Source organism: Diabrotica virgifera, chromosome 9 (genome assembly GCF_917563875.1).
Source record: "Diabrotica virgifera virgifera chromosome 9, PGI_DIABVI_V3a".
NCBI lineage: Eukaryota > Metazoa > Arthropoda > Insecta > Coleoptera > Chrysomelidae > Diabrotica > Diabrotica virgifera.
This window is the reverse complement of record NC_065451.1, coordinates 70,327,748-70,399,836: the sequence shown is the minus strand read 5'-3', so window position 1 is coordinate 70,399,836 and position 72,089 is coordinate 70,327,748. Positions and strand designations below refer to the sequence as shown.

The 72,089-nt window shown below is 32.4% G+C and overlaps 1 protein-coding gene across 1 annotated transcript; it reads left to right on the top strand.

Annotated features, from left to right (window-relative positions):
* Positions 1-38,725: 38,725 nt before the first annotated feature.
* On the top strand, positions 38,726-48,850 carry LOC126892553 (uncharacterized). Its single transcript, XM_050662118.1, has 2 exons — positions 38,726-39,939; positions 48,580-48,850. The coding sequence occupies exons 1-2, from the start codon at positions 38,846-38,848 to the stop codon at positions 48,767-48,769; spliced, it is 1,284 nt and encodes a 427-aa protein (XP_050518075.1). The 5' UTR covers positions 38,726-38,845; the 3' UTR covers positions 48,770-48,850.
* The last annotated feature ends 23,239 nt before the right edge of the window (positions 48,851-72,089 follow it).

The following is a 72,089-nucleotide window of genomic DNA, read 5'->3' as shown; positions in this document are numbered from 1 at the left end:
TGATGCTAAGTCCCATGTTCTCGCTATGCCCTCCAATTTTATTAAGAAGGTTTTGGAGGTCTTCTATATTGTCTGCTATTAAGACCGAATCATCCGCATATCGTATATTATTGACCCAGGTACCATTCACTTTGATGCCGCTTTCGCATTCCTCAAGAGCTTCCTGGAAGATACTTTCTGAATATAGATTGAACAGTAGTGGGGAGAGAATGCATCCCTGTCTTACACCTCTGAGAATTTTTTGAGCTTGCGTTGTTTCATTGTCCACCTTGATGACAGCTGTTTGATTCCAGTAAAGAGCCTCTATGCAACGAATGTCTTTTTGATCTATGTCGAGTTGTTATATAACAGGTTAATTACGTCATTCAACTTTACACTGTCGAATGCCATTTGTAGATCTATGAGGCAGCAGTAAGCCGGGATTCTAGTAATTTTTCCATGACTTGCCTGACGACAAAACCTGTATTGTTACAGGATTGTCCTGATCTAAAGCCTTGTTGTTCTTCTGCTAGATCTATTTCGTTGGTTATTTTGGTGGTTATGACTTTTGTGGTAAAGTTCGGAGCGGTATTTCAGAGCCAGGTTTATTCCTCTGTCGTTTTCGGGTACCGTTGTATCACCCTTTTTAAACATTAAGATCGTGGTGCTAGTGCGCTAGCTGTTAGGTATTGTATGTCCCGAAAGAATTTTTTGTACAAGTATCCTTAGTTGTTCAGTTGTTCATGTTCATGTGTTTCCACCGTATTTCACCCTTTCGTTTGGAGTCTTGTCCAGTCCTGGGGATTTACGGTTTTCAGTTTTTCTAATGCATTAGTAATTTCCTCCACTGTGACGATTACCTCAAATTAAAATCGAATACCTCGGTCACATCATGAGGAACAGTGAAAGATATGGACTGCTGTAACTAATCTTGCATTGAAGTGTAGAAGGAAAGCGAGGACCAGGAAGGCGAAGGATTTTCTGGCTGAAAAATCTACGTACACCGAGAAAACAATTTCTTTTCTCCTAAAACACCGATTTCTTTGAGCAATATTTCTTAAAAGTTAACATATCCTATTAACTTAAACATACCGGTTCACATATAAAGAAACGAGTTTTGTAAACACAACTCAATAATTTCTTACAGATAATTTCTTCAATACTAAGAAATGCATTAATAGTTACATTTAATTTTCTTATCCTAAAGTTTTTATTTCTTAAATTGAAAACTACAAATATTTTGCAGTATAAGAAATATAATGTTAAGTTAATCCATAGTTATATTTGTGAACAAGAAATTTTCTTGCAATCAAATAAATATTTTAAGCCACAAGAAATAATTCTTCAGAAATACCCTCTGTAGTAACTGTGGTTATAAAATAAAAACTTTGTCATTATTGCCGAAATGTTACTTGCAAAGAGATTTTCTTCCACAAAAGAATTGCGCAGATTAACTATTTATGATTTAGTCGTCAGTGTTTGTCAAGATGGCGTGATATGTTCATGTTCATATAGATGGATTCTTGATTTATTGGTGTTCTTTAAAAATTAACGGATATTTTGAAGGTACGTACATATATAGGTATTAAATAGAAGTAAAGTGAGTAATTTAAGATGTAATAATAATATTGTTTCGTATCCGAATGGTTAAAAAAGAAACATAATAGCATCTTTATATGCTTTTTAGGTGTAATGATGGACGACTCTGAAATAAAGGAGCTTATTACTCTAACTGGGAAATATGCCACAGTTTAAAGCTGGGACAGAACAATATTAAGAAAGGAGTTATTAACCAACTGCGGGGCCTTCCAGAAATGGTAGAACTTCATACATGTAAGTACCTTTTTAAAAATGTGTATACTTATGAGTATCAACTATAATAGGTTTCTTGAATGTATCATCTTTTATAAAAATATACAATACAACGCTATATCAAACATGGCGGGTGCAACGCTAAGGATGTTTTCTGTTAATTTATTTGAGATAAAGAAATCAGTTAGTCTAAAAGAAATATATGTTTATGGTTAAGAAATGTTATTGCTGAAAACCGTGAATTAGTTAATATGTATTAAATGGCTTAGATGTAAACTAATAATACTTTCCAGTAATAAAATTTCTTAATGATTAGGTATGCTGTCTCTTTTAGATTATAAAAATTAAGAAAATTATATATTATTATGTCTGCTTCAATGTTTTACATTGGTTGTATTTTCCCTCTTGTTTTAGCTAAACAATGTTTATTGTGTGACTTATTATGACACAGATAAATAATAATTAATATTTCATTAACAAAAAAAATAAACAAAGATATGTTGGTTAAATAATGCCATGTTTGAACTAAATATGATTGATTATTATTAGTATTAATAGTTCTTATGTGGGGCCGTGTATTTGTTTTTTTTTGTATTTCCTAAATTTGTCAAAATAAATAAATATATCTTTATAAAAAAAATTTTATTAAAGTAAGTTTACTTTTTCTACTTAACGATTTTGTTTTAGTGAATTGCTGATATACAAGGTGCTATTAACAAAAGAAGGAAAATTTGAAGAAGTTGGATTTGCCTCTCCATTCTTTTATTGTTGTGTAGAAGCCAGTGGTTTAAGAGAGGAGAAAATATTTGTATGTAATAATAACGTTTTAAATCTTGTTTTATTAATAAATAATGATTTTACCTTAACACAATAATTTATTTCGCCGTATGTAATATCACTTTATTTTCAAGAAATATTAACTTAACTCTAAATATACATTTATCTCTGTGAAATATATTTCTTAACATTAAATACATTAATTATATTAATAGTAAAATAATAATATTCCTTACTAAGAAATATTATTGCTCAGAAAGAATAGTTTTGTAATGTGTAGAAAATATATTTTTATGACTAATAAAATTAATTAACATCAAGTGTAATTTCTTTCTGATAAATGGGTTTGAAGTTTGCCAGAAAGTGATAGTTCAATCATGTTTAAGATATATTTCTTTGGCTATAGTAGAATTTATTTGAAATATTTTAGAAAATTATATCTTACATACAAAGATATATTTCTTAGGCAATATGCCAAGTCGATCTTTCTTAAATATTGATAAAGTTTCTTTATGTCAATAATTTTTTTCTCTCGGTGTACGTGGTTCAACACAACCACTACAAATCTTTTCAGAGCAGCAGTGTGCAAAGTACAGATTGCCACGATGGTCGCCAATATCCGAAACGGATAGGCGCTACAAAAAGAAGGAGTGACGATTACATTTTAAGTTGTTATCTCTGCAGTTTCTGGTAAGGTCTGGTCACAATGTTGTAGTGTGTAATTAACCTGTCTTGAATCTAACAATGTTCGAAGTGCGGAGCTTATTTTTGTTAGCCGTCTAGTAATTTAAAATTAAAATCATCTTCAAATCATCTTCTAAAGTATATGGGAGGAGACTAAGTATCTAATAGCACATAAAACAACATCAAAAATGTTATTCTACATCCTACCAGATTAAAAACAATGGGAACCTTCTCTGGTAACACCTCCGAGGCTTCTACAATTTGCAAGCCATAACGGATGCTGAGACTAAAGAAGATGAGGGAATTTTACAATTTATAATTCACGTCCCATCTGCTCAGCGTGGTAAAGTTCCAACGAGAATGTTTCCCTTCGTACTACAATCAGAGTAAACATGTAAATCAAAAATGAATAACCATTCTCAATTTCGTTGCAACACCAAACTACAGCCGTATTATATTCTAGTTCAATCAGAGAGATTGATGCAATATGATGCGGCTGTAGTTTCGTGTTACAACGAAATTGAAAATGGTTATTCATTTTTGATATATGGGAAGAGTTTAACTTCAGACAATTCTAAATAATGCTAAAAAATGGAAGAAACGTACGTTATAAAAATTCTTTACCTATCTATTTAACACTAGATGTATATAAACTTCGTAATAATATTTTTTGGTATAACGTTGAAAGTGCAAAAGGATTAAGTTATCGTGAAATATAGATATTTATTGACATAGACCTTAAGGTTTTCTTTAAAATAAAGTTAAGCCAAAATCTGCCAGAAACCCCCCTTAAAAGCGTTTCATAGAGAAAATGTCCTCTTAAAGCAGCTGTTTAGATCTTCTTATAGTCCAGGGTAATAAGGTTTTTCCCATGACACTCAAGCAGCCAGGGTAACGAAGCGTTTTTTCGACAGGTAATACCTATAAGAGCAAATTGTAACTATTTCCTGCGTAGGATCTGGCGGCCATTTTTATTTACAAACAATTAAGTGTCAAAAAATGGCATTTTTCTTTTTTTTTTCAAATCAATGGAAAACAGTGAAAGTTATGGATTTTTCAGTAAAAATATCTTTGAGATTATGGAAAAGCTTTAAAATGACGTATTACAAAGTTTTATATACTCACTTATTGTTAATATCATTGCGAAAAATGTCGAAATTGCAAAAAAAATTAATTTCGCAATATCTATTGTAAAAATTAGTGTACAGCTTTGAAATTTTTGTCACATAAGGGTTCTTTAGTGCTTAATATGTGATAAAAATTTCAAAGCGATTCATTCAATTGTTTAAATTTTATTCAAATTGTTTATCCCAGAGAGCATTTTTTTTGCAATAACATAAGTCAGAAAAAAATGATGTTAGAACCATTCCACAGGTGTCAAATGAAAGAGCATGAACTATATTTTCAACTTGGTTTAAAAAAAGCGAATAAAAAATGCATTTATTAGTAATAAATAATTATTCAAAAGTACCGTAAAGCTTTCCTTATAAACTTTTTATTTTGTTATATAAGAAATTATATATATTTATTAAAATTTTCTTATCAATTATGACATAAATAACATTACTTGGTAGTTGTGCACTTAAAACAGGGTAAAAAAGTTACTTTTTTTGGAAAAAGTTATCCAAAAAGTTTAAAAGGAAAGATTTACGATGCTATTGCATAATTATTTATTATTAATAAATGCATTTTTAATTCGGTTTTTTTAAACCAAGTTGAAAACATAGCTCATGCTCTTCCATTTGACACCTGTGAAATGGTTCTAACGTCATTGTTTTCTGACTTATGTTATTGCAAAAAAATGCTCTCTGAGATAAACAATTCGAATAAAATTTAAACAATTCAATGAATCGCTTTTAAATTTTTATCACATATTAAGCACCAAAGAACCCTCATTTGACAAAAATTTCAAACCTGTACACAAATTTTTATAACAGTTATTGCGAAAATATTTTTTTTATGCAATTCCAAACTTTTTTCGCAATTATATTAACAATAAATGAGTATATCAAACTTTGTAATATGTCATTTTAAAGCTCTTTCCATAATATCAACGATATTTGTACTAAAAAATCATAAGTTTCACTGTTTTCCATTGATTTGAAAAAAAAAGGGAGAAATGCCATTTTTTGACAGTTAATTGTTTATAAATAAAAATGGCCGCCAGAAGTATAAACTGGATTTCTACAGTTTAAATTAATTTATATTTAGTTTTATTCATGTTTTCTAGCTTTAATTTTTTTCATACAGCAGCACGAGAAAAGTTGTCAAAGGTACACTCGAAATCAACATAAGCCATATACATGTAATATATAACAAATCCGTATAAGGATCGACTTACATTCAACCGATTCTTCTATTATTACCCTTATAGTATGGATGTGGTCTATGTAGGAGGATTCTGGTCTAAAGCCTGATTGATTAGCTCAAAATTCAACTTTGTTTGTTAATATTTTCAGTGTGATGGCCTTGAAAATTTTATTTATGGCGGTAAGCAAGGTCTCTCCAATTCTTGCAGTGTGAGGTTGCCCTCATTGGAAGCTTGATAATTATAATCTTACTTGCTGCCCGCTGGCATGCGGTTTGTTTACCACACCTCTCTGATTATGGGGATCAAATGTTCAACAGTAAGATCAGTTAGAAATCAGTTTAGAGTATTTCGGCAGGAATTTTGTCCATTTCCGGCGACTTTTTTTTTCTCAGAGATTTTATGGCTATTATTATGTTTGCTCTAGCATCAGTTTCAAACAGTGTGAAACCATCAGCGAATAGCGGACCAGCGCGAGTAGAGGGGATAGCACTGGTGACTCTATTATGTTCTCTCACTGACCAACTGTTTTCTGACGGTTTCTGACGAGTTTGACTGTTTGCTAGAACAAACCTAATATCTCCGTTTTGGAAGGGGCCTCACAAGATGTATGCAAAGTTATATTTTCTATGTTTTCGACTATTTCATCTGCATTATCTCTGGGCGCACCTAGCATCTCCTGAAAATGTTCATTTCATCTCTCTACTGTAACGATCCAAACAAATTTTCAGTTTTGTTTTAATTCTGTCTTGTTTAGAAACAAGTGACTTAATTTTTAAAAAACAATTTTGTGAAACCCGGCACCTATTTACAAAGCTTTTTTTCCATGTCTACAAAATAATTGCATATTGATATATTTGAAGGAAAGCTGTTTAGTTTTCCTCTTACGAAATATTATCCTTGTTTTAAAAATTTCATTCCCACAGAGCCTCTAAACGTAATTAGACATCTGTATACCCTATAAGTGTTTGTTTTTTTACAGATAAATTGCGTTGATGTGGAGAACTAGACATTGTTTCGTGATTGGGGAAAGAAATCTTTCGATGGCAGAAGTGTATTGTTGTGTTCTAATTCGATTGGTTATAAAGAACATCCGATTGCCAGCAGATATGGTTTTGCCGGGGAAATGAGATTCAATGACCATAATTCTGGGCTTTTTCAGACTATCAAGTAAAAAAGTAATATTTTATGAGTCTACTGTTTATAGGCAGATGGCTATATTCCGGTTCCAGTTACATTTCGATGTGGAATGCACCTCATCGTTTTTTGGCAGTCAGCTGAGTCAGTAAATAATAGTTCATTTTATGGAAGCTGTCATTAAATAAAGTTATGTGTAGTAGGTGATGAATCAAAATTTCTTGTGAAAAAGCAGTAATTTCTTCTTGTTTATGAATTCTGCTAAAATAAATTAACAATAAATGAAATTTTTATATTGAAGTCAATAAAAGAAAACCGAATTGGAACTGTACTATTTCTACTTTGTTCTTCACGTAATCAGTCAAGTGCAGTGTTTTAATACTACAGTATGCCCCAAAATAAAGTATACCGAAAATGAAATTTATAACTGAACAATTAAATAATTTATAAATTATGTCTCTAGAGTGCTAACATTACTTATAAGTAGAGATAATGTGTTAAGTATGTCCTCCTTGGATTACAATACATTTTTCATATCGCTCTTAAAGATTGTTAATCATTGCCTTACAAACATCACTTGAAATTTCATTTATAACTCGACGAACGTTATCTTTCAATGTGTTAAAATCATGCGGAATTGGATTCCTCTAAATCTTTTCTTTAAGAATCCCCCACAAATAGGCATCAGGTGGTGTAAGATCGGGTGAATTAGATGGATAGGGGTAATCACTTCCTCTTGATATAAGACGCCCTGGGAAGTAGCGTCGCAGCAAAACTAAAGTTTCTGCCGCATTATGCGATGTGGCCCCTTCTTGTTGAAACCACTGTGAGCGGAATGGTAAATTTCTAGCACGGCAAAACCGGCGAAGATCTTGGTAAAAAGGTGTTACAGGGAGTTATCTGTATCGCTGCTGATTAACAGTTACACGTCTGCCATTTTCCTCTAAAATTATGGACCAATAATTATCCCATGACTTGATATAGCGCACCACACTCTTACTTTTTCACTATAATGAGGTCTCTCAATAAACTCTTGTGGCATTTCAAATCCCAAAAATCGTGTTGTTTGTTTATTAATGTATCCACTCAATGTTATATGGCTTTCACCTGAGAACCAAATATTTATGAGAAAGCTTTCGCTATCGTAAACCGTACTCAATGTTCTCCCGCAGTATTCAACTCTTTCGCGTTTATCACTCACCCTTAGTTTATTAACCACTTGAATGCGTTAAGAAAAAGCTCCCAACTCCTTTGCAGCTCGGTGGACATTAAACTTACTTAAAGCAAGCTCTTTTGAAATTCGCCGTTGACTTTTCTCAGGAGAAGCCAAGATTTTATCAAGAATCCTTCCCATAGTTTTGTTGTCCCTAGAGGTTCCCCTCCTTCCAGATCTTCCTTTTCGTTGGGTAAGTATGGAACCAGTACGTCTAAATTTCATCACAAGCAACCATATGGTGCGCTTTGTATGAGATCGTTTGTTGAAACGTTCTTCAAACATCGTGGAAACAAATTTTAAACTAGGCCCATCATTTCGCCTTACTCCGTATGAGCGAAAATAGGTCTCAACAATGAATGATTTTTCTTGAGCACGTAAAACCATCATCAATATAATTGCTACACCACTTTTGTGAGCAAACGTTAAATATTGTTTTGACTTATACAAAATACTTCAATCTCTCCATGGCAACTGTGATCAACAGCTTTCAGTTCGGTATATTTTATTTTGGGGTATATTGTACAATTGACTTTTGGGTATAACCTAGTAATTATGCTGTGCATCACCAATATTTCATTTCTGCAACATTAAATATATTTAATAATTAATGTATTAATAAATGTATTCTTTGTAACTAACATTTAGATATATTTTATTATGCTTAAAATCAGGAAGATGTCCAACATAAATAGTCGATTTATTAGTAACAATATTCGTACTGTTTTTTATGAACAATCTTTCTTAGTTAAAATATGACTAAATAAGTTAGGTGTGGTTATTATTTATTATTCGATATTCGTATTTTGATTTAAAGAGTTTCCTTTGTCTCTTAGTGAAATTAAAACTGGCGCCCTTTTTGTGAAGTTCTTTCTAATTTTTGGTCTCTTCTTTTCTTTAACCATCAGTTCTGGTTTAGCTCCAGTAGCTATCATCTCATTTATTTTTCTTTTTCTCTATCTAACATATATTGCTGAGCTAGCAAGAACGATCCAAAGAAGCACCCCACATCTCTTCCAAGTCTGTGAGTGTGTCTTTGTTCAACCCCTGTGCGTACAATTTTGCGTTACACTACTTGGTCATGTGACATCTAACAATGTTCGAACTACGGAGCCTATTTTTTGTTAGTCATCTATACTGAAGTTCACATTGAGATTGCACCGTTACAGAGATACGCCTGTGCTTTCTATATGGCAGAAATAACTACAATTTGGTCAAAGTTTTTAATCGTACGGCATCGTCCGGCTCCTATGAAAAATTATGATTTGGGCAATATTTACGAATGTAAAATAGAAAAATACTACACTTTTGTTAACTTTTTTTTGAGTTTAGCAAAAAGTATGGTAAAATTTGGTAAAAAATAGCAAAATTTACAATGGCAGTAGAAATTGTAACACTGTTATCCTATATCCGTACACTTCCATCTGAATATGCCTTTCGCTATAGTAATTTGGAATTAAAATGATATTCAAGACTACAGTATACGGAAAGAGTTTAACTTTAGACAATCCAAAATAATGTTAAAAAATATAAGAAACGTAAATTATAAGAAATATTTACCTATCTATTTAACACTAGATGGATAGAAACTTTGTAATAATATAAAAATATTTTTTCTTATAACGGTGAAAGTGCAAAAGGATTAAGCTATCCCGGATTTAATTTATTGACATAGACCTTAAGGTTTTCTTTAAAATAAAGTTAAGCCAAAATCCGCCAGAAACCCTCCTTAAAAGCGTTTCATATAGAAAAGGTTTTCTAAAAGCAGCTGTTTAGATCTTCTTAGTATAAACTGGATTTCTCCAGTTTAAATTCATTTATATTTAAAATCAGGGATAGCTTGTCTGACACGTCAGATCTTGTTTCTGTCGCCGGAAATGGAAATCGGGTTTATCCATTAAGAGGGAAAAGTGCAAAAATGTTTTCCGAGAGTGTCACTTTCATTTCTAGTTAATCCTTATCAACGGATTTTTGCGTTAGTTTATTTTAAACTTTTTTGAATATAAGTGTAAATAAAACATGCGAAAAAATTAAATGAAAATAATACAGTATAGTGGAGTCAATGAAGGTTTTCACCTCCGATTTCGTTGAACCTCCATCGATTTTCATGAAAATTGGTAAGTATGTAGACGATACCTCAAGAAACAAAGGTGACATGGTGCCAACTTGCCCTTTTACCCTGGGGGGACGCTACCCCTTCTCGGGGGTGAAAATTATTTTATTAAAAATAATACCACTAATCGATAGAGGGACAAATTATAATTAAAATTTTTTATATAAAGTTATTCCAATAAATCAACAGTTTTTGAGTTATTAAAGACCAAAAGTTTTGATTTTTCCTGAACAAATCCATGTTTTAAAGCAGTTTTTCATAAATAACTCAAAAACCATAAGTTTCTTCAAAAAAGTTGTTATTACCAAAATCGAAGACAATATAAAAATAAATGAGCTCCTTATTCGAAAAATCCTTTATTAAATATACAAAGTGAGTTATATGCAATTGAATGTATATTTTTTTCCGCGAGTACTCAAATCTTAGTATTCAAGCTTAAATAACAGGAAAACGATGCACTTTGTTAAATATAGACACTAAACATTTTAATAAAATACTTATAGGTAACTATCAAAAAGCTATATAAGAAGTCGACAGCATCAAAATTAGGCAAGCTATGATGGAAATAAGAGGACCCTTTCAGATTTTTTAGGGAAGAATGAAAAATGAAACATACGTCATTTCCACAAAAATTAAAATTTATAGTAACCCATTAAAAACTTTATTTATTTTAGCATGAGTAATAACTTCAACAATTCTGACCGGTTTAGAATGCATATTTTTGAAAAAAAATACGATTAAAAAAAATTAGAACTTTTCAAATTTTCGTGAATTTCATTTTCTTTTGATAATAACTCCAAAAATACTCGATATACTTAAAAAATGGCACAGAACAAAATTTTAGTTTTAACTTTATTTAAGCTTTTTATTTTTTTAATATTTTTTTACGACAAAAAATAACCGAGATAGAAACATTTAAAACCTAAATTTTACTGCGAGAACCATGTAAGGGGGGCCCTTTCACCTTGTATTTAAAAAAAAATAAAGGATTTAGAAAATTATGTTTAACGCAGTGTTATAGACCTTTACTTAGCTTTGTAACGGTTTTTGGATAAATCTCGTATTTCAAAAATTAACGGAGTTATTTTAAAAAAAACCAATAACATTTTCTTTGAAAAAATTTTATAGCGGAGATTTTGTATGTATGCAGGTTGTGGGAAATCCAATTAGTCGTTTGTTGTAGGAGATACGAAAAAAGTTTATTTAGGTGAGATTGGGGCATAGATAATATCAGAAGTTAAATATATTTCCAAATATACAGGGCCACCCATTTTGACAGGATGAAACAAAATTATCTTTTGTTTAATGGAACACCCTGTATATTTTTACATTTTTGGATTCTCCTCTATGTTTTATTACTTAGAAGTAGTTTAAAAGATAATTACGTTTTTTTTTTCAAATTTCATAGCAATATTCACCCCCTGTATAATTGTAGTGATTTGACATCAGAAAATCAATTTATGTTCAAGTGATTTTTAATATAGTCTATTATTGTTAAAAATTATTAATCTAGCAAAACGTTTAATTTTAGCTAATACAGGGTTGGTCGAAACTGAATGAGTGTTTCCTCAAAGTTTGAGAGTATGAGTTTTCTCAAACGGAGCAGCCTGTAATGTCTGTAATGAGCATTGTAATGAAATGCTATTGTATGGCACTTTATTATTTCCCACCCTGCCAGTGAGAACTGAATTTATTTTTGAGATCCCTAACTTTATGTCTTTAATTATTTTAAATATTGTAAACGATTAAAAATCAATCAAATTAAATTGAAATGAATAACCAGTGTATATCTTCCACATTTACTTCATATTTAACGTAGCCTGTACCATAACATTGCACAGATTATTATCCCTGTATAGCAACGATATACCATGAATATGACTTCATACTTGAGAAATGTCCTATATCCAGTCTCACAAAAAAAAGGGATTCCTCAAACATAATATATATGCAGACAAAATCAGCCAAAGTGATTTGCGATATCTAATTAAAGGCCGTACCAAGTTGGTTTTGTTGAATATAGCATGGAAGCACGACGATACTTTAGTGATAAGCGTATTTTTCGTAGTAGCTATAGTATGTTGTTTTATATTATGTATTACCTATATTAAATTACATACAATCCTTTATAAAAGGTATATTTGTTAAAATCCCTATACAGAGCTACATCAAAGACAGAACTAGTTTTCGATCGGTTGACGGATCATCATCAGTGCAATCCTAAAATGTGTACAACCAGATAAAATGATGCAAAGTATTGAAAATGTTGACTACGGTTATAAAAAGTTATAGGTTATACTCACTTAGAATCTACATGCTGACCATCTTTGATGTAGCCCTGTATAGGGATTTTAACAAATATACGGAGCATACCTGAGCATTAACAAATATACGGAGCATACCGGAAATATACCTTTTATAAAGGATTTTATGTTTTTGTAATGGTATACAGCCAACTACAGGAAATTTTTCCTCGTGGATATTAAATTAGTTTCAGTATGGTTCGTTTATCTAAAAAAATGTAAAATAAACAAAAATTCTGTTTTTCTTGTAGTTGTTTTTTCGTATAGATATTGTTTTATATTGTAGTAAATTGAATTTAGTTTTATTATGTTCCGTTTGTTTGTAGAATTATATTTCATTAGATTTGCTTTAATTACTAAAATAAATAAATTTTCAATTATATTTTATGTATTTGTGGAAAAGGAAACCTAGCATTAGCGGCCACATTTCTATAACGGCCAATTGTTTTCTATTTTTAGTGGCCGTTATTGTCAGGTTTTACTGTACCAATAATATTTTATTAAATTATGAAATATTATTTAAATAAAAAATTTATAAACTTATACTCCTCTATCTAATTATGGGGTTATTTTTAATAAAATATTGTTCACCAATGAGAAGGGGTAACATGCACCCCCAGGATAAAAGCGCAAGTTGGTACCACATCATTTTTGTTTCTTGAGGTATCCTCTAACCACTTACCAATTTTCATGAAAATTGATGGAGGTTCAACGAAATCAGGGGTGAAAACCTTCAGTGACTGCCTTTTTGGGAATATACAAGAATAATTTTTTTCGTGATTGTCGATTTGCTAATTTTCTGATTTTTGGTTGCTATAAGGTTTGAAAAATTAATAAAAATTATAAATCATGCACATAAATGTAAAAAACTATTTATTTTACTTAATTAAACGAGATTGCTTGAGCCAGAATGCTGAAATCTGCATTTTATTCATTAAAAAAAATGGATTTCACCCCTAAAATGCAGAAAGCGCAACTTGTTGCCATATCACTTTTGTTTTTTGAGGTATCCTCTAACTAATCAACAATTTTCATGAAAATCGATGAAGGTTCAAAGAAATCGTGGGTGAAAACATTCAGTGACTACACTTTAAGAAATGTAGAAGAATAAGGTTTTCGTGATTTTCGACTTGTTAATTTTCGGATTTTTGGTTACTATAAGGTTTGAAAAATTAAAAAAAAAATGTGGTTCATGCACATAAATATAAAAAAAAATATTTATTTTTCTTAATTAAACGAGATTACTTGCGCCATACTGCGGAAATCTGCATTTTTTACAATTTAAAAATAGGGGCATATTGCACCCCTAAAATGCAAAAGCGCAAGTTGATGCTATATAAATTTTATTGCTTGGGGTATCTTCTAACTACTTACCGATTTTCACGAAAATCTATGAAGGTTCAACGAAATAGGAAGTGGAAACTTACAGTGACTGCACTTTCAGAAATCTAAAAAATAATTTTTAAAAAAGGGGTGTATTTCACCCCTAAAATGCAAAAAGCGCAAGTTGGCACTATGTCACCTTTGATCCTTGAGGTATTCTTTAACCACTCACCAATTTTTATGAAAATCGATGGAGGTTCAACGAAATCTGAGGTAATAACTCATATGCACCTTCATTGACTCCACTAGTATTGTTTTCAACCAATTTAAAAAAAAAAAGTGAAAACGCTGAGTTATCCACGTCCGTTTGTCCGTCTGTCCGTCGTGTCTGTTTGTATACTCAACTCCTCCGTCAATATACTACGTAGAATGACAAATGAGGTGTCGAATAAAAGCTTATAATCCAAGGATGGTACTAAAGGTGAGAAATTTGAACTAGGACTTCCGGTTTCAGAAACGCAATCCAAAGGAACTGTTTTAAACTCAACCGAATAATACAAGTGATATTATTCGACGAGCCTTTCCAAGACGAGAACAAAGGACACCGCAGAAACCTTATGGGAAATGGCTCTCTGTCAAATGCTCTGAAACTTTGGGTTCTGGTAGTCCTTGATGTATGGAACAAAAGACTCAAAGGGCACGTAGCCCAAAAAAATCATGGTTTTAAGATATAAGCCTCTGAAGTTATAGATAGAGTGAGGAAGTATGAGTTGGAATAAATTCATTTTCTCGAGAATGGACGACTCTGGAGATAAATTACGGATCAGGTCGATTTTTACTTTTAAATTATATTTTTCGGCATATATATCATACTAGTGACGTCATCCATCTAGGCGTGATGACGCAATCGATAATTTTTTTTTAAATAAGAATGTTTGTTTCACGATTAGTTTATAATATATGTTGCTATAAATTATTCCTTTGGCAAATTAAACTAATATCCGACGACAGTTTTCGATAGAACTCTTTATTGATTGCTACAGGTCTTTACAGATCAAAGTTTTGTTCGCTACTACCTACTAAAATTACAAAAAAGCTCTCGACCAGAAATCCCGTGGGTGCGGAAAGCAAAAATCTCTTGTACAAAATTTCACTTTGGAAAAAACGTAATTAACAAATCGTCATCACTGTCCTTCTAAGAAGCAGCAACATAGCTTACCTCGCACAAAACTTTCCAAATACCTAACTTTATAAAGAGGATCAGGGATACAATTGACAAATATTACCCAGACCTATGGGTAAGAATTAATGTATTTTAATCTATTAAGAGATTTCTGGAAAATAATTTACCCAAGCTTTAGGAATGTTCTGATATACATCTATGTATTTACATGTAAAATAAAATCGAAACAAAAATTAACTAAACCATAAGGAGACAGAACAAAGAATATGGGTCGTGTGATAGCTCATTTGAAAGGTTATTAAATTTTCAATTCACTAGTATAAACATTAATATAATTATTTATATAGGGTGCCCAAACATTTTTTTGAATTAAATTAATTGAGACAAAAAGATGAGTTTATATAATTTATTTAATTCGAGATACATTTTACTGCTGTCAGAAAACAGAAAAAAAAATGGTAATTTGAAAAATAAACCTTGCTTTTCGCATAAATTAAATATTCAAACTGCTAAGAGGCAGGTGAGTAGCAGCTTTAATATTGAATTTAAGCAAAAACAATATTTATTTATAAAATAAACATTTTTTACTGTTTTCGGACATCAGTAAAATGTATTTTGAATTGAATAAATTATATACATTCTTCTTTTGTCTCAACTAGTTTAATTAAAAAAAATTTTTGGGGACCCTGTATAAATAATTATGTTAATGTTAATATCAGTGAATAGATAATTTAATAAGATTTTAAACGAGCTATCACACGACCCCTATTCTTATTTAAAATAATCATCGATTGCATCATCACGCCCAGATGGATGACGTCACTAGTATTATATATACATATGCCGAAAAATTATAATTTAAAAATAAAAATCGAACTGATTCGTAATTTATCTCCAGACTCGCCCATTCTGGAGAAAATGAATTTATTTTAACTCAAACGTCCTCACTGTACCTATGACTTCAGAGGCCGTTATATCTTAAAACCATGATTTCTTGGAGCTACCCTCCATTGAGTCTTTTGTTCTACACATCAAGGACTGCCATAACCCAAAATTTCAGATCATTTGACAGAGAGCCATTTCCCATAAAGTTTCTGCGGGGTCCTTTATAATTCCGGTTCCAAGACTGCCTGTCCATCTGTCCGCGAATATAACTCCTCCGTTATTAATACAGAATGACAAATAAGGTGTATAATAAAACCTTATAAGCCAATAATGGTATTAAATATGAGAAATTTGACATCCGACTGACGGTTTTAGAGTTGCAACCGGAAGTAGTATTTTAAAGTCACCAAAATAGTTTAAACGTTATATTATTCGACGTGCCTCAGCAAGATTAGAACAAACATATACTTTTGGTTTTTATGTAATTTTTATGTAATTTGCCATATTGTAGTCACAGAAATAGTACATGTGACATATCAATCGAAGGGTATTGAAAAGTCGAGCTTAAATGTTTAGGTCCCGGTTTTCAAATCATTTCCGTTTAAACAATTATGACTAAAAAATTTAGTAAAAATGACCCAAAATAAAGGGAAATCGTATATCAATTGACCCCAAGTTACACGAAGAATTCAAATCTTCCTCTACCGGTCCTACTTTTGATCACTTTAAATGAAAACCTAGGTCTCACGGAATCCAATTACTTGTTCTATAAATGTATTTTTATATTCTTGAATCTCATAAATACATGAAATTGTAAATTGTCACAATTGCCGTTATTTTTTTAATTAAAACTGTAGAATTTTCTATGAGGTGCATACATAGCAACCGCAAAAATTCAATGTAAAGGTACGTATAGATATGCGCGCCAAACACTTCGCGCCGTGTGTGCGGTACGCGTTTGTGGCGGATTCGTTAGATTAGTACGCGTTAGTACGTGTTTTCAAGTGACACACAAACGGTGCGCACACGATCCAACTTCTGTCGGCGTCAAGATCGCACGGCGTACACACGGCGCGAAGTGCGCGGCGCGCATGCCTATTCATACCTTAAGGCTGACATTTTTGGTTATCGACTGGTGGTACCACTTTTTTACCTGGCAATTCTATTGGCGGAATGTATTTATATTTATTGCATAGATGCATATGCAGCTCTCGTGGTTTTAAAATTTATAAGTATAAAATAGGTATAATACTGGCCCCAAAATATTGCCCTGTGGGACTCCAGATTCAACTGGAATTAGTCACGTGTACTCGTCTCTATGTTGTACAAAAGTAATGGTCATGCAAGTAGGATTTTATAATTAGGAAATGGTTGAGGGGAAGCATTTTTTTATTTGTATGGAAGGACTGTGCATATAGACGGAGAGCTAGAGCCGAAAAATCATCGTCATAAGTAATATGGAGTTTTTCCTGTGAAATGTGTCCATTGTATATTGACAATTATGACCCCTTTAAGGCTGACACCTCAGTGGATACAGGAAGTAGCAATAAGGGATGAAAGGGGAAAATTAGTGCAGTCATTAAAGGTTTTCACCTCCTATTTTGTTAAACCTCCATCGAATTGCATGAAAATTGGTGACTAGTTAGAGCATACCTCAAGAAACCAAACTGATTTGGTGCCGCTTGCACTTTTACCCTGGTGGTGAATACCACCCCTTCCCGCGGGTGAAAACTATTTTATTAAAAATAACCCCACAAATCGATAGAGGGACAAACTTTAAGTAAAATTTGTTATATCATGTTATTAAAATAAATCAATACTATTTGAGTTATTAAAGATCAAAGATTTGTCTATTTAAGAGCATATGCGTGAACTTACGGATGATAAAAAAGAACATGCTAATTAATTGTATATTAGGAAAATATTATTTTTGTATTATTTAGATAATATCTAAGAAAAAATTCAAATAAATATTATTTATTTGAATGTTTTTTTATTATAAACTGAATATGTCCAGAAACTGGGGGTGTCCAATAATGGGTACATTTGACATATTCGAATACACTTTTGCTAAATTTATAATATCGAAGTAATATAAAAATAATATTTTAGTAACATACAATTAATTAATATTTTCTTTTTATCATCCGTAACTTCACGCATGTGCTCTTAAACAGAAAAATCTTTGATCTTTTATAACTCAATAATTATTGATTTATTTTAATAACATGATACAAATTTTACTTATAATTTGTCCCTCTATCGATTTGTGGGGTTATTTTTAATAAAATCGTTTCCACCCCCGAGAAGGGTTGGTATCCACCCCCAGGGTAAAAGTTCAAGTTGGCACCAGATCATTTTTATTTCCTAAGGTGTGTTCTAACTAGTCACCAATTTTCATGCAAATCGATTGAGGTTTAACAAAATAGGAGGTGAAAACCTTTAAAGACTACACTAACTTTCCCCTTTCATCCCTTATTGCTACTTCCTGTATGCACTGAGGTGTCAGCCTGAAAGGGGTCATAATTATCAATATACAATAGACACATTTCACATGCCAAACTCCATATTACTTATGTCGATGATTTTTCGGCTCTAGCTCTTAGACTAATAGCTGCATGTTGGGATCTGAATCCAAAATACTGGGCAGAGACTAGTTATAGATCTGATAGGGGTGGTTGAATTCTTGAGAGTATCGGCTTCTATAAGATCTTTGACATTATCTAGTGCAAACTTATGGAACGATATGATTTGACATCTTCCAGAGGCTTACCTGATTTGGGAACTAGTATAATTTGTCCGATTTTCCAGAGGAGATACATGTGGTTCTTAATAATGCATTTAATAATTAACTCAGATACACAACTCCTTTCCTGGGTAGCTGTTTAATGCCTAGTTGCACCAACAAATCTTAAGCTTCAGCTTAGCCCAGCTCAGCTTATAGATAGGGCTCGTCTACCTTAGCATGTCTTATCTGATAAGTTTAACCCTTAATATCCTGAATTAATTTATTTAGAAAATTTTATTTTTTTTATTTTGATGTATTTATGAGAAGGTTTTAAAACAAAATACATACATTTTTTTTCTTAATTATTTTTGATTTTTTAGAAAATTGTCGTTACATATATGTATGTAACGCTAGGAAGATATAGGAGCAAACATATTTAAAATATTTCCGATTATAAATTTCAAAATAACAAACAAATACAAAACTAGATAAATGAAAAATCATAATCAAGTTATTGTAGATGAAAATTTATGTTGCACTTGATGCACACTCCCACATTGCACTTACAACCCATGGTACGCCCATATGAACTGCAGCATTTATCTGCAAAACGTCTTTTCTTATCAGGAATGTAGGTCAAGAAATGATCAATCTTGTCATATCTTATATCTACGACTACTTTGGACGAAGATGGCCTGCCTGCATCTTTTGGTTTGGTACCATATTTCGTAAGATACGATGTTACTAGATACCTTTGAAATTCTAGTTGTGGCATAGGGTCATAGGATCTACATATTATGTCCAGTTATATCCAGCATCAATGTTAATAGACCATCATGTCCATAGTTTTGTCCAGTATCAATGTAAATAGACACCACCATCATTTTCAGAGCAAATTCCTACTTGGTATCTAGCTACATTATGGTCCATAAGTTCCACTTCAACTTCCTTTCACTAGTTTTTTAGTTTTCCTTTTGCTGATGATCTGGAAAGCTGAGCCTCGTCAATATCATCATATATTTCGAAATCTACTATTTCGTAAAACAATTTCAACAGGTGCTCTTAGAATTCTCCCGGACAGCCTGTTAAAATCATTATATTCCTCATCACCAAACTCCTCGTTTGAAAGCACATTCAATTCTGGGGTTTCAGTACCTATTAATAGCATCAACGTCTAAAGTTTCAACGGCATCAATCATCTCCAGCTGTTTTTGAAGAGAAAACCCTTTTCTGGACAAACAATACGTTACAATTCCAAAAGTTTCGATTTTTGCTCCCATATGTTCCTAGCGTTACATATATGTAACACCAAAAATTAAAGGCATTTTTTACAAAACCAGGATACAATTTCTAAAAATTTATATTATCAATAAGAAAAGACAGTAATTTATTCTTAACTGAAAACACTTTACACAAAATATAATAACAAAAGAATAGTAAAAGTATACTTACTCAAACGCGAGATCCATTTTTACCATAAATAATAAACACCGTCACATAAAACACTCAACTAAATAAACAGGTTATCACGGGATCAACAGATCCTATAACCACAATTCAAGAATATACCATAGACCTATCAGCTTTGTCCTATATGCTCAGTCTAGTTTACCCCCATTTAAAGGAAAGACCCATAAAACGAAAATTCACGTCCATAAAGAAAAAAATTAATAGTTATCTTGGCAGTGAGGCGTCAGACTGGGAGAGTGACACATCTCAATTAAGCCAACATTAAGATTCTACTTCAAAAGAATATTGATGGAATTTTTCATCGCTTTGTTATGCTCCTACATCTTTCTCTGAATTCCAGCATCTATTCTGCAGAGCTCTCTGGTTTGTTTAAAACCATCAAACTATGTATATATTAAAAACCTCCCTTGTTTGCCCAGTCCTTTCCGACTCTCTTAGCACAGTCAAAGCTATGCAAAATATATACCATAAACACCCCATTGAGAAAAGAACCAAGGCCGAACTAATGGAAGCTCAAGAAAGTTTCAGAAGAATCCACTTCCTGTGGATACCATCCCACATAAGCATTGAAGGAAATATGAACAAGCAGATACTAGTGCGCATAACGCTATCACTAATGATGCATCAGAAAGAGAGTGTCGGAGTGTCGCTAGCGATCTAAAAGTTCATTCCAAAAATAAAGTGTTAGTGCGTGGAATCAAATTATTGCTACAAAGGTTTAATTGTATACAGATTGTAATTCATTTTTACCAATTTTTGCTTTCATATTGTTACAAATGTTACAGAAATGTCGCTAATAACCTTCGGGTGGATGCGACTTTGTCGTTTTAAATAAAAAAAAATATTTTTAAAAATTGTACATCAAAGGATATATAGACTGTGCGAAGAAAAAATCAGCAGAACACAGTTTAGTTTTAGAAATGCAGTGGGTACAAGAGAGGCTCTATTTAGTATTCAAGTGCTATTTTAACGATGTAGAGACGTAAATTGCGATATTTATGCATGTTTCATTGATTACCATAAAGCGTTCGATACAGTAAAGCACGACAAGCTGATGGAAAGCTGAGCCTCGTCAATATCATCATATATTTCGAAATCTACTATTTCGTAAAACAATTTCAACAGGTGCTCTTAGAATTCTCCCGAACAGCCTGTTAAAATCATTATATTCCTCATCACCAAACTCCTCGTTTGAAAGCACATTCAATTCTGGGGTTTCAGTACCTATTAATAGCATCAACGTCTAAAGTTTCAACGGCATCAATCATCTCCAGCTGTTTTTGAAGAGAAAACCCTTTTCTGGACAAACAATACGTTACAATTCCAAAAGTTTCGATTTTTGCTCCCATATGTTCCTAGCGTTACATATATGTAACACCAAAAATTAAAGGCATTTTTTACAAAACCAGGATACAATTTCTAAAAATTTATATTATCAATAAGAAAAGACAGTAATTTATTCTTAACTGAAAACACTTTACACAAAATATAATAACAAAAGAATAGTAAAAGTATACTTACTCAAACGCGAGATCCATTTTTACCATAAATAATAAACACCGTCACATAAAACACTCAACTAAATAAACAGGTTAGATCAAATCCTCGAACCAACTGCTGAAAACTAGTAAACAAGTGTCCCTTGGAAGTCTTGCATCATCATCTAGTTAAAATTAGAATCACTTCCCGAATTTAGGGCTTAAGATTTTAGCGGTTACTGCGTTACATATATGTAACGCTAGCTTAAGGGTTAAGATACAATCCACGTGGCAATCCATTATGGCAAGCTGAAAATTGATCTAAGACTCAATGGGCCAACGCATATGTTTCGTAAGCAGAGCTTATGGCACGTCTGATGTCTAAGAACTGTTAATGCAACCAGACATAAGTGTCCTCTTGTTATAAGCTCGAAGCCTGGAGACTTTCTCGAGTTAGAATTTTGTATTACCTTGATTACTTCCTTTATCCCACTTTTCCGGTAAGAAATCTAGCTGGTTTGGGAATTTTAAGAACTGTTTTTGTGTTTTGATTATTCTCAGCTGGGAAACGTTGGAAGACGTTTGTGAGATATTTTGCAAATACTTCTGATTTTTTTATTCGTTTTGGTCCATTCGCCCTTTTAAGCGCGATTATTAGGGTTAGATGATTGAGGTTGTTTAAATTTATTCATAGCCTTCCGTAGAGAATAGCCTGTAGATTCTGGTGCTGATAGGTTTTTAAGATATTTTTCTTATCGTTTTTGTAGTTGTTTAGGAGAGTTTTGAGTTGAAGTGTTGCCTGGTTGAGTCTAGTGTTATTCTGGTGTGCGAGGGTTCTTTGCCTTGTTTTTCTTGGATCTCATTTTTCCATAATTCTTTATCTGATTACGTTTGGTAGCGCTTACTTCGGGTGCGTCGTATTTTAGGGGTGATATTTGCCAGATTCCTTACTGTATAATTACGTTAAAGTTTTGGCTTTATGGCTTTATTACATTTTATACTTCTGTTTTTATAGGTATGTTTAAGTTCATGCTGTCCTTAATCACTCATCGAAACTTTTCCCTATCCACAGTAACTACACAGATTCAGTTCTTATTGTGATCAGTGCAGACGAGTGATCTGAAGAAAGGTCGAAGTAAGATTCAATTTTTTGCGACTTTTTTGGAATTACTTTTGTTACGCGCAAGTCAAGTATGTAGCTTTGGTATTTTGTTCTTGGCTGTTGTCAATAAGAAGGTTCAACCCTGAAAATATATGAGTACCTAGTTGTTATTCTCCATAAAGAAGAAAAGTTATGAACAGCTTTCCAAAAAATGAACAGCCTCCATCCTACATATGTGATGACCACTTACCAATCACATCAGATGAAGTGGAAAGAGCAATAATATCACAATTAAAAGACTGACAATGCATATGCTGAACTTGTAAAACTATTTAACACCGACTGTACTCAACGCCTAACCAAAGTATTTAAAGACATATATTTAAGCGGAGTAATACCAAGAACATGGTTGCAGTCGACGTTTATTGCTTTACCAAAGAAAACAAAATCCGTATCCTGCAGTGATTTTCGAACCATCAGCTTAATGAGCCATATATTAAAATTATTTTTAGGAGACCGATCCTGCATCGATAACTATAATGATGTATTCAATGTGGGCTCCGAATATTTTTAATATTAACAAAGTTTAATATAAGTTATAAATTGTGAATCTCAGTGATATATTGAAATAAACTGTAAGTGTACAAACTCTTTACATAATATCCAGTAAAATTAGCATTAAAGTCAGCAAATTGCAATTATTTGTTATTGTTGTCAATACACAAATCCAGTTTTACCAGCAAAATAACCGCTTTTTAGTAAAGACCGATATACCTGTTTTTAGCAAATGTACAGGGTCGGAATTACTTTTCACTTAACGTTTATCGAAATGAATTCAAACATGGAATCCCACAACAGTTCTACAATACAAGACCATTAAAGTCAAATAAACGCATCACAGTCATACTCTTTGGCAGCGTCGAGAGTGCATTTTTCTTTAAAGTCCCAAGCAATTATCTTTAGTGCCTTAGAAAACACCAAACTTCAAGACTACTTTCTCCCACTTGGAAATATAATTCAACCGAAAAATATAATCTTCTCTTCTAGATTACCTAATAATCGCATACCTATGTATGTATTTATCCAATAAACAAATAATGGATGATTTTATGAATAATCATGGTCAAATAGAAATACAAGGTGAAATTGTCAGAGCAAAAAGTTTAGTTACACCAGCGGAACGACTTGTGCTCTCCGGCGTATGTCCTTCAATACCGCACGACTTGCTAATCAATGAGTTACAAAAAATCGGCATAGTTCCTGTCTCCCCCATGACATTTCTCCAAATTAGTGCTTCTATGCCTGAGTTCAATCACATCCTTAGTTTTCGAAGACAAATCTATATCAGTCCTCACAGTCTAACACTACCAGAGTCATTTACTCTTGTTTTTGACAACACGATATATAGAATATTCATCTCTAAAGACAGTTTAGTTTGCTTTAGATGCAAGAAGCCAGGTCACATTGCATCACAGTGCTCCGAACCACTACCTCAACTAAACCCCAACCAAAACAATGAAGCGTCGGTATCCAGCGCAACAAATATATCTTTGCAAGTACTCAATGATACAAACCCTTCTAAGTGTGAACAAATGTCTATTTCCAATGTCCCGGAGATACCGAACAAAGAAGACGCATCAAATAAGGACAGTCACATAATTAATCAACCAAAACGTAACTTTGATGAAATTATTTCACCTGAAGCCGATCCATCTTCAAAAGAATGTAATTTTTCCACCACCTAAAGTCCAAGCAAAATCTAAAAAAGCTAAAATTAGTTCAGCAAGCACTTCTGAATGCTCATTTTCTCTCTTACTTTACCCTGCTAAAAACTTCATAGAAAATCACCCTCTACCTTTCCCTCTAAACTTTGATCAACTTAACATGCTCCTAATGAATATCACGGGATCAACAGATCCTATAACCACAATTCAAGAATATACCATAGACCTATCAGCTTTGTCCTATATGCTCAGTCTAGTTTACCCCCATTTAAAGGAAAGACCCATAAAACGAAAATTCACGTCCATAAAGAAAAAAATTAATAGTTATCTTGGCAGTGAGGCGTCAGACTGGGAGAGTGACACATCTCAATTAAGCCAACATTAAGATTCTACTTCAAAAGAATATTGATGGAATTTTTCATCGCTTTGTTATGCTCCTACATCTTTCTCTGAATTCCAGCATCTATTCTGCAGAGCTCTCTGGTTTGTTTAAAACCATCAAACTATGTATATATTAAAAACCTCCCTTGTTTGCCCAGTCCTTTCCGACTCTCTTAGCACAGTCAAAGCTATGCAAAATATATACCATAAACACCCCATTGAGAAAAGAACCAAGGCCGAACTAATGGAAGCTCAAGAAAGTTTCAGAAGAATCCACTTCCTGTGGATACCATCCCACATAAGCATTGAAGGAAATATGAACAAGCAGATACTAGTGCGCATAACGCTATCACTAATGATGCATCAGAAAGAGAGTGTCGGAGTGTCGCTAGCGATCTAAAAGTTCATTCCAAAAATAAAGTGTTAGTGCGTGGAATCAAATTATTGCTACAAAGGTTTAATTGTATACAGATTGTAATTCATTTTTACCAATTTTTGCTTTCATATTGTTACAAATGTTACAGAAATGTCGCTAATAACCTTCGGGTGGATGCGACTTTGTCGTTTTAAATAAAAAAAAATATTTTTAAAAATTGTACATCAAAGGATATATAGACTGTGCGAAGAAAAAATCAGCAGAACACAGTTTAGTTTTAGAAATGCAGTGGGTACAAGAGAGGCTCTATTTAGTATTCAAGTGCTATTTTAACGATGTAGAGACGTAAATTGCGATATTTATGCATGTTTCATTGATTACCATAAAGCGTTCGATACAGTAAAGCACGACAAGCTGATGGAGATCTTAACCAATATTGGAATAAAGACCTGTGATTTAAGGATTAACAGTAATCTGTACTGGAATCAAACATCATCTATCCGGACAGAGGCAGGAGAATCCGACGATATCGAAATTAAACGTAGGGTACGTCAGGGATGCATACTATCCCCACTGCTGTTTAACATCAATCTACTCTGAGGAAATCTTTCAAGAAGCAGTGGATGATGTTGAAGCCGGAATTCGAATTAACGGAGAATGTTTCAGTAACATAAGAAACGCAGACGACACGGTGGTATTCGCTAACAGTTCTGAAGCCCTCCAGGGGTTAATGAACAGAATCGCAGAAGTCAGTCAGAGATACGGACTTTCACTAAACACTAAGAAAACAAAATGTATGATGATCTCTATGAATGAACAGCAATTTGCACGAATTAGTGTGAATGATCAACAAATAGAAAGAGTTAAAACATACACCTACCTTGGCACGAACGTCAATGAAAATTGGGACCATTTCATTGAAATTAAATGTAGGATAGAGAAAGCAAGATCTGCATTTCAAAAAATGGTAAAATTATTCAAACGTCATGATTTGTCGATACCCATAAAAGTCAGATTATTTCGATGTTATATCTTTCCTATGCTGTTATACGGAGTTGAGCCGTGGACTCTCACAGACGCCACCTGCAAGAAAATTGAGGCTTTTGAAATGTGGCTTTATCGTCGAATCCTGAAGATATCTTATACCGACCACATTACTAATGAGGGTGTTTTGTTGAGAATGCAAAAAGAAAAAGAGCTGCTAATCAAAATAAAATCAGCCAAAATCGAATAGCTCGGTCAGATCATGAGGAACAGTGAAAGATATGGACTGCTGCAACTAATCTTGCAGGGAAAAGTAGAAGGAAAGCGAAGACCAGGAAGGCGAAGGATTTCCTGGCTGAAAAATCTACGTACGTGGTTCAACACAACCCCAAATCTTTTCAGAGCAGCAGTGTGTAAAGTACAGATTGCCATGATGATCGCCAACATCCGAAACGGATAGGCACTACGAGAAGAAGAATTTAAAAAATAATATAAAATTTAAAAAAAAAATAACATTTCGCTTATTAACACAATATTGTAATATACTGCACTAACCGCAGAATTTTAGTATTGTCAAATAACTTATTTAAGAGATAACTTTAGACCACCTAAGTCAGCCCCGTCCTGTTACTCTGGGCTAATTAGCAAAATTCAGGGAAAAGTTATTTACCAGCAATTTTATTGCTGGAATCGAATTATAAGATCCTATATATTAATAATCTTCTTCTTTAAGTTCTATCTTCTATCGAAGGTTGGAAATCATCATAGCAATGCGGACCCTGTTGACTGCCGCTCTAGATAGCTCTGCACTACTGCATTCGAACCATTCCCGTAAGTTCTTAAGCCAGGATGTTCTTCGTCTTCCCACATTTCGCTTTCCTCGGATTTTGCCTTGCATAACAAGTTGTAATAATAAGTATTTTTGCCCTCTCATCACATGTCCCAAGTACTCAAGTTTTCGTCTTTTGATAGTTAGTATTATTTCCGGTTGATTTCCTATCCTTCTAGTTACTTCCACGTTCGACATTCTTTGAATCCATGATATTCGTAGGATTCTTCTGTAACACCAAAATTCAAAGGCGGCCAACTTATTCAAATGGACTTGTTTCAACGTCCACGCTTCCAAGCCGTAAAGAAGAGTAGAGAACACGTAACATCGAAGCATCCTTAGACGTAGTTCTAACCTTATATCCCGACAACAAAGAAACTTTTTAAGTTTAATGAATGATGCACGTGCTATTTCAATACGTGTCTTAATTTCTTTGGTTTGGTATATTAATAATATAGGTATGCAAAGTTCGCAGATAGTGTGCTACTTTTTTTATAAACAAAATGGCGCCGACAAATCGTATTTTTTTCAATTATTGCTCTATAACTCCGAAGATTTTAACTTTACAACAAAAACACTCAAATAAAAATTCACCGCAATTAAATTCTGCATAGAGATATGTTTTTCCCGATTTCCCGAATAAAAACTCTAATTTTCAAATAAAGTTTTAGGTAAGTAATTATTAATCAATAATTAAATAACTTAGTGACATTAAAGCTTTCTTGGTATAGATTGTAATTTCAGAAGCCGGTGAAAATTAAACGAATATTTTAGCAACAATTCAATTGTTAATTAACAATTTACGATCGCAATAATAACCAAAATAATCATTATACATTGATCAAACTTATAAAGATTATAAAGATGAGATGCTTATTTAATATTTTATCGGCAAAATATAAATTTTTCGTTTTTTGCATAATTATTAAATTTTGAAAAAAAATAGTTATAATACGCTGGTCTAATTAGTAAAGTACAAAGAAAGGTTATTTACCAGCAATTTCATTGCTGGAACCGAATATTACGATCCTATATATTAATAATATAGGTATGCAAGGTCCGCAGATAGTGTGCTACTTTTTTTATTAACAAAATGGCGCCCCAAATCGTATTTTTTTCAATTATTGTTCTACAACTCCGAAGATTTTAACTTTACACCAAAAACACACAAATAAAAATTCACCCCAATTTAATTCTACATAGAGGCATATTTTCCCGATTTGCTCCGACAAAGATTTTCCTCGGAAAATGTGGGTTTTCCCAACAAAATCTCGAATTTTCAGATAAATTTTTTGGGCAAGTAATTATTTATCAATAATTAAATAACTTGGTGAAATAAAAGCTTTCTTGGTATAGATTATAACTGCAGAAGCCGGTGAAAGTTAAACGAATATTTTAGCAACAATTCAATTGTTAATTAACAATTTACAGTCGCAATAACAACCAAAATAATCATGAGACATTGATCAAACTTAGAAAGATTATAAAGATGTGATGCCTATTTAATATTTTGTCTACAAAATAAAAATTTTTCATATTTTTTGCATAATCTTTAAATGGTAAAAAAATAGTTATAAACAAATTAACATTTCTCAGAAATTGTTTATTATATTCTAATTTTAAAAAATAATTAGAATGCGTATTTCAAAGGTCTTGAAAATGAATGCTTTAAAATATTTTTCCAACCATTTGCAAAAAAGTTATGAAACAGCAAAATAAATATACGATTGCTCCGTTGCTTATAATTTGTTTTAATTGTTTCAAAGCTTAAAATTGAGTCTGTGGTCCAATCTAATTACTCACAAAGAATATCAAATATTAGTTTAATGGTTATACTTTAATCAAAAATTAAAAATACTTTTTTTGTAATTTTTAGCGCGAAAGTAGGCTTGATACAGAGCCGGAGCTAAAATGTTCACTCGAAGCGACTGACACGCAGCATACATATAATACTATAATTTTATTTATTAAGTGTACGTCGCGTGGATGTCGTCGCTTCGAGTGAAAATTTTAGCTACAGTACTGTATTAGTCTACTTTCGCGCGTGTAAATTACAAAAAAATATATTTATAATATTTAATTAAAATATAACCATTAAACTAATAACCGATATTTTTTGTAAGTAATTAGCTTGTATTTTAAACTCACTTTTACGCTTTAAAAAAATTTAAAAAAATTATAAACAACGTAGAGTCGTATGTTTAATTGGCTGTTTCATAACTTTTTTACAAATCGTTGCAAAAAAGTTTCAAAGCCTTCATTTTCAAGATATTTGAAACACGCATTTTAACTAGTTTTTTTTTAAATTCGAATATTATAAAAACTTTCTGAGAAACGTTAATTTGTTTATAACTATTTTTTTAAAACATTTAAAGATTATGCAAAAAAGTAAAAAAATTATATTTTGTCGACAAAATGTTAAAGGCATCTCATCTTTATAAGATTTCAAAGTTTGATCAGTGTATCATAATTATTTTGGTTATTATTGCGACCGTAAATTATTAATTAACAATTGAACTGTTGCTAAAATATTCGTTTAATTTCCACCAGCTTCTGGAACTACAATCTAAACCAAGAATGCTTTTAAGTCACCAAATTATTTAATTTTTGGTAGATAATTACTTATCTAAAACTTTATTTGAAAATTAAAGATTTTGTTGGGAAAACCCGCATTTTCCGAGGAAAATTTTCGTTGTAGCACATCGGGAAAAATATATCTCTATGCAGAATTTAATTGCGGTGAATTTTTATTTGAGTGTTTTTGTTGTAAATTTAAAATCTTCGGAGTTATAGAGCAATAATTGAAAATAACACGATTTTCGGGCGCCATTTTGTTTATAAAAAAAGTAGCACACTATCTGCGGACTTTGCATATCTATATTATTAATATATTATACAATCATAAGATTCAATTCCACGAATAAAATTGCTGGTAAATAACTTTTCCCAAAATGGCCTATTCTCCGATAATCACCCCAGACTATATTTAGTACACATCTGACAGTGTAATACGACGCCGACATGCCATCCACCGTCCTCTAATCAGTACCGCTTCATCGACCATGTGAAGACAACTTTTCAGTCGAACTTTACATAACACAACCCTTGTCAATTATACTATTCAAACTTGGAATTGGGGTAGGTCCAGAGGTAAGTGACAAGGGTCATCCAGTTTAATCAGGGATTGTTTGGGTAAATACTGGCTGTGGGCATTGTAAACAATAAGAACTTCGGCCAGACAGAGACATTGTCCCGAATAAACTATGCAAACTAACTTCCGACCATATTAATGAGTATAAAGCATTGAGATGGAATCTGCACTCTTAGACTAATCACTTAAATTAGGTTAATATTAAACGTATAGCAAGTATTGTGAAATATGAAGTTGGAAAAGCTGTACAAAAGGACAAAATAATCAAACAATCCAACAAAATAGAAGGAACTATCATCTGTAGTGTATACGGGGTGCGCCGAACGAAAACGAGTCAGAGGCATTACCGGGAACTACGACAACATTTTTGGAAAACCCAGCCACTGGTAAATTTTTGATTAAAGGGGAACATATTTTTCCGATTACATATTTCATTCATAGGAGATTCTGACCCAATAGAAAGCTACAGAAATAAAAATTAAACTGATTATTTCATTCATAGGAGATTCTGACCAATAGAAAGCTACAGAAATAAAAATTAAACTGATTATTTTTTGATAATTTTAACTTCCAATCGTATAGTAAGATATTTGATCACGTGTTTAATTCTGTCCAATCAGATTAAAATTATACTGAGAATTATCTACTGTAGAAAATTACCGATAGAATTTTTTTAAGTAGATTGTTTCTGTTTAATGGCAACCAGTTTCCTAGTTTTGACAACTGTCACATTTAAGAAAATATCCATAATATACGTATTAAAAAATAATCTTACGAATATTACACGATAGTAAGAATAAATAAGAAAATTATGCTTCATTTTTACTCAAATTTGTTGTCATTGGGAAATAACCACTCGAGCCCTGCGGGCTCCCGTGTCTATTGCCAGACAACAAATTTTCGAAAAACTGTCGCATTATTTTCAATTTATTCTCACTCTCTTGTGATCTTCTACCCGATAATTTTTGATAATATCCCGTCGTCAAGTATATTACGTCAGATGCCCTTCGTTGCTACGAAAAAATACATTCAGTGACATTAATGACAATTAATGTTTTAAAAATTATAAAAGTGATGACTTTCAACCGTCAAATATTTATAACAACTGTGTGTTTAATTGTACTAATTTGTACTTACATAAATAAATTACAATAAAATTTTGGTTTTGAACAGTTTTATTCATGAAATAATCGCAACAAATTGCACTCGATCTCTAAAATTAATATCGAATTTTTGCCCTCGTGACACTTTGACTTGAAAACTGTCAAAGTGTCGCTCGGGAAAAATTCGATAATTTTAGAGCTCTTGTGCAATTACTACTGATAATTTCGGTTATTTTACTTTTACTCCTATGCCAGGGTAAGAAACAGCCCAAAGTTTTTTATTGGCAATGAGGGTCAAATCATTTGAAAGCTCTTGCAAGTCTAATACTTTATTTGATTTATTAGAAAAAAAATGTTAAATTAATATTTTTAGCTGGTTACTTATTTCTTAGTTGACCAAAACTGATGACCTTCATCATCCATACAAAGATTTGTATGGACTTTTTGAAAATTTAATTTAAAATTTTAATTATAAAATTGATATTATTATTTAATTTATGCCATTAAGAATTCATTATTCTATTTTTTATGAATTGAGATTAAAGACACTGTTGATTTTTCTAAGATATGAACCTGCTTTCATAATCTTGTAATCAGGTCTTTGAAATATTTCCCCACTATATATAATAGCACTAAAGGCCTTAGAGGCTCATGGGTTGAAAAGTTTGTTCGTTCTTCATTTTCACTTTTCTTTAGGTACCTAGATCTTCTCTGGCTTGGTATGTGATTTTTCTCCATTCCTTCCTGTTATTCATTTTTCTTCTCTGGCCTTCTAACCCCATTTTTTCCATATCTTTTTCGACCTCTTGCTTCCATCGATTTTTCGGTCTTCCTTTTCTCTTTTTTGAGGCTATGGTGTAGTTTAGTACCCTTTTGGAGTCTTCGCGTTCGGCATCCTTTCTATGTGACCTCGCCATCTAAGTGTCTGTGCCTTTATCACTCGTATTATATTAGGTTGATTGTATAATTCCTTTAACTCATCATTTGATCTTCTTAACCATAAACCGTCCCATATTACTCCTCCATATATCTTCCTCAGGATTTTCCTTTCCCAGATCACCAGTAAACTTTGTTCATTTTTTGTCATTGTCCATGTCTCACTGTAGTATGTTACTATTGGTTGTATAGTTGTTTTGTATAACAACTGTATTTTTGCCTTTCGTGATAAAAACTTGCATTTCAACATTCCATTAAGCGCATGTACACTTCTGTTGCCTGCCATTATTCGAGCTTGTATTTCTTCTTTAATATTCGGTTTACGTAATATTATTGCTCCTAGGTAGGTAAATCTTTCTACCATTTCGAATTCGTATGATTTTCCTTCTTCTACTTCTACTTTAAGCTTTTGTCCATTCCTGAACTGACCATCTGTCCATTCCATACATTTTGTTTTAGTTTCATTTATATGGAGTCCCATTTTTTTCGCTGCTTTTACTATTCTCTGTACTATTTCCTGTAGCTCTTTTCTCCCTCGTGCAAGTAACACCACATCATCCGCAAATGCAAAACTTGGTGTCTTTTTTGATATAGGAGTCTTTCTCTATTGATTTTTGCTTCTCGCTTTATTTTTTCTAGGTATAAGCATTGATTATAAATATTCCACTTCCAATTGTAGTTATTAATCAATGGCATAAGTTTAAGAGTAATGATGACAAAGGATCGCCCTGCCTTACTCCTTCGTTTACTATAAATGTGTCTGATGATTGGTTGTTTATTTTGACTCTATTTTCTGTATTTTCTAAAGTAAGATGTATCATGTTGCGTATCTTTCTGCTAACTCCCAATTCCTCAAGCGCCTCTTTTAAATTCTTCCTCTTTATTCTATCGTACGCTTGCTTGAAATCGATGAATAGTGCTATCGTTGGTAGGTTGTGTTCATAGCTTTCTGCTTGAAAATTTGGTCCATTGTGCTTCTTCCTCGTCTAAATCCGCACTGATATTCGCCTATTATATTTTCAGCTTCTTTTTCAAGTTTATCTTTTATGGATTTTGATAGGATTTTATACAGGGTGTCCAGAAACTCTACCGACAAACGAAGACAGGAGATTCCTCAGATAATTTTAAGACAATTTAACCCAATTCACCTAGTTCGAAAATGCTTCTTAAGGGAGCTAGAGTTCTTTGAAGATGGCGCCATGAAATTAGTTTTTCTTAAATACCTCCAGAACGCTTCTATTTAGAAAAACAAAAATTGGTATGCATATTTACTTTTCAGAGATGAATCGATTCCATCCATTGCAAATTTCTAGTACCGGTCATAGGCGTCCGCTTTGGGTAGAGCAACGGGTATTTTATCGCATAACTTTTTTGTCTTCAACTTTTATGCATTTTTGACACCGGATTATTAAATTGTGAGGTATTTTAGTACTAAAACGTCCTCTTGTTTTAAGTCGGTAGGACACACCGTTTTCTAGAAAAATCGATTTGAAAGTTTTTCGTTTTTGGAATTTGAAAAAAATTGAGAAAACTTTTCAACAAAAAACGAAGTATTTTATCAGCATAAAGTAAGAGTAACTTTTAGTACTCGAATACCTCATAATTTAATAATCTAGTGTCAAAAATGCTCAAAAATTCAAGACAAAAAAGTTATGCTATAAAATAACTGTTGACCTACCCAAAACGGATGTCTATGAACAGTAGTAGAAATTCGTAATTAATGAAATCGATTTATCTCTGGAATATAAATAAATGTACCAGTTTTCGTCTTTCTAAACAGTTTTTTTTTAAATTTTTTTTTTATTTGAAAAGCGAAAAATTTTTAAAATCGATTTTTCTAGAAAACGGTGTGTCCTACTGATTTAAAACAAAAGTATCTTTTAGTACTAGAATACTTCAGAATTTCACAATCCAGTATCAGAAATGCATTAAAGTTAAAGATAAAAAAGTTATGCGATAAAATAACCGTTGCCCTACCCAAAATGGACGCCTATGATAGGTACTAGAAATTTGCAATGGCTGGATTAGATTTATATCTTGTAGATAAATACGCGTACCAATTTTTGTTTTTCTAAATAGAAGCGTTCTTGAGGTATTTAAGAAAAACTAATTACAAGACGCCATCTTCAAAGAGCTCTAGCTCCCTTAGGAAGCATTTTCGGACTAAGTGAATTGGGTTAAATTATCTTAAAATTATCTGAAGAATCTCCTGTCTTCGTTTGTCGGTAGAGTTTCTGGACACCCTGTATATGGTATTTAGTAATGCTACTCCTCTGTAATTACTACATTCTGTTGTGTTTCCTTTTTTGTGTAATGGGCAAATAATTGCTTCCTTCCAATCTTTTGGTATTCGTTCTATTCTCCATATCTGTTTTATGATCTTGTATATTCACTCATGTAGCAATTTTCCACCACATTTCATCATCTCTACTGTTATATTTTATCGCTTCGATTATATATTATTTCCTCGACTTGTTCTTTGCTGGGTGAATTATCTTCTGTGTCTTCTAAGTGTTCATTTCCTGCTTCTACTTCCATGTATTCTCTTTGGTTTGACTTATTCTTGCCATTTAGTAACTCGTCAAAATACTCTTTCCATCTCTCTACTATTTCTGCTTTACCGGATATTATTATTTCCCCTTTGTTTTTAACGAATATTGGTTTTTGTTGGTATCCTCTTTTCTCATTTCTGTCACCTTGATACAGGTTTTTATTTCTTTATTTCTGTAGTTCTCTTCTATTTCTTTTAGCTTATTTTCTACGTGTTTTCTCTTCTTTTCGCTCAGCAACCTCTTTACTTTATGTCTTTGCTCTATATGTTTATTCTTCGTCTCTGTCGTTTCTTTCATTATCATTTCCATCCTTAATGATCTTCTTAGTTCTATTTCGTTTTGGAATTCTATGTCGAACCACTCCTTTCGCTTTTTTTTCTCCTTTTTATTACATTCTTTTGCTGCTTTGTTCATTACTTGCTTTATGATGTCCCAGTTATTCTCTGTTCGTTCTTCTATTTGTATCTTTTTTAGTTGTCTTTCCATTGTTTCCCCACACGTTTCTTGCTCTTTCTTTGTTACTAATCGAATTGGTTTATTTATATATTTCTTTGCCTTTATTTTGCTTTTGTTTTCTGGTATCAATTGCGTCATTTTGAGCCCACCATGTAATGATCGGAGTCGGCATCTGGTCCTCTGTATGTTCTTATCTTCCTGCATTGCTGTTCTTCCTTTTCAATCAGCACGTGATCTATTTGGTTTTTAGTCTTTCTATCTGGCGATATCCATGTTTCCTTATATATTTCTTTTCTTTCGAAATATGTGCTCATTATGATCATATTTTTTTTCTCTTGCGAAATCTATGAGAAATTGTCCGTTCTCATTAATTTCATTGTGTTTGCTATGCTTTCCTATTATCGGTCCAAATACTTCTTCCTTCCCTATTTTGGCATTAGCGTCGCCTAAAACAATTTTCATATCATACCTGGGTATACTTTCGATTGTTCTGTTTAGTTCACTGTGGAAACCTTCTTTAACATCATTATCTTTTTCTTCGGATGGCACGTGAATATTTATGAGGGTAATTTTTTGGTATTTTCCCTTGATCCTGATAGTACATATGCGGTCTGATACCGGTTTAAACTCTACTATTGTTTCTTTTAGTTCTTTTCTTATCATAAAATCTGTGCCTAAAATTCGATTCTTTCCACCGCTGTTAAAAAACACTGTATCTTCTATTTCTAATATATAATTTCCCAGCTGTTTCGTTTCCTGCAAAGCTACTATGTCAAATTGGAACTTTTTGATTTCTATCGCAAGGTGTTTTTTACCTTCGCCATATGTGCCTCTTACATTCCATGTTCCTACAAGTAAGTATTCTTTTTGACATGTTTTCTTGTTTTTTGGTCCGGTTTTTGTTTTTTTTTTTCGTTTTTTTTCCTATTTTTGTATTATCACTATCCTTTTTCTGTGCTTGTTTCGTCAACGTTATTCCTATGGTACAGTTATTTGTTAGTTTTTTGATGCTGTTTTGATCATTGTGCCTTCTTTGTCATTCCACTTCCATTCGATATTATTTACCCATATTTTTTTATTCTAATTTTGACTTCATTTCCTTTATTTCTTTCTTCCTGGGCAATGTTTCTAACTGTTTTCTGTATATCTCGTTCTTTTATGGTTGTATCTTCGTTGATATATACCTTGTGCTCTTTGATTTCTTTTAGCTTGTACTTTTTTTCATTATTTTCCTTTTTTCCTCTTTGTTTTCTAATTCAATAAGACATGTTTTTTCGCCTAGCTTGTGAGCATTTCTTATTTTCACCTCTATTCCTAAGTGGTGTTTGATGAAATTGTTGATTTTTCCTTTTAACCGTGCTTGCTCATATGTGTCTATTCTTAGGCCGCTCATAACTACGTTGTTTATTCGTCGGTGTTTTTCCATAACTTCCATGTTTTTTGTTATTTCTCTGAGTCCCTCCTTGATTTTTTTATTTTCTTGTTTCAATTCTGCATTTTCTTTTCTTAGCTCTCTGTTTCCATAATAAGCTTTTCTATTGTTTCCTTACTTTCTTTTTGATTTCTTTTTATTTTCTTAATGTCATCGGTGAGGAGGCTCATCATTATTATTAATTGATCAATTTTTGACCCTCCTTCTGAATGTGTGTCACCACTCCCTAATTTTTCTAGATATTTTTCCATTTTCCGGCGCCAAACACTGTCTTCCACCTCAACAGTTCAGAGAAGACAGCGTTTACCGTATTTATTTTGTTTTTATTATCCGTTGTTATTTCTGTGGTTATTGCGAAAATCCACTCACAACGGCAACGTCGCAATTTCAACTGTCAGAGTTTCGTTTCTATGCTTTGATGTTGAACAAGCTTATCAATTGCAGCGATCTTACTTTTTATAGGTCCTTGGTATTATTCCCATGCTATTTCACCGATTTTAAAGTTTTTTTCTTATCACTGTTATAAATTTATTGTCTTATATTGTTCACTAGATATTTTCAATAATTTATTTCCCGTTACAACTCTCAGAAATTGAGTTTATTGCAGACGACAAAAATAAAATATGTGTTTACGTTTTGACTACAGTGTTGTCTCCATATTTCCAAGCAAGCAAGCAATTTGATTCAACCCGACCTATCGAAGATGTCCACCCTATCGAAAAAGTATCGAAAAAGTCTCCATATTTCCCCACACCTTCTAAAAAATAAACTTTCTTTCGGCAACAATGTACAGATAAGACTACTCATAGTGCTTACGGGTCTATCACAGACATGTAGTTACATGTTATTCTCTCGGACATACAATTCTATATACAGGGTGTCTGCGTAACTTTGCACCATATGGGAAACTTTTTTAATATCAATTTTACGAAAAAAAGTCATTCCTTATAAAGTGCTCTGCATAGTCTAAAACCTAAGATGCAATCATCAGATATCAAATTGTGTCAACAGTATACGAGGTATGTCAAAAAATATTAATTTCGCTCAAGAGCAAACTACCTTTATACTTCAAAATATCAAAAAATTTTATTATGAAAAGTTATTTGTAATTAAAAACCATATTCAAATATGCAATAACAGCCTTCTACGTGAAGAAAAAATTTCTGAGATTTTCCTAAATTACCGATTCCGAAAATCATTTTTATTTATTAGACATGTAATAACTCTTTTATTAATAATTTTAGGAAAAAAACTTATTCTTCATAAAAATCTGTGCATGGTCTAAACCTCAAGATAAAACCATCAGTTTTCCAAGTTTGTTAATTTTATACGAGGTGTGTCAAATAATATGAATTTAGAAAGAATATAGAAAGACATTATTTGCAAGGACAGAGAGTAAGTAATCGTAACCACACTTTTCAATTTTTAACATTCAAAATTTCACCCTTTTCAATTTTACTAAGTGAGATTACTTACTTTTAGGTTCACTGATGATGGACTGATAAGTCCGAAAACGTTTTGAACGTAATCCGTTTGGATTTTTAAAAATTTTTTAGAATTTTTATTAAATATACCAACAACACTAGGGAGTTTTACTTCATGTTAATTTTATTTAATATAGAAAGAATTCTTTCTAAATTCATATTATTTGATACACCTCGGATAAAATTAACAAACTTGGATAACTGATGGTTGCATCTTGAGGTTTAGTCCATGCACAGATTTTTATGAAGAATACCTTTTTTTCCTAAAATTATTAATAAAAGAGTTATTACAGGTCTAATAAATAAAAATGATGTTCGGAATCAGTAACTTAGGAAAATCTCAGAAATTTTTTTTCTCGTAGATGGCTGTTATTGCATATTTGAATATGGTTTTTAATTACAAATAACTTTTCATAATAAATTTTTTTGATATTTTGAAATATAAAGGTAGTTTGCTCTTGAGCGAAATTAATATTTTTTGACATACCTCGTATACTGTTGACAAAATTTGATATCTGATGATTGCACCTTAGGTTTTAGACTATGCAGAGCACTTTATAAAGAATGACTTTTTTCGTAAAATTGATATTAAAAAATTTCCCATATGGTGCAAAGTTACGCAGACACCCTGTATAATATTTTTCTCAGTTCGTTGCGTTGTCTTAATGCCCTATAGTCAGATAATTTTTTTCCATACCTGTATAAACAAAATCCTTTCATCCATTAATAATGAAGTCAACCTTTTTTAATCAGATAAAACTTTTGGTGTAAATAATTACATAATCGAAACCCAAAAAAAGAAGAAAAACGTGATGTAATGACTCATGTGTGTCAAAATAAAATAGACGTAATAAATACAAATTTTAGTTAAAACCAGTATTAGTATTTATGTATAACAATGCACAAAATTATTAGCACTGACAGTGTAATTATAGAAATAAAATGAAAGCATCGATAAAAACTGCAAGGAGAGTAGGACCACCACCAAGAAAATCTGAAGATATCTACAAGAAAGAAGTAGTGACGAAGTTACATGCGAAAGTGGATAAAACTGTTCCTTATTCAAATAAAAGACGCGATACTAGCAAGAACAATGCTTGTAGCAGCTCTAGAACCCCAAATAAAGACGTAAGAACTATTTCATTGGAAATTCCAGTACTTGGTTTAGAACGAGCAGTTGTGTGGCCTAGAACACCGTCTAAACTAAAACTGAGAAAAAGGATTATAAAAAACTCTATAAAAGAGGAGGATGAGCTTGAATCTATAAATAATGTTGTGCAAATGAGTGAAGGAAAACAATCTTCAAATGAAAATGAAGTCACACCGTCAGTGATCATGAGAAAACCTTCGTCATCTATTTCGACTCAGAACAAATATTCCAAAGCATCAGTAAAATCAAATAAAGAACACCAAGTACCGCCAAATTCTGAAGTTAAAGTTGGAGACAATGCATCAAAAGGTGATGATAGTTCTATGCTGGACAATACTATTAAGTCAACTGTAGACACTACAAAAAGAAGGGATGGTTCTATGTTGGATAATACTAGTAAGTCAACAGTAGACGGTACAAGAGTCCTGAGTAACCAAATAGTCCATGTCAATTATGAAACAACAGTGGTAAAAAATATACCTTCTGGTACATCCAGAATTCCAACACCGAAAAAGAATCAAAAAGTTATACCTAAAAAGAAACAACCAAGTGACCTGAAAGTTAGTGAGATATGGAAATCCAAAAAGACTAATAAATTAACAAAAGAAGAAATTGAATCGATGTCATCTTTAGCCAGCAGCAGCAAATTAGGCAGCGGAGTGATAAAAAAAAGTTCTTCTTCGGTCACAAAACAACGGCCAGCTTTAAAAACTGATGTAAAAACCAAAGAGAGTGTGGAGAAATCTTTGAGGAATCAAAAAAATCTTAGTGCTCAAAAATTATCTTACGTTTTTAAAAGTAGTCAACAAGCCATAAGTAATAGAGGCAAAGAGAAATCAGGAATAAGTAAACAAAAAGTTTCTAATCCCACCAAAGTCAATCAGAGGTTGGTAGTATATCATTGTTCATTAACTTTTATATTTTGCATTTAGTCGAGGAAATGAAACTGAAAAAATTTCAAAACCTCGCAATTTTTTCGTCCAGCATCCATTTGTACAAAAATTTGGGATTAGGCTCATTTTACCCTCTAGTTTATTTTCTATATTGAGACGTTGTACGCTTTTGGTTTTTTAAGGATAAAACTACCCCTAAAAAAACTACTTGTAAAAAATTAAAAAAATACCACTTTAAACTATAATATTGTCAACATTTGGTTCCTATTAGTTGCATAATGATTGTTTTATGCTTTAAGATACACTATGATAATATTTCAACCCTTAAAAATACCCTTGTTGGAGCTATATATAAAAAATTACTTAGCCTAAAAGAATAATTTCGGCTTGCATCGATTTACATAAAAATTTGGGATTAGGATCATCTCATCATGTACTTCATATTCTATGACATGCACAAGGGCGTCGATTATTTTTAGGGGTGTACACTACCCCTTATTGTCAAAAATTAGATAAAAACATTGTAAACTTTAATATGGGCAAAATTTGGTTTTGATTGGCTAAAAATAATGATTGTTTTATGCTTTAGGTTATAATATAATATTTCAACCCTTAAGAACCACCCTTAAGAACATTACAATTTTTATAAGTAGATAATTTAATAGATCTATACAGAAAAAAAAAAGTAGAAACAAAAAATTCTAAAAACATTTATTTACACAAAAATACGAATTTACAAATATGTAGAAATACAAATACAAATAGTTTAAGTCATCTTCCAGTATACCAACCAGTTCTGTGGTATTAATACATGCATTGAAAATGTTCCATAAGCGGACTATTCGAATATTTCGAAAAAAAAACATTTGTTTTATAAACATGGCTCCTTCATTTTTGGCGATAAATAGTTTTTTCAGAAATGATTTTGTAGTATTTTTAAAGAGCTATAAGACTGTGTAAATTAAATTTTGTTACATCCCTTAGTTTTTAATTGGGTTGGTCTTAAAGAGCTCGAATAAGGGGGTGTTTGCTCGTAAATAGAGGTTTTAAACAGCTATATCTTGCTAACTGTTCACTGTAATAAAATCTACGTGCAATGCTGTGTTAGTTATTAAAAAGCTACAATTTAGTAATTTATCATTTTTTTCGTATCTCCGGTATGTTCGGAGATATTTTGAAGTAAAAGGTGAAAAATACGAAATTGCAAAAAATCTTTTTTTCTTTAAACTCCAATTTTTCTAAAATTAGGCCTTTTAACTAGGTCAAACTTCTTGGGTGTATTAACAATACAAATATACAAGGAATTGCAGAAAAGTGAAGACCAATTTTTAATTACGATTGTAGTTAGCGGGTTATTTTCACTGATTTTTTCGTAGAGAAAAGCAGGTACCGACTTTTTTTATCATAAGTCGCTCCATTTTCATGAATTTTTTTATTATTTACATTTGAAAGGTTTAATTGTGTACTTGAAAAAAGACAATTCAAGCTTTCCTCGAAAAATGCAAAGTTTTCCCGTTATTTGGCTTTCAATATTTCAAATTTTGCATTTGACGAGAAAAGGTAACATTTAACATGCCGTATCTCGGTTTTTATTGGTATTAAAGATATTATAGAAAAATAATTTAGTTTGAGTTATTAAAAGATACAATTTTTTTATCTACAGTTTTTTTGATTAAATGCATATTTTTCGAGGTATTCTCAAAAAACCCTCTAAAAAAGTCGATTTTTTCGATGAAAAACTGTTACTTTCAAGCGCGAATAACTCGAAAAATATTAGTTCTACGAAGAAAATGTTAAAAACATTCTACGAGCGTGCAACAATGTCTACTTTCGGGCACGCATTTTAGTTTAGAAAGTTTCACTTTTCCGCACGCGTGTTACTTTTCCGCACGCGTGTTACTTTTTCGCAAGCGGTTTTTACTTTTCCGCACGTGTGTTAATTTAGATATGTTAATATGGCTTTAAAGTAATTATAATACATGCAATAAACTAATATTTAGATATTATTTACTAATTTATTTCAAATATATCTTATTGTGTTCCTGTTTTAATGAAATTAACGCGAAAATTCGATAAAATAAAATTATTTTGACGTAATATTCGAAAGTCAAATGGGTAGACAATAACAGTCGTTTTGAATCATCGTCATGGAAACCAAGATCGTCGTCATGCTAACTAATTATATTGAAAGTTTGGTTTTGACAACCTTGTCAAAGAATTAATTTGTGTATGTATTTTCATATTAATTAAATTAATTGATTAAGATTTGGTAATTTTTTAAAGACTCTTAGAAAAAATATTGTTCCTAACTCTTGCAGAAAGTCTCTTTTCCGCACTCGACTGCTTGCCGAACTCCCGCTTCGCGTCGCTCGGCAAACTGCAGTCGCGTGCGGGAAAGAATGACTTTCTGCACTTGTTAGGAAAATAACTATTTTCATGGAATTACTTTTTACATCGATTTACATGGTTAAAATGTAATAAAAAATTCCTACCCCCGAGATGGGGTGGTAACAACCCCCAAAAGTTTTATCGTACAGCAGCATGATATAGAAAATGATCCTTGGACTATTCCCTACCTTCTGTGAAAATTTTAAGTAAATCCATGCAGGACGAAAAAATTGCGAGCCAAAATGCTTCATTTCCTCGACTATTTTTATTGCTTCCTTTTGTAGAATCATACTTGTTACAGCTTTGTAACCTACATACCACACGAATGATTTCTGCGGATGAGCGGTCAAACTATCTCCTAAGGTCTTTCAGCCATGAGTTCTCGTCTCTTTGTACTTTTATTCTGCACTTTACCTTTCAATATTATTTGGAGTAATTCATATCTTTTACCTCTCAGTACATGATCCAAACTATATACAGTGACAAGCGCGCTAATAAGCTACGAAATAACGCAAAAGGTGGAAAACGTTAAGTTCTGAGATAAAAAGAGATGAAACTATGTTAGGTGGGAGATTTAGCGATAGGAACGTATAAATTTACATTATATAGTTTGTGTCCCACCTTTAGTCGTATCAGATGAGTCTTCTTGTTGATGTTCCTGTCCGTGACGAATGTTGGCGATCATCAAAACATTCTTTATTTTATCTGCAGCATCGCGGAAAAGATGCACATATGTTTTGTTGAACCATGTTCTAAGGTTCTTTAACCAGAATGTTCTTCTTCTTATTGGACCTCTCTTTCCAAATATTTTTCCTTGCAGGATGGCCTGTAGGGGGGCATATCTGGATTCGTTTCGCATATTGTGTCACAAGCTATTCCATCTTTCGGGATTTGATGGTGGTTAGTACCTATGTGTTCTTCCCCATCCTTTTAAGGACCTCCTCATTTGTTCCGGTCAGTCCATTGGATTTTCTGATATAGCGACATCTCAAAAGCTTCCAATTTTCGGCATATATCTTCTTTCAATGTTCATGATTCAACAATATAAAAAGGACAGAGAAGACGTAGCATCGCAGTATTCTAAATTTTATACCAAGAGAAAGGTTGTGGGTCTTGAAAAATGCCCCATATGGTTGAAGTTTGAACTAGCTTTTTCGATTCGCGCTACTATTAGCCAGGGAGGTAGTGTCAAATTTGACCGGAGCATTTTAGCATGGCTCGTTTCTTATTATTGAGGTAGGTGTTCCAAAGCTTATTAACAAATGATGTGTCAGCTGGCCCAAAACCGGGGATTTTAGGCAAGAAAAGCTAAAATATGAAAGTTGATGGACCAACGCTACAGCTTAAATATCAAATATTTATATACGTTACTCAGAACATTTAATGGACTTGCTTACTTGGCACCTACCTTTCACTCAGAAGATCGGGGTTCAAATCCTGGTGCGGAAAATTCTTTTTGTTTTTTAAATTGACATTTTATTTTGAAAAATATTTATTTTTATAATACCACGTTTTTATTATTTATACGAGACAATATAAAAAAAATCTGTATGTCTTTTATAGAATTATGCATAGAACTTATGAAATAGCATATATACATTTGATCATAAATATTATGATTGACTTTAATAAGCAAAATTGTTGTACATGAACCCCTGAAGCTTCCTGAGTTAGTACGACCAATCTAAGTGAAAAAGGGGGTTGGCCTCCCCACCCCACTCCCGACATTTTTTATCTTTTTAGACAAACTGTTTTTTGCATAATTTTATGTGGTGTAAAACCAAAAGATACATACAACCCTAATTTTTCACTTTTCTATCACCAACCCCCATTTTTTTAATAGCAATCTAATTATTTCCCTGTTCTCTATAACATATAAAAATGAATTTTTGTCTGTATGTCCCTTATAGAATCGTAAACTATGCATTTAATCATATTATGATGACCTCAAGCAAAGTTTTTGTACTTACATGAACCCAGGAAGGAGTTAATACTTAATAATATATACTTAATATACTTAACAATTAATAGAGTTAAAAGAGTTAATACTTTTTTATTATTAACTAGCTGACCCGGCAAACTTCGTACCGCCTTAAAACTAAATAATGTTTGAAATACTAAAAAATATTGCGTACCCATACTTTTTTCTACCAAATGCATAGTTTACGATTCTATAAGGGACATAGGTACAGACAAACATTCATTTTTATATATTATAGAGAATAGGGAAATACTAATACTATTTAGATTGCTATTAAAACATGGGGGTTGGTCATAAAAAAGTGAAAATTTAGGGTTGTATCTTTCGGTTCTACAACATATAAAATTAAGAAAAAACAGTTTGTCCAAAAAAATAACAAATAATATCTCCCTTTTCACTTAGATTGTTGGTCTTACCAACTCAGGAACCTTCAGGGGTTCATGTACAACAAATTTGCTTATTAAGATCAATCATAATATTATGACCAAAAATGCATAGTTTGCGATTCTATAAAAGACATACAGATTTTTTTATATTGTCTCGTATAAATAATAAAAACGTGGTATTATAAAAATAAATATTTTTCAAAATAAAATGTCAATTTAAAAAACAAAAAGAATTTTCCGCGCCAGGATTTGAACCCCGATCTCCTGAGTGAAACGTAGGAGCCAAGTAAGCAAGTCCATTGAATGTTCTGAGTAACGTATATAAATATTTGACATTTAAGCTGTAGCGTTGGTCCATCAACTTTCATATTTTAGCTTTTCTTGTCTAAAATCCCCGGTTTTGGGCCAGCTGACACATCATTTGTTAATAAGCTTTGGAACACCTACCTAAATAATAAGAAACCAGCCATGCTAAAATGCTCCGGTCAAATTTGACACTACCTCCCTGGCTATATCTCTTGGTTGTTGGTCTATTCTTCATTACTATGGTGCCGAGGTAGTTGTAATGCGTCACTCTTTCTACAGTGGTTTAGTTGATGTAGACTTGACCTTCTGTTATCTTTTTCTTGCTAATGAAAGCTTTGTCTTCATGACGTTTATATTTAGTCCATATTGTTGACTGTAATACGTGATTTTGTTCATGAGGACTTGTAGGTATTCTAGGTAATCCGCAACATACTATGTGTTTGGCGCAGCGAGCAAGGTTATGATTGCCAATATGATTTCCAACATTCGAAATGGATAGGAACCAGAAGAAGATGGCTATGTGTTTAGTAGAATACTTTTTTCAGTTTCGTGCAAAGCTTCGATAAGTATTCTTTCAGAGTATAGAGATTACAAATACGAGGGGACAAAATTCAGCCTTGTCTCATTTCACGCATGATTTTCACATATTCGATTGTTCATCTTCAACTCTAAAGTTTGCAGTCTGATTTAAGTAAACGTTTAATTCCTGCTTATTTTAATGTTATTTTGAAGCTATTTTCTTGTGGCATTTTTATAATCAACTATTTATAATGGGAAATAAACCACCATTATACCAAAAAAAGATTTTATAAACATTTCGAAGCCCAAATCGGGTTTCGTTGTCAAAATACAAAATACTACTATGCTTATTTTAGTATTTCCATCATCTTAGTGTGCGGCCCTCGATCAAACGCTTTCTCGTAATCAACCAGATATGATTATACGTCGCAATTGATGCCTTTGCATCTCTGGAATAAGACTTGTATTGAAAGCAAAGTATCTCTCGTATTAATAGCATTTATGAAACCGAACTGGTTGAGCGAAATTTGACTTTAGAAACAATCTTAGGGGATGACACTTCACACTTATCGTACGGTATTCTTCACAATTTTTGGTTCCTGGTTTTTTTGGAAGTGCAATAAGCTCAGACTTCAGCCATTCTGTTGGTATTTCTCCAGAGTTGTATATGTTGTTGAATATCATTGTGATCATTGCTATTGATTCGTTGTCCATTACTTTAAGTAATTCTGCTTGTATATTTTCGGGGCCTGCTGTTTTCCCATCCTTTAGCTGGGTTATTGCATAATAAACTTCCTGCTGTAATATTCTTTGTCCATCATTTACCTTTTCTTCTAGCTCAAAAGTGTTATGTCTTTGGTCTCAGAGGAGTATGTCAACTAAAACTGTCACTGTCACAGTGTTAGTTAGTTGCGAAACTAATCCGATCCATCTAGGGTGATAAATAATCAATATAATGTAAATGTATGCGTGTTTATCGCTAAATTTCCCACCTCTAATAGTTTCATCCCTTTTTTCTCACAACTTAATATGGTTTCCGTCTTTTACGTTATTTTGCCTGTTATTAGCACACTCATGTATTTTTTTCTCTTTGATTATGCTTAGTAATTATTTTTGATTGCTCAAAACGGGTTATTGATACGGAAATTTGGGTTATTTGGGTTATATGTACAGAAAATGACCGACCATCTACCAAAGTTAAAGTTAAACCGAGTCCACGAGGCAATGTTGGAGAGAGATTTACGATTGTTTCGTCTTCGATCTTATTCTTACTGACAATCATGATTTTTTTGAAGTGAAAACTTCTTTAGGGTCGTTGTGCACTTTTTGGATAGGGGTATTAAAAGCATTAAATTCGCGACCGTCATTGCGACCGTCATCGCGACCGTCATTGCGACCGTCATCGCGACCGTCATCGCGACCGTCATCGCGACCGTCATCGCGACCGTCATCGCGACCGTCATCGCCACCGTCATCGCTTCGGCGAAATAAATATTGTACGTATATATTATAAAAATATGTATAGAATATTGTGTAGAAGTATTTAAATTTAAAATAAATATAAAACCTATTTGTGGATAGGGAAAAATGATTGATTTGGCGACCGTCAGCGACCGTCATCGCTTCGGCGAAATAAATATATATACATAATATATTATAATGTATGTGTGTATAAATTGTGTAGAAGTATTTAAATTTAAAATAAATGTAAAACCTGTTTTTGGATGGAAAAAAAGATTGATTTGGCGACCTACATCGCCACCGTCATCGCTTCGGCGAAATAAATATTGTACGTTTACATATATTATAATGTATGTGTATATTAATTGTGTAAAATTATTTAGATTTAAAATAAATATAAATCCTATTTTGGATGGGAAAAAGGGTTGATTTGGCGACCGTCATCGCGACCGTCATCGCTTCGGCGAAATAAATTTTGTACGTATAATTATTATGTGTATGTATATATAAATTGTGTAGAAGTATTTAAATGTAAAATAAATGTACAATCTATTTTGGGATGGAGAAAAAGGATTGATTTCGCGACCGTCATGTCATCGCGACCGTCATCGCTTCGACGAAATAAATTTTTTACGTATTTTATTATACACTACGTATCATAATAGTAATATTTTTGAAGTGAAAACTTTCTAGGGACGTTGTGCACTTTTTAGATGGGGAAGAAGTATTGAATTAGTGACCGTCATCGCGACCGTCATTGCTTCGACAAAAATAAATTTTTAAAGTTAAAACATCTTTAGGGACTTTGTGCCCTTTTTAGATGGGGAAAAAGTATTGAATTAGCGACCGTCATTGCTTCGACGAACTAATTTTTGAAGTGAAAACTGCTTTAGGGACGTTTTGCACTTTTTCTATGGGGAAAAGTATTAAACTAGCGACCGTCATTGCTTCGACGAAATAAATTTGTGAAGTGAAAACTATTTTAGAGACGTTTTGCACTTTTTAGATAGGGAAAAAGTATTGTATTTGCGACCGTTATCACTTTGCCGAAATAAATTTGTGCTTTAAATTTTTAGTCCCATGAGTGCTTTAAATTTTTGTTCACAGCCAGTCCATACCTCTAGCAGTACTGCATAATGAGACTAACCACAATTTGCAGTCCTTCTCTGCTATCGTCTGCAGACGATACAATACTCCTTGCTGATAGCAAAGGAGTATATTATCGTCTGCATATCTTAGATTATTCGCTAGTGTTCGGTTAATTGATATACCCTCATTTATGGAGTGCCTCTTTAAACATCTGTTCTGAGCACATGTTAAAAAGTAGAGGGAATAACACGTCCTTGTCATGCATTAGCATTAATAAAAAGTTGATTTAAAATGGTGAGAGAGTTGGTATGGCGCCTTTAATTTAGAGTTAAGGTTGGTGCTTTTTTGAGCCAGTCCGGCCCTAATCGCAGTTTCATCTTACTTCAATGGATTTCATTATCAAATCGGCAAAAAAACTGAAACGGGCAAGAAAAATCTAATGCGACTGTGGATTACTTTTATATTATAAGCACTCATTAATATCGTTCTTTCTTATTTTTTAGCCGTTCATATTTAAAACCAAATACCATAAATGAAGAAATTAAACAAACATCAAAAGGAGACGTCACGTTTAAAAACGACAAAGACATTGATAAACTTTTAAAGAATGTAAACGACATGAAGAATTTTATCAAAGAAATACCTGTGCCGAAGAAAAAAAATGGCGTTGACACGTATAACAAAAAGTTATAATGTACTGATTTTTAGACAACACTCAGTGACGGTTTGTTGGAGTAGAATAAATGATTAAATATATTTCCGTAATAAATCAGATTCCATTCTTTGTTTGGTATTACAACATTGAAATGTCTATACAGTGAGCACGTAAAGGTTGGAATAAATTCATTTTCTCGAGAATGGACGATTTTGGAAAAAAATCCTGAAACAGGTCAATTTTTATTTTTAAACTACGACTTTTTGGCATACATATCATACTAGTGACGTCTCTCATCTGGGGGTGATGACGTCATCGATGATTTTTTATATAAAAATAGGTATCGTGTGATAGCTCATTTGAAAGGTAATTCAATTGTCTATTCAGTAATATAAACAATAACATAAATATTTATACAGGGCGTCCAAAAAAAATTTTTTTAATTAAATTTATTGAAATAAAAAGAAGAATGTGTGTAATTTATTTAAATCAAAATACATTTTACTGCTATCATAAAACATGAAAAAAATTTTATTTGGCAAATAAATATTGTTTTTTGCTTAAATTCAATATTAAAGCAGCCACCCACCAGCCTCGTGACAGTTTGAACATTTAATGTAAGTGAAAAGCCATGAATATTTTTCAAATAAACATTTTTTTCTGTTTTCTGAGAGAAGTAAAATGTATTTTGAATTAAATAAATTACATACATTCTTCTTTTTATGCCAATAAATTTAATCCAAAAAATTTTTTTAACACCCTGTATAAATAATTATGTTAGTGTTTATATTACTGAATAGACAATCGAATTACTTTTCAAATAAGCTATCACACGACCACTATTCTCATTTAAAAAAATCTTCGATGACGTCATCACGCCCAGATGGGTGACGTCACTAGTATAATACATATGTGCCAAAAAGTCGTAATTTAAAAATAAAAATTGACCTATTTCGGGATATTTTCCAAAATCGTGCATTCTCGAGAAAATGAATTTATTCCAACCTTTACGTGCTCACTGTATATGCTTCAGTATTACGCATTTTATTCGTTTCTAAAGGGTGTCCCAAATGTTGAATTTAATAGGAATAGTTTGTTTTTTCGTTAGATTGTATTTTTTTTTTAATCATAAAGTATATAATGATAGGATTATGCATATAATAGCACATCCGGCGATTTTACTGGCTCAACAATGCTTGGCTGCAATTGAACACCGGTGGCGGATGCCGGTGTCAGACACCAGTGTCTTAGTCTGAAAGAGTACTAAATGAAAATTAAAATTACGATTACAATCAGCGTTTCTTAACAGAATGGTAAATCTAATGGTAATTTTTTGCTTAAGGCTTCTAATTTGTTAACTATTGTCCAATAAATTTAACGCTATTATATTGGGACCGTGCAAGTTCGGAAAAGCGACACCTGGTTTCATAGCCCAGCAACATTTTTAGTATTTTAAATTGTATTGGCCACTTGCATTAGTCCTGGTTGTTGGATAATTGTCAAGACCACAGCTCAAAAAAGTTATAAGAACAAAAATTAAGACTGAGGTTATGTTATTAAAAGGTAAACAATTGTATGAAGGAAGTAAAATTAATTATTAATGTAGTACTGCAAGCAAAATACAATTAATTAAATTTAATTTTATATAATATTTGCATATCATATGAATATTGTGGAGCAACATATAATTTTTCTCCTTCAATGACAGTAAGTATGAAATATACGTCAATTTGACAATTGCAATCGACAATTATTTTAGAAAGATTCAAGATTTCTCCGATATTTGCGCACGATCGTTTCTCATATCCCCTCCAAGTACTTGAACACCGCGAATAGCATATTCGGGCGGTTCTCCAGTAGTTGCAAATATTTATCACTGTGGCACTATCATTTCACTCACAGGTGACAGGTCGTGTAAAATGTCTTTGTCGCTTACAAACCCTAGCGCATCAGTTATTGCTTGTAACACTTTTTATGAAATCGGTCCATGATTGCTAGGGCTAGGTTGAATTTGAAGCAGTGCCCCACAACTGTATTCCGTAAGTCCAAATTAGCTTGAGTATGGCATTGTACGCTAGTAGTTTATTTCTCAACGACAACTGGGACTTTCTTCCGAGTAACCAATAATATTTTCTATATGTGGTATCAAGATGTTTTCTTTTTTTCATATATTACAAAGTGGGCCAAACAAAAGAGTCCACCTCGATATTTGGCAGTATTTATTAGATTTTAAGGAAATAAAAAACAGGTCAATTTTTGATCTAAGGGAAACACACTTTTACGGTACATACATCTGTCATTTGTCAAGCCCTTCCCTTCCACTTGCCCCACCCCTTATTTTTAAATAGGTAATAGCAGTCGTGTGCTAGCTAATTTGAAAGGATATTCAATTCTCTATTCAGTAATATCAACATTAACATAATTATTTATATAGGTTGTCCAAGAAAAAAAATAATTTAATTAAATTAATTGACACAAAAAGAAGAATCTATGTAATTTATTTAATTCAAAATACATTCTACTGCTGTCACAAAACAGAAAAAAATGTTTTTTGATAAATATACATTGCTTTTCGCTTAATTTGAATGTTAAAGCTGCCACCCATCTGCCTCTTGGTAGGTTGAATATTGAATTTAAGCAACAATGTTTATTTATCAAATAAACATTTTTTTCTGTTTTTTGTCAGCAGTAGAATGTATTCTGAGTTAAATAAATTACACACATTCTTCTTTTTTTTGTCAATTAATTTTTCTTAAACACCCTGTCTAAATGATTATGTCAATGTTAATATTACTGAATAGAAAATTGAATAACCTTTCAAATGAGCTAGCACACGACCCCTATTCTGCCCTGTTAAGCATAAGAGTCGTATCTGCACTTTTGGTAATTTTGAAATTTTCTGGCATTTCACATCATATTAAAGTTTTACATCTATTTGTGAGATCAAGATGTCGTAAAACATTCATTACTGGCCAATTAAACCATATTATTTGTTTGTCGTATGTGAAATTATGCTCATTTTGTTCAGCAAAATTGTCCAAACTGCATATTTTAGGTATATATGTCGTATTTGCAGTTTAAATACGACAAATAAACCTAACACAGCGTACATGCGACATATTTACTTATCAATGAAGTAGATACGTCAAATTGATTTAACACCGGCTTTGGCGGGCAATCTAGTATTTTGACGCTTGACATAACCTAAAAAATCTATTTGTTTGCCATTTGTTGCTTCTGTTGGGACAGTGGGTATTGTTCTCTTAGAAATAAATAAACGTTATCCTTATAGTGTTAAAGTGGTACCCAGGGTGTGGAGGAATTTTAAAAGAAGGTGAGTAAATTGTAAATTTATTGTTATTCCAAATAGCTAGTCCTTTCGTCGGCCTTATGCGAATACCTCGTAACTCCAAAATTGTAAATGTTACAGAAGAAGCTAAATACTCTTTAAAGCTTTGTGTATATTAGAATATTTGGAGTTATTATAATTACTACTGTGTTTAATGATTTTCTTATGTAAATTGCCAATTTATGGATATACGGGGTTTCATTTCAAAAAGATATGTTTTTTTAAACTGTAATTACAATGTAAAACAAAAAATAATACCACAGTATGAATATTTTTTTGACGTAAATTAGTAGCTACCATACTTATGATCTATGTTGTCATAAAAAATAAAAAACATATTATTTACGGACCAATTATTTAATGTCAGACACTTTATAACTAGAAAAACCATTTTGAATATATTTTGATCTATACCAACACTTATTTTCTTGGAAATTATTTTTTTACTCGTAGCCTTTTCGTTTGGTAAACTAGCCTTTTTTTAGGGCAATGGCTGCTAATTCTAATAGCAGATCTATGCGAATATTGCAGCTAGCAAAGCAGAATAAAGAACTGGTCAGTAAATTAAAGGAATTGAAAGAAAAAAAATGCTAAAACCCGCTTAACAAAAAATTGCGAAAAAAATGATCCAGATTTTGTGATTCCATCGTCGCCTAGTTCATAAACTTCAGAATCAGAAAATGAGGAACCTAGACGTCCTTCGATTATTATCCAACAAAACATAGTTATTTGTCCTGAAAACACTATAAATACAAATTCAAATAACAATAACCAGTATAATGTTATCGACTTGGTTACCGAAATTGTCCATAACATGATTGATGCTGCAATTGAGCAATCCGAAAAGCGAAAAGCCAGTTTATATACAAAATCTGGACAGCTACGTAAACGAAGAAGATTTAGTATGTCTTTACAGAGTAGAAAAAAACAAAAATTAGAACACAAGAAAAATAAGTTTTTACTGAAAGATCCATGTGGAAGCAAGTGCAAAAAATGCTGTACTAAAAAAATTTCAGAAGCACAACGTGCAAATATACATTTAAGTTTTTGGCAATTAACGAATTTAGAGCAAAAAACTTTTGTGTTAAATATGACGGAAAAGAAAAATGCGAAAAGAAAAGTATCTCTAAATTCAAGACGGTCAATGAGTTTTACCTATAGGCTCAAAGATGATAACGGTAAAATACAGGAAGTATGTAAAATATTTTTCTTGGCCACCCTTGGATATTTGCCAAACAATGATCGAATTATCAGAAGTGCATTCTCTTCCACTACTACATCTCAGTTAAAGGCAAAAAAATCCCAAAGAGGTACCGCTAGTTCCTCGAAAAAGATAGATCGCTCTATAATCAGAGAGCATATAGAGTCGTTCAAGCCTACAATTTCACACTACCGGAGGGAGCACGCTCCAAATAGGAGATACCTTCCAAGTGATATCACCATAGTGATTATGTACAAGGACTTCAAGGAGAAATATCCAACAATTAATTTTTCCTATTATTTATATAGGAAAGTCGTCAGTAAAATGAACATTTCATTCGCTGCACTTGGACATGAAGAGTGCTTTTCTTGTGCAGCATTCAAAACCATAAAAATAACACCATGATCATAACAACCATAATCCCGAAAATATTGAAAATGATTATCGGATAGGAAGGACACTCTTATAAACCGACTTCGTGGAATTATTCCCATTACCAGAATGAACTTTTGGAATGATTTGCCGGTATCCCAAAATCCTGTAACTGAAGATGAATAAATTACTAATCATAATCAAAATTTCAGTTGACATAATATTGCTCTGTATTTATTGGATATAAGTTAGAGTTTTCGTTTTAGTTACAAATACAAATTATAATAATGTTTTTTAGTTGTTTTTTAGTTATGTAAAACGTTGTTTAAGTTAAACAGTATAGTTTACTAGTAAGTTACAGCTCAGCGTCTCATGAGCATTAGATATATTTTTTTGTAAAACATTTATATGAAAAAATTGAAGTTATAATATACATTTTAACCTTTGTTAAGAGTAGTTTTTCTATAGAGATGGTCACTATAACGATTTGTTAAACTAATCATCATTACTATTTTAGTTGCTGATTGTTAGGCAAATTTGTCGTAACAAACAAAAACATGTTTTAAACTCTTAGATTGTAAAAAACAAGTTTGTATTTAAATTCTACGTTAAAAAATGTATACAACAAGGTTATTACAATTTAAATCATATTAGTACTTAGGATGGCAGAAACACAAGAGCTTTTTCCTTATTTTCTCAAAATATTTAAATATGGAGATACGACTCTTATGCTTAACAGGGCAGTATTCTCTATTTAAAAATAAGGGGTGGGGAAAGTGGAAGGGAGGGGGTTGACAAATGACAGATATATTTACCATAAAAATGTGTCCCTCTTAGATCAAAAATTGATCTGTTTTTTTATTTTCTTAAAATCTGATAAATACTGCCAAACATCGAGGTGGACTCTTTTCTTTGGCCCACTCTGTATATGTGTTATCCATATGTAAGCCTAAGTACTTTACAGTATCTAGCGTTGGAATGGTGGAACATTGTTGAGTAATATTTGAGGAGACTCGCTATGGCATTTAGTGAATACTATGTAGCTTGATTTAGATTCATTAAGTTTTATTCCACTTCCTAGTCCATTTATGGACTTTATTTACGTTTTCCTGGAGTTGTCCTGCTGCAACAACGGGATCTGAATGTACCGCCAATATTGCGGATAGTCTGCAAATGTGGCTATATTTGTCTATCATTAGGAAAATCGGAGGTAAATAGTAGGTAAAGGCTCGGCTCAAGAACCCTCGAGGAACGCTTGCCTTTATGAGACATAAACCGGTTAATTCGTCTTCATATTTTACCTGAAAATGCCTTTCTTTTAGGTATGAGTATAATATGTGATACGTGTTCTAGTGTAGGCCCTTTTTTAGTTTATAAAGTTGTCTCTGATGCCACACCTTGTCAAAAGCTTGACTCACATCGATGAATGCAGTGGAGCAATATTGCTTACTTTTAAAAAGCGAATTTAATTAATTCCACCAGTCGATGTATCTGTTAAATTGTTGAATGTTTGGCTCTAAATCCAAATTGGTGCCCAAGAAAAAAATTAAGTCATCCGCGAAAAACGTCACAAAAATGTAATGGGGTTGACACGTATAACAAAAAATTATCATGTATTGATTTTTAGACAAAACTCAATGACAGTTTGTTGGAGTAGAATGAACTTAATTGTAATTAAATATGTTGTTCTGAAGCTATTTTCTTGTGGCATTTTTACAATTTTAACTATTTAGAATGGGAAATAAGCCACAATATTATTAAAAAATGATTTTTATTAATAAAATTTTTATTAATAAAATCCGATTTGGGCGTCGAAACGTTAATAAAAATCATTTTTTAATAATATTGTGGCTTATTTCCCATTCTAAATAGTTAAAATTGTAATTAAATATATTTCCCTAATAAATCAGTTCCCATTCTTTGTTTAGTATCACAACATTGAAATGTCTATTTATTATGCTTCAACGTTACCCATTTTATTCATTTCTAAAGGGTGTCCCAAAATTTACGATAGATTTGAATTTAATAGAAAACACTGTTTTTTGTTACATTGTATTTTTTCTTAAATTCTAAATTACATAAAGTAGGAGGGCGGGCATGTTTTCGACGCTAAAGTACCTGAGGGTCTAAAAAGTACCCGTGTTTTGGACGCTGCCAGAAAGTAAAGTTAGGACCGAAGGGTTGGGTCTTCCTCCTTTGGGTCTTTTAAATTTAGCATCCAAATCATGCACATCCAACGGGTTGTATAAATTCCACTGATGTAGAGTAAGAGGTAGAATAGGATTTATTCGGTGAGACATTCTGTATAGTAACATCTGATGACATATTGATAATTTATTTACGGTACTACCGAAACTAATTACTTTCGTTTCCCGCAAAAAACAAACTGGTAATTTGTTTGTAATCCATAAACCTGTGTCTATTTGCAATAACTCATATACTAGACAGGAATATAAACTAATAGTGAATATGGAAATTTCAACGTTAGTAAGTAATCGTGGTAAAATTTTGCTCAAAGTGAACAGTTTTACTTTTTCTCAAGATAAAGACTAAATCGGGAGAAACGTATTGGAGGTGCGTAAAACGGTCGTGTAAAGCAAGATATTCACGAAAGGGCCAGAAAAGTTAGTGATCCGAAGTAATCTAGAACATAATCACGAGTGTGATATCAAGACGCTTAATAGACAGATTGTGCGTAGCAGTGCCAAAAGGAAGGCTAAGGATAATTTGACCGAAAGGCCGTCCAAAATCATACATAGTGCGTTAAAAGAAAATGTAGATTGCTTGAGCCACATGACAGTTAAAGACGTTAATTTAATACGAAATCAAATATACAGTGAACGGCGAATGGCTCAACCGAAACTGCCCAAAAGTAAAGAAGAAACTATTGCTGCGGTAAATATTATAAATATCAAAACACTTAAAGACGAGAATTTTATATTTGCGGTTGAACCAAGTTCTAACATTATCATCTTCTCGTGTAACACTAACATGCGTTTTCTGTGCGGCAGTAAAACGATTTATATGGACGGTAGGTACATTTAGTTACTGTGCTCAATATTTCAAGCAAGTTTTTACCATACATGTATTTATCAACGGACATTATATACCATTGTGTTATTGTTTACTTCCCGACAAATCGGAACAAACCTATATAAAACTATTTAATGTTATAAAAAGCAAATGTGAAGTAACTGGTCTGAAATTCAATCCAAAATCATTTTCTCCAATTTTGAAATTACTATCCACAATGCTGCGCGTTTTGAATTTCCAAATGTGCACATTAAAGGGTGCCGTTTTCATCTTATGCAAGCTTGGTATCGTAATATCGGCAGTTGTGGCTTAATTCGGGAATATAAATTGGCAGACAGTGAAATATCTAAATGGCTGAAATATATTTTTGGGCTGCCATTTTTACCTCCCTCAGAAGTCGAAGAATCTTTCATATATGATTTTATGGCTATTCAACCAAAGGATGCAAAAATTGAAAAGTTTTCCGACTACTTATTGGACAACTACATTGGCGACCACGCAACATTTCCGCCGGAGATGTGGGCTACGATGAGTGAGAGTTTAGAATTAACAACTAATGCTTGTGAATCGTTCCACTCGCGTTTTAATGATAATTTTTACCATGCTCATCCAAATATTTTCCATTTTATTGATGTTTTAAAAAATTTTCAAACTGAAACTTACATTAAAATTAATAGTGTCCATGAAAGTAATAGACTTAAAGATCCAAAGAGTAGAAAAAAAATTATGTTCGTTAGAGATAGGATACATGAGTATCAAACTAACTGTATCGATCGATGCCATTTCGTAAAATGTATGTCGTGTTTATTTCAAAGTGACAAATAAACCTTATCAAGCTTAATCTCTAGAATTTTATTACCTGACTTTCCATTTACATTTCAATTAGACCCAGCGTCCAAATCATATATGCAGAAACAGGTAATTTTATTTTTCAGCGTCGAATTTTAAATTTAGCCTCCAAATCATGCACGCCCAAGTAGGATAATGCATAGAATAAAACATTGTTTCAAAATCAGGTTCGAAGGCAACCATCAAAAATGAAAGATTTGTTCAATCACAATGTAGAAAGATGAACAACAAATTAGGATAGCAATCTTACTGCCATATATATAGCGTAATAAAGATCTGGTCAAAGTTTTTGCGTAAAGGTCTTACATTTAAACCGCCGTTTATATGTCCAATTTAAAATATTCAGCGACACACCACACGAGAGCACTGTTACACATAAAATCCTTTATAAAAGGTATATTTGTTAAAATCCCTATACAGGGCTACGTCAAAGACAGAACTAGTTTTCGATCGGTTGACCGATCATCATCAGTGCAATCCTAAAATGTGTACAATCAGATAAAATGATGCAAAGTATTTAAAATGTTGACTAAGGTTATAAAAAGTTATAGGTTATACTCACTTAGAATCTACATGCTAACCACCAAAGTAAAAATATATGGTTAAAAACCCTTTACAATTGATCCGTCATCGGAACATATGACAAAGATGTGAATTATAACATGGATGAATAAAATATCCAATGTTTTTCGCCCGAGGTACCAATGAGTTCTATCTGACAAGTTCACGGCTGTACGGAAGCAAGTGATTTTGATAACGGAATTTCTGAATGGTGACATGACAGGAATGACAGTTCCACAGGAAGTTATAATTTCCCTGTTGTTTTGTGGTATTTATTCTAAAATTTGTTAAATTAATAACAATAAAAACAGTCGTTCCCACTGTGGTAAATAGTCTGTAAAAATGGAAATAGACTTGATGTAAATGTTAAAATATTGTAATGGAGGAAGTAGGCAAACCACATTACACATAATTCAGAAAACTTAATAAACATTATCAAATCCTTTACATGTGATAACTAGGGCTTAGAAGAGCAGTTGTGTGTTTATTTAAAGTTATCAATTATATTAGAATACTTGGAAGTTGTTATAGTATGTGGAAGTACCATAAAAAATCACTGTGTGGGTGACAAAGGTGTAGAACTGTTTTCTGATCTGGGAGGGATATATAATACAAGCTAAGATACATGCCACCATTTCTCAAGATCCCTGCATATCGCCTGGAACTCTAAGGGTTCGACAAAACAGACCAATATATGAGATGGCTAACATAGGGGAGAGGGGTGGTGTTATAAATTTATGAGAATATAATTAAAATGTAACATGAACGGGACCCAGAAAGAGTAGTGAGACTATTAAATTTAGTTACAGTATGATTATATGGGGTGGATATAATTAAATTATTGATGAAAATTTAGAGATGAAACGGTATGTATGTGGGTGATGATAGCAGCTGTTGGTTTGTGTGTGTATAATTGGATAGATGATAGTGAATGATGGATAGAGATGAATAAGGAAATAAAATCATTATGAATTGTGTCAAATCAACTGTAAATGTGGCTATGTGAAAGCGATAGAAGTAATAATGAGGTGAAAAGTACTATTGTAATTAAAAAGAAATTAAGAAAAAAGTTGTCGATGAAGTGGATGGAAGTCCCGGTTAAACGAAACATGGCGGTTGACACAATTTGGGCTTTTTTGTTTTTCTCTGACTATTTCCAGGTCCTCGTACAAGTCCAACTTCAGAAAGTCTCTTTGTGGGATATTGTGTAGAAGAGAAATATCATCTGGGATGTTCAGAGTATGATCTTTCTCTTTGAGATGTTGTGAGAAGGTAGAGGTATTCTCTCTTCTGATGTGTCCAAGAGAGCGAGAAGCAAGTGATCTACAAGTTCTTCCTATGTAGGTGGCATCACAGTCAGAACATTGTAGTTTGTAAACACCACTACGATTCATATAGTTGATAATATCTTTGGTGTTAGATAGAGACTGTCCTATGTTGTTGGATACCCTAAAAGAAATTTGAACGTTATCTACTGATCTTTTTATAATATTTGAAATATCCCCAGATAGTCGATCTTCGTGAAAAGGTATGGAAGCATAAGTAGGTTTGGTTGTCAAATCCCTAGGGAACGCGGCATGTCGTTAGACCCTGAGCTGTCTTTTATGTATGAGCTTGCTTATGATGTGTGGATCGTATCCGTTGTTGAAAGCAATTTGACGTATTATATTTAATTCTTTATTGTAGTTGGATTGTGATAAGTGGATGGTTTCAAGACGGTGTATGTAACTATGAAAAGCAGCAAGTTTGTGTGACATTGGGTGGTTGGAAGATGCTGGGATAACATGGTCGGTCTGTGTTGGTTTCCTGTAGATACTGAATTCGAAGTGGTCATTTAATCTGGTAATAGTAAGGTCGAGAAAATTGATTGATTGAGAAGACTCTAATTCCATGGTAGGTTTTTCCTCGTGGATTAGCACTGTTACAGTTTAAATGTCACTGATTTCCACAAGAACCAAGGATATTTTCTTTACTATTATTAAGCTTGATTAATAATAAGCGTTTGCTAATCATGTAGCTTTTAAACTATTAGCTAGACACAGACAATAACTATATAAAATACGCGAGAGTTGAAAACCCTAAACAACAAATGCGTCGATTGGTCGAATACTAACAAAATACTCTTTTCACTACAAATGCGCGAGAGTTAACAACTCTAACCAAAAAACGTCCATCTAAGATTGCTTACAATTCGACTCTGACTACTTAAAATTATAATTGCAATGCCAAGCCAAGCCCAAGGGGCCAAGACAACTTCGAAATTTCTAGAAATAGGTAAAACCAAAAACCACCTTTTGAAAATTTGCTAACAAGGATTTCTGGGAAATTTGCTCGGGACAGTTAATCGGTAGGTTTTATGAAAGCGGAAATTATTTACTAGAGATAGTGCAAACACTCCTGACCACGGCGCAGTAGACGAAATTTGGTTTAGTCCCCACTTCCATGCGAAACACACTATATCTACAATAGAACCTTTCTGTCTTTCCGTGAATTTTGACATTTTGACTCCGGCTTCGCGCAGCTCCATGGTCAGGAGTGTTTGCACTATCTCTACCAGTGGCGTAAAATAATTACCAAAGATGCTACTATAGACAAGGCGAAAACGGCGGATTCGAAGGGAAAAATATTCCCATGAGATTTTTTTGCATAATCACATTCGTGAGACATCCCAGAATAAAGTTCAAGAAGTCGCCCAAGTGAAAAGTGGGCCAATTTTTTTTTTTTAATTTTTTTTTTAATCAAATTGCAAGGATCAATATTTTTGGCCCGAACAATTTTTTCTTTAATTTTTTGGACCATTCTGAACAAAAAAGATCTCTTATAATTTTTCTCTAAAGTTGATCGTTTTCGACTTATAAGCAATTTAAAATTGAAAAAAACGAAAAATGACGATTTTCAAGGCTTAATAACTCGGTTAAAAATTATTATTATGAAAGTCAATATATGACTAAATCAAAGTTTAAAGCCCCCATACAAGATCCTGAAGAAATTTTTGTCATTATTTTATTACTAAGCTGTTATTTTTAAATAAAAATAATAAGCGCCATGCATGTGTGCGGCCACTGTAAATGCTGAGTGCGAGAGAGAAGCCATTCCAGCAGTCCAATTGTGCATCTTGCTCGCACTCACATTATTTACAACCGCGTCAATACGATCTAACCGCTCATTGTTTTTAATTAAAAATAACAGCTTAGTAGTAAATTAATGACAAAGATTTCTTCAGGATCATGTAGCAGAGACTTTAAACTTTGATTTAGTCGCTTTCTGACTTTCATAATAATACTTTTTAACCGAGTTATTAAGTCTTAAAAATGGCCATTTTCGCGTTTTTTCAAATTTTAAATTGCCTATAACTCGAAAAAGATCAACTTTAGAGAAAATTTATAAGAGAACTTCTTTGTCCAGAATGGCCCAAAAAACCTAAAAAAAAATTAGTGCAGGCCAAAAATATCGATTTTTTGCAATTTGATTAAAAAAAAATTGTTAAAAAAATTGGCCCACTTTTCACGTGGGCGACTTCTTGAACCTTACTCTGGGATGTCTCACGAATGTGATTATGCAAAAAAATCTCATGGGAATATTTTTCCCAACGAACCCGCCGTTTCCGCCTTGTCTACTAGCACCATCTATGAATCGTAAGTCAAGAAGTAAAATTGTACGAAAACCTGTATTTTGAAAAATAAATGTATTTTTGAAAAACCCTTTTTTTAATTTAGAAAACTATTATTGTGGTAGTATATTGTCTATCTTTGAATAAATAAGTAATTCAGAGAACAATCCAACATAAACATGTGCATAATATCCTACGTTTAGTTTAGTTTAGTTTAGTATATTATTATGATGTAGATTGAAATGCTATACAACTATGTACGTGCACTGAAATACATGTTTATATTCGAAGAGGTAATTTTGGAAATACGCGCTCCATTACATTCCCTCTAGCTAATCAACGTTTTGAATAATCGACTAGAATATGTGAATAGATATAATTGTTATAAATTTTGACAGGTCTCGGTAAAATTAGCTTACTAGTATTTGAAATATGAGTTTGTAGTTTAGTAAAGAAGCAATATTATTAGTACAATAATAGACGAAACTAATGCTTGGGCTATTAAGACATATCCATTATGTGAAATTATTAAAATAATTTCAGAATAAAACAATTTTTGACCCGTGTTAAACTGCCCCCCCCCCACTTGTAAAAATTAAAAAACAAATAGCGCTAATTTATGAGCTTTCATATTCCGCAAATTAAAAATTTTGAGCCCGTTCGACTGAGCAGGAATTTAATATTTTATTGGGGGGCTGAGTCCCCCCATCCTACTACTTAAAAATTGGAATATTGAATCGATTTTTGCGGCAGAATAACGAGCTATTTATGAGCTCTTGAAATGATATAGTTTCGATTTTTGAGCTCATCCCCTTCACCCCAAACAACCCTTTAATTGATTTAACTTAAGAGAAAAATGCTGAGAAAATTTAAAATCTATCGTATCGCAGATATAAATCCTATAGCTTATATATTATAAAAATAAACTACTAAATCACGTGCATTTCGTTTATTGAGCTACAACCCCTTCGCAAGAAAACCACCCCATCTTCCCGGCTTAAGAGAGAGTTGTAATTAAAATGCATTAAATCAATTATTTGGCGAATACATTATCATTGAATAATTTATGAGCTCCCAAATTACGCGAATTTAGATAAGTAAATTGCAATTTATTTTGTATAGTGCAGTCACTGAAGGTAAAAATAAACGATTGCCTTCAATTTCGGTGAACCTTCATCGATTTTCACGAAAATTGGTCAGTGGTTAGAGGATACCTCAAGAAACAAAGGTGACATGGTGCCACCTTGCACCTTTACCCTGAGGGTGTATACCGCCCTTTCTCGGGGGTAAAAATTATTTAAAAAAAAATAACTACACAGATCAATAAAAGGACAAACTATAAGCAACATTTGTTATATAAAGTTATTAAAATAAGTCAATACTTTTTAAGTTATTAAAGATCAAATATTTTAATTATTCGTGAAAAAAAATGCAGGTTTTGAAGCGGTTTTTCGTAAACCACTGAAAAACTGTAAGTTTTTACAAAAAAGTTAATAGTAGTTTAATTCGTGTAGCTTATATTCTAGCAATATACTCTTAAATCACGAGCATTTCGATTATTGAGCTACAACCCCTTCGCAAGAAAACCATCCCATATTCCCGGCTTAAGAGAGAGTTGTACTTAAAATAATTTAAATTAATTATTTGGCGACTACATATCGTTTAATAATTTATGAGCAAAATATACGCATCTTAATTATTGAATTGCAATTTTCTTTCTATAGTGCAGTCACTGAAGGTAAAAATCAACTATGACCTACGATTTCGTTAAACCTCCATTCATTTTCACGAAAATTGGTGAGCGGAGAGAGGATACCTCAAGAAACAAAATTAACAATAAAAACTTGCGGTTTTAGCCTGTCGTATATGTCACCCCTTATCGGGGGTGAACATTACTTTATTAAAAATAACCCCACAAATCCAGAGACAGACAAATTCTAAGCAAAATTTGTTATATAACGTTATTAAAATAAATGAATACTTTTTGAGTTATTAAAGAGCAAATATTTTAATTTTTGTGAAAGAAAATGCATCATTTAAAGCGATTTTTTATAAATAACTCAAAAACCGTAAGTTTTTACAAAAAAGTTTTCATCACTAAAATTGAAGCTAATAAAAAATGTAATAAATTGCTTACTTGAAAAACCTTTTAATCTTAATTTAAAGTAGGTTATAGGTAATTAAATATATATTTTTTTTCTGCGACTATTCAAATCTAAGGATTCAAGCTAAATAACTGGAAAGCGATGCATTTTATTACACTTACTAAATACTTGTCAAAGTACTTAGAAATACCTATTAAATGAGCTCCAGAAAAAGTTGATAGCATCAAAATTTATACTCCAAAAATTTTGCCTAAAAAAATGAATTTTTTTTAATAACTCTGTTAATTTTTATGTTATCAGGCACATCCAACTATTTGAAAGGTAATTTCTAGAGCTATAAAACTGTATTACATTTAATCTTTCAAACACTTTATTTTTTTTATTATAATAGGTTAAAGGGCTCCAGTTACATTGTTCTCGTAGTAAAATTTAGGCTTAAACGTTTCTATCTTCGTTATTTTGATTCATACAGAAATCAAAAAACAAGTAAAATCTTTGCTAATAAAAAAACTCAAGTTTTGTTATCTATCATTTTTTACGTGTATCGAGTATTGTTGGAGATCCTCTATCCGCTCACCAATTTTCGTGAAAATGAATGGAGATTTACCGAAATCGACGGTCATAGTTGATATTTACCTTCAGTGACTGCACTATAGAAAGAAAATTGCAATTGAATAATTGAGATGGGTATATTTTGCGAACTCATAAATTATTAAATGATATGTAGTCTCCAAATAATTAATTTAAATTATTTTAAGTACAACTCTCTCTTAAGCCAGGAATATTGGATGGTTTTCTTGCGAAGAGGTTGTAGCTCAATAACCGAAATGCGCGTGATTTAAGAGTTTATTCTTAGAATATATAAGGTATACGAATTAAATTACTATTGACTTTTTTGTAAAAACTTGCAGTTTTTCAGTGATTTACAAAAAACCGGTTCAAAACATGCATTTTTTTCACGAATAATTAAAATCTTTGATCTTTAATAACTTAAAAAGTATTGACTTATTTTAGTAACTTTATATAACAAATTTTGCTTAAAATTTGTCCTTTTATTGATTTGTGCAGTTATTTTTTATAAAATAAGTTAAATCAAATAAAGGGTTGTTTGGGGGTGAAGGGGATGAGCTCAAAAATCGAAACTATATCATTTCAAAAGCTCATAAATATCTCGTCATTCGTAATTCTGCCACAAAAATCGATTCAATATTCCCATTCGTACGATAGGGGGGGGGGCTGACTCAGCCCCCTATTAAATTCATGCTCAATGGAACGAGCACAAAATTTTTAATTTGCGCAATATGAAAGCTTATAAATAGCTCATATATCAGGGCTGTTTGTTTTTTAATTTTTGAAAGTTGGGGGGGGGGGCAGCTCAAGACGGGTCAATTTTTGGACTGTACTCTAGGGTGTGGTTCAAAATAATTGGGAGAGGTAATTAAATGTTATGCAGACAATAACATAATCAAGTTAACAGGCTTAATAGGCGAGCTTAAGATACTAATAAAATGACCAGGTATGACCACGGATAGGTGAATGGCTAATTTTAATCACACTTTATATTTTTGAAGGTGCTGAAAACTAAAATGAGGTTTATATTGAATTTTATGTGGGGGAACATAGTCAAAATCGCAATTTTAACCTAAAAATAAAAAAAAAGAAATCACGTTTTTTGCGTTTACCTCGCTACAACTCTGTTCAATTTTAATATTTTTTCTGAAATTTTTACAGTATCTAGCTCTAACGTTTCTGAAGACAACGGTACTTGCTTTAAGCTTTAATTCTTATTCTGATAAATGCTTTGAATTTTTCAAAGGAAAAGGTGCGGATTTGTACATTGCAAATTTTAATCGCAAAAGTTGGGTGACGAAATTTAAAATTTAGCCTTTTAATCACGTTCATGTTAAAATAGAGAGTACAAAGAAGTTTTCTGGAAAATTTTAGATCAAAATATTTTATAGAAAAAAAAAACAGTGCAACTTTTATTATCGACATTATAGATACCCAATATAACGGTTATTTTTCGAGATACTGACCATGGGTGGTGAATGGCTAATGTTGGTCTTAGATTATGTTTTTGACGGTGCTAAAAACGAAAATAAAATTTATTTTAAATTTTAGGTGGGGGAATATTGCTAAAATCGCAATTTTACCATAAAATTAAAAAAAGTGAAATCACGTTTTTTTGCGTTTAACTGGCTACAACTCTGGTCGATTTTAATATTTTTGTCTAAGGTTTGTACACTATATGTTACTCACTTTTTTGAAGACAACTGTATCTGTTTTAAGATATTGGTCTTATTCAAGTAAAAGGTATGAATGTTTTAAAGTACAAGATGCATATTCGTGAATTGCAAAGTTTAATCGCAAAAGTTAAGAGGCAAAATTTAAAATTTATCTTATTAATCACGTTTATGTTAAAACATAGAGTAAAAAGAAGTTTTCTGGAAAGTTTTAGTTACAAATTTTTAATAGAAAAGAATGGCTTTTAAGATATCTAAAATAAAGCTTATTTTTCGAGATATTGACCATGGGAGGTGATTGGCTAATTTTGGTCTTATTTTATGTTTTCGATGGTGCTGACAATAAAAAGGAGGTTTATTTTGAATTTTATGTAACGGAACATTGTCAAAATCGCCATTTTAACCTAAAAATGACAAAAAAAGCGAAGTCACGAATTTTTACGTTTAAGTCGCTATAACTCTGTTCCATTTTAATATTTTTTTCTAAAACTTCTACGGCATATTTTTTTTTACCTTTGTGAAAACTATGAAAGTAGCTGTAGTCTTTCAGACTTTTTTTATAGAAGTTATGAATTTTTAAAAATAAAAGGTGCAGATTCGTGGTTTGCAGAATTTAATCGCAAAAGTTAAGTGACAAAATTTAAAATTTATATATTTGATTACGTTTATGTTAAACGATAGAGTTCAAAGAAGTTGTATGGGGAGTTTTAGGTCTATATGTGTTATAAAAAAAATATGGTGCAACTTTTAATTTTAAGAAAAATGTGGTTTAACTTTTTTTATTTTTAGGGCAAAATTTCGATTTTGAAAATTTTCTCCCACCTGAAATTCAAAATAAACTTGATATAAGTTTTCAGCACCATCAAAAACATAAAGTAAGACCAAAATTAGCCATTCACCACCAATGATCAGTATCACGAAAAATTAGCGTTATTTTGGGGATTTATAACGTAGATGTTAAACGTTGCACCATTTGTTTCTATAAAACATTTTGATCCAAAACTTTCCAGAAAACTTCTTTGTGCTCATGTTTTATTTTTGAATTTGATTTAAAATCTATATTTCAAATTTTGTCAGTCAAATTTTGCCATTAAACTTTGCAATTAACGAATCTTCACCTTGTACTTTAAAGATTTATAACTTTTACCAGAATACGACTAAAAGCTTAAAGCACAAAACCATTATCTTCAAAAAGTGAGCGATATATAGTGTACAAACTTCAGAAAAAATATTAAAACGGACCAGAATTGTAGAGAGCTAAACGCAAAAAAACGTGATTTTTTTTTTTATTTTTAGGGTACAATTGCAATTTTGACAATATTCCCCCACCTAAAATTTAAAATAAATTTCAATTTCGTTTTCATCACGGTCAAAAACATAATCTAAGACCAAAATTAGCCATTCTCCACCCATGGTCAGTATATCTAAAAATAATGTTGTTCTGAAGCTATTTCCTTGTGGCATTTTTATGATTAACTATTTAGTGGGAAATAAGCCACAATTAAATTGAAAAAATAATTTTATTAACGTTTCCAAGCCCAAATCGGAAAATAAGCGTTATATTGGGGATTTCTAATGTCGACATTAAAAGTGGCACTATTTTTTTTTCTATAAAACATTTTGATCTAAAACTTTAAAATTAACGTGATTAAGAAGCTAAATTTTAAACTTCATTACACAACTTTTGCGATTAAACTTTGCAATGCACAAATCCGCACCTTTTCCTTTGATACATTTTTAACCTTTATCAGGATAAAAATAAAAGCTTGAAGTAGATACCGATGTCTTGAGGTGGCCAAGAAATGTTAGAGTTACATACACTGAAAAAATTTTAGGAAAAAATATTAAAATCGAACAGAGTTGTAGCGAGGTAAACGCAAAAAAAACGTGATTTAATTTTTTTTATTTTTAGGTTAAATTTGAGATTTTGACAATGTTCCCCCACGTAAAATTCAAAATAAATTTCATTTTCGTTTTCTGCACCCTCGAAAATATAAAGTATGAATAAAATTAGCCATTCACCCCTCCGTGGTCATTATCTCGAAAACTAAGCGCTTATTTGAGACGTGTATACGCTGTGAAGTGTGAGCTCGTACGTAGAGAGGATACTTAAAAATTCGCGAGCGCCAGTAGTGACAAGTCTGTAAACGTTTACTGGAAATTTGACATAAATGTCAAAGTGATTAATTTAAAATTAAAATTAAAAACAATAATTATAAAAAATATTAGTTGGTCAAAGCTGTGGTATATATTTTTACCTTAAATATACTTACGTTTTAAATACTGAATTTAAGTTTTTTTAATGTTCCGCAATATATAATTATAAATTAATCTATTAATCTTAGCGCCATCTACACGATAATTGTGAAAGTATCCGAAGTAAGAACTTAATATTTCATCAATAGAGCGTCAAAATGATTAGCAAAATCTTAAAAAAATCGATTACAATTTAATTACTTTTTTGCGTTGTAAATATTAAGCGATAACAATTAAATAATAAATTTAAAAATTACCGGTGAAAGTTGTATTAGTAATGCGCTAGGAGCGACACCAGCGAAGCTCAGAGCGTATAACCATTCGTTATAGGTCAAGGGTATGGGTTATTACAATATACTAGTACGTTAATTCGCTCAAGGTATTCAGACAAGTAGGTTTCGATTATCGCATAGTAGGTTTTCATTCGAGGTATTCACACGCGGTTGTTTCTCGTACAAGGTTTAATTATTTTCTTTAGCGAATTCACGGTTTTTGTCTATAACGGATTTACGAAGCAAAGCTTCTACACTTGCGTTGTATTATTTTTTTAGAGTATAATGCAGAGCCTCGCAGAAGTAGACCCACGAAACACAAAGTTCCGTTAGTGGTTCGGAGTCAAATAAACAGTTGGAATAGTCCATTTACACGTCGACGGCAGTCGGTTATACATCATGTAAATTTCACGTACAACAATATACAATGTGCAAAACATATATTATAGTTATATAGTATAGAAAAATAATAAATAATACATTAACTTTATTCAATTTTAAAAATATTATTTATGTTAAAATACAGAAAACATACTATGAAACTTGATGCTATTCCACAGTACCACCTACTGTACTACTTTTCTATTATAGGCGAGCGGCAGGCACCCCCAAAATGACCAGGTACTGACCACGGAGAGATGAATGGCCAATTTTAGTCACACTTTATGTTTTGATGATGCTGTAAATGAAAATGAGGTTTATTTTGAATTTTATGTGGGAGAAAGGTGGCGATCAAAGGGTTGATAAGGAGTCCTAGGGGGTGGTTAAGGTTGCCGAAGCCTTGGCCACACAAAAAGCCTTGGGAGATGCTCACAGTATCAGGAGAAAAATCAACAAATCCTACTTCCACGTCCTTGTCGTGATTGCTGGGCAATGCATAGCGTACAATGGGTGTGCGTTATGTAGCAGACGGAAGAGGGTGAAAGGCGAATTTCCAGCGCCTGAAAAAATGGAATATCTCGGCTAAGGGAAAAAACCCTCACAGAAAATTCTAGCCCTCCAGGTTGGGGGTTGGGCGATGGGCTAACAACTCATTCCCGTAAAATACTAAAGTTGTTACAAATCCACGCGCTATGCCTCGGATCCAGGATGGAACTTACGGAAAACGAAACAGGCTACGGAAACGGACGATGATTTTCGGAACATGGAATATTCAAGGAATCTCTACAAAACATAATATTTTTGAAGAACTAAAAATGAATCGCATAGATATCTGCGCTCTAACAGAAACAAAAAAGAAAGGAACTGGAATGGAACAAAAGGAAAACTACATTCATATCTACCGCGGAGTGAAGAAGGAGAACAGAGCAAAGTCAGGAGTATCATTTGCAATACGCAAGAAATATAAGAAAAGTATAAAAGATTGGGAATACGTAAATGAACGAATTTTAAGAGTAGGTCTAAAACTCTATAACAGAGAATTAGAAATATTTGTTGTATATGCTCCTACCGATGATTCAAACCAGGATGTAAAAGATAAATTTGAGGAAAGCCTAGCGGACACCATCTCAAAAATCAGCAACCGAAAAGAGATTATCATGATGGGCGACTTCAATGCCAGAACTGGGTCAAAGATCAATGACGACATTGTGGGAAGATTTGGCGAAGAAACTGTTAACAACAATGGAACAAGACTTGTGGGACTATGTGAAGCGTATTCCTTACGGATAACGAATGGATTTTTTCAACACAGATCCATCCATAAATACACATGGACGCAGCCAACCCGACAATTGAAATCGATTATAGATTACGTCATCATGAAGCAGAAATCATCAATTGTGACGAAAGATGTACGAGTCTATAGAGGTGCAGAATGTGGAACTGACCACTTTTTACTCAGAGCAGATCTATACTTTCCATATATCTTGAACAACAAAATTGAAGAGACCCAGGAAGAGATTACAGAAGAACACCCGCCTCAGTACAAATACAACATCGACGCACTGAAAGATAATTCAATCTCCTTTCTTTTTAAATTAAGACTGAGCCAAAAGATAACCAATACACAGTTTAATACAAGAACAGCAGATGAAAAATATGATCGGCTAAAAAAGTGCTTACATGAAGCTGCATTCGAAGCGTTAGGGGAAAAATCCTCAAATAACACTAATCACCCTTGGTTTACAGATTCTTTAAAAGAAAAGACGAGGGAAAAAAAAGAAGCATATCAAAAATGGCTCAGTACCAATTGCTCAGAAGACCGAAAAACCTACGCAAGAATAAGAATGGAAACAAAAAAAGAAGTGATTAAAACCAAAGAAAATATGTGGCTGAAGAAATGTGAAGAAATAGACACTCTTATGGGAGGAACAAAAAGCAGAGAAGCTTGGAGAACAATATCAAATACAAGACAAAACGTACAAGAAAGATGCCAGATATCCCTTATAAGTGTAAACGAGTGGGAAACATACTTTAGAAACCTATTGCAAGAGAATAGACAGGAATATGTAAGGCAAACCATCATCGCCCCAAAAAACCTGGAACAACTAGAAGATATAACTATTCGAGAACTAGAACAAACGTTAAGAGAAATGAAAAACAATAAAGCTCCTGGTCCCGGAGGTATTCCAATTGAACTCATTAAGCACAGCACGACACAGGCAAAAGAAATTTTAGTTGAAATATTCAACGGATGCCTTTCAGGCAATAGTGGCGTGCCCTCTGAGTGGAAAAACTCCATAACTACCCCTATATACAAAAAGGGTGGTAGAAAAAATTGTAATAATTACAGAGGCATTAGTGTGACCAGCTCAGTTGGAAGACTGTACGGACGAATAATAAAGAAACGGATAGAAAAGGAGTGGCAAGATTCCGAAGAACAAAGTGGATTTAGGGCAGGTAGATCATGCACAGATAACATTTTCTGCATAAGGCAATTACTAGAAAAACGTTCTGCTAGAAATCTAGAAACTCACATGGTATTTGTAGACTTAAAAAAAGCATACGATACCGTTCCCAGAGAAAAAATGTTTGAGGTATTACAACAAACCACTTTAAATAGAAAATACATCCAAACAATAAAAGATCTCTATGCTAATGCAACAACAGCAATTAAAATTGGAACGAAACTTTCAAATACCTTTGAAACTTCGAAAGGCCTTTTGCAGGGATGCTGTCTGTCGCCCACTTTATTTAAAATTTACCTTACACATGTGTTAAAATATTGGACTAGGAAATGCCAAACAATGGGGATACCAGTAGGAGATTCTTATTTGTATACGTTGCTATTTGCTGACGACCAAGTTGTGATTGCTGCTGATAAAGATGACGCCAGTTACATGATTAGAAAATTGAAAGAGGAGTACCAAAAATGGGGTTTGGAAATGAGCATGGAGAAAACTGAATACCTTGTAGTCGGAGGTGATACTGAAGACTTAGAATTAGAAGGGGAATACATAAAAGGATGTGATGAATTTAAATATCTAGGTTCAATTTTTGACAAAAACTCCACATGCGATCAAGATATAGAATATCGAATAAGCCAAGGAAGAAAAGCTATAAAAC

What these genes read in the sequence shown, in the direction of transcription:
- LOC126892553 (XM_050662118.1), top strand. Translation starts at nt 38,846, where the DNA reads ATGAAAGCATCGATAAAAACTGCAAGGAGAGTAGGACCACCACCAAGA. An exon ending in CCCACCAAAGTCAATCAGAG is followed by an intron (nt 39,940 to 48,579) that starts GTTGGTAGTATA and finishes CTTATTTTTTAG; the next exon opens with CCGTTCATATTTAAAACCAA.